The 52887-nt window shown below is 47.1% G+C and overlaps 1 protein-coding gene across 5 annotated transcripts; it reads right to left on the bottom strand.

Moving 5' to 3' along the window:
* Window positions 1-15537: 15537 nt before the first annotated feature.
* Window positions 15538-41082, bottom strand: TMEM260 (transmembrane protein 260). Of its 5 annotated transcripts, XR_013621653.1 has the most exons (18): window positions 40914-41031; window positions 40224-40398; window positions 37821-37852; window positions 34795-34946; window positions 34433-34610; window positions 32062-32175; window positions 31716-31895; window positions 31548-31588; window positions 30976-31065; window positions 28981-29098; window positions 27078-27250; window positions 23299-23470; window positions 21584-21732; window positions 19670-19849; window positions 19528-19581; window positions 19224-19314; window positions 16613-17228; window positions 16407-16549 (listed from the first exon to the last, which is right to left on the bottom strand). XR_013621653.1 is itself a non-coding variant. In XM_078769245.1 (17 exons), exons 2-17 carry the CDS (start codon window positions 40396-40398, stop codon window positions 16944-16946), a joined length of 2184 nt encoding a protein of 727 aa, XP_078625371.1. In that variant the 5' UTR covers window positions 40931-41082; the 3' UTR covers window positions 15538-16943. The 5 variants fall into 5 exon arrangements, 4 of the variants coding, with proteins under 4 accessions (XP_078625371.1, XP_078625368.1, XP_078625369.1 ...); XM_078769245.1 differs by having other exon boundaries at window positions 15538-17228; window positions 40931-41082; XM_078769242.1 differs by having other exon boundaries at window positions 15538-17228.
* Window positions 41083-52887: the final 11805 nt, after the last annotated feature.

The following is a 52887-nucleotide window of genomic DNA, read 5'->3' as shown; positions in this document are numbered from 1 at the left end:
CATATATATATATATATATATACATACATATATATATATATACATACATATTGTTACAGACACGGCTTAAGATGTTATGATGGGCCGAGCGGAATGGCCGCCGTGTTCGCACAGTTTACCCGATTCTTCCCCAACTCACCCGATTCCACCCGACGTTGACCAAGTCGCGCTATGCTAAATCAATGAAGGAAAGGACACAACGGCTGGGATAAATGAAACGACACAAGGGGTACAGTTCTCAAGACCTCCGGAGGAGGATATAATTGGTGGTGGAGAAAAGGGGTAGATTACAAGGTAAGAGGTAAAGCACAGAAGAGATAGGCACTTAGACACAATCTTATCTATCCCAGACAGACCACAGACAAACGGAACAAGACTGACTTACACAGGGATTGATGGCAGGGAAGGACAGGCAGTCGATAGCACAAGGTGCACCTTGGCTCAGGGGCAGAATCAAACACGGTCCGGTCCAGAGATGCGGGGAGGTATTGCAGCGCTCGGAGGTGGCGTCCTTCTCTCTCCCAGCTCAGGGCGCATCTCACGTCACCTCCCTCTTCCTGCGCATGCTCAGCGGGGAGTGACACGCCCTCGGCTCGTTGGCTCCGCCCCAGATGGGATCGGTCCGCCGCTTCTATTGGGTGCGGGGGGTTACCGGGCTCCACCCTTGACGAGGAGCTGACAGCGAGCCCCTACGTGGTAACCCCGTCGAGCACATGCTCGATGGCGGCTCGTTGGAAAGGCTTGGTGCCCTTTCAACACCCCCTACCAACCAAGCCGGAGTGAGGACGCACACTCCCCGCGCCGCCGCCGCTGTTGTTGTTGTTGTTGTTGTACCATGAGGAAGAGCTGCGGGGAGGTATTGGGAGGTCCTAAACTTCCTAACGGTGCCATACAATCACATTCTGGTGCAACGAAGAGTCAGAATTAATGGAAACGAGTCCTTAACTGACATAGACTAAGAATAACTAGCAAGATGTCCTATAGTTGTCTACGTGAGATGCGGTGGACCTGGATGCGACATTTAATGGGGGAAATAGGGGGAGGTCGGGTCTACAGAGTGTTGTTTACAGAAAATGGGACTAGGGAATGGGGGATTGGGGATAGTTGGGAAGTATGGAGGAAATAGGGGAATATTTACAAGCGGATATGGATGGAGGCCAATCTCATATCCGCAACATTGCACCCTTCTCTACCTCGGGGCGTCCCGACCCGATAAATTTTTACTTACCTTAGTGTGGCACTCAGATGTAGTTCCCTCTACTATTAACTCAACCCTGAGTGCGACAGTTTTACAGATGTTCACAAATGAGTAAATATGTCCCCCTGCGACGTTGCACCCTTCTCCTCACAGAAACACACCCACAGGATAACCGAATCGCGGAAAGAATCCTCAAACTAAACATACAGCCGGTAGGGAGCATCATTTATACAAGACTACACTGATATTTACACTACGATCCAGGACCTGTTCTTTGAGGAACACATGCAGATGTTATGCATAGAGAGAGCACGCATGCCAGCATAGATACACCAACCCACGAGTGCCCTGTGGCCTTACGGCCTTTAATAATGTGCAGAGCACCCCATCCAAGCACCAAAAGCACCACCCCATACACACAGTCAGCACCATCCGGTGCACCAATAAAGTGTTCATAGTCACCGGTGGTGTCGCAGCCGGCCGATGTTCTGCCGCTGGTCTTGCCTTCTCTTGGCCTTCTGGCTTCTTTAGTAATAAAGAAAGGCGCCAACCGCGTCCATTTCTAAATTGTGGCCATCAGGGGGGCCAACTATAAGTGGTTCACCTGTATGGCATAGGTGCCACGTTGACCCAGAGGTCCATCAACGGGTGGTGCTTGCCCGCAAAAGAACTGCGGTCCATTGTGGGCGGCCACAAAAATTGCGGTCCATATGGTGTATCGATCCAGGCAGCAAGCAGCGAAAGTACAGGCCCACAACTGCGGAGCCAGCACCTCTCTCTCCTCTCTCTCTGCCCCAAAGCCAGATCCTCGGAGGTGGGAGACAAAAGAAACAAGTGAGTAAGGTGGTAAGGGCGCAAAAGTGCACGCAATACAAGGTAATGCACACTGGGGGCACATGGGAACCAGGTGAGACAGGTACGTTCCTACTGTACGCCCCCCCCCCCCCCCACCAGGTAACCTACATTGCCCCTCCCTTACCCCTTACTGTATCCACACAACACAACACTACCCATAAACATCTACTTTACACATCAACAAACGTCCCTACTGTCTTCCCCGTTCCTCCCATAAACCAAATTCGTCTTCTCTCCCTCCTAACCAATCAAATTTGCCATTTCCAACTCAACATCAAAATTTGCCATCTCCAATTCAACATCAAAATTTCCCATCACCAATTCATCATCAGTCCCTCCTGAGGAGGGAGAGATGGAATCACCCCAATGTCTCATCCACGTCGTGATGCGTCTCACAAATCCACACAGCAATTCTCCTTTCCTGCAACACAAAACAAAGAAAACACAGGTGTGGAGTCATCATCATCACCTCAGGTAAGTGGCTGCGTATGGTGCGACAGGTTCATCAATCCTAACTATTTCCTAAATGACTTTAACAACTTTACATTACCCGGGGTCTTTCCCTGCCAATCCATTGGCCAACTTACACTATGGGTTCTAAAAACCAATTCCCATTGACCAAACTGTGGTGCTTCTCAATTTGGGGTCTCACTCCCCCGATTCATCTCCCGGTGCCCTCGCACAATTTCTGGGCTGCGACGTGTAGCTCTCCCAGCAGGTCTACCCACCTGCACACCTCCACCACTGTAGTTGCCACCCGAGCTTACCTAGCTCCTCACCCTAACCTAACTAACTGGGGAAGACCCCTCCTGGTTCTGTCACCCCTTGGTGCCCTCTGGCACTGGGCTACCCGGGTCCGTCCTCCGGATCCTCGGGCCCCATCCACAACAACTACCGGCTCGCAGAGCCCACCTGCGGCCTCACCTGGCCGACATCCTCACAGTGGTGGAGTGCCCAACCAACTACACACACTAACAGGCTACACGCCCAGCCATTTCCACAACACTAATGCACCCATCCACAATACCATTCTGCAACCGCACCACAAATGCCAATATCCAACCACAATTTACCTATACCCTCTACCTAACACTTACACTACCCGCCCCGGGTACTCGTGAAAGGGGTCCACTCTTCCCCCATCCACACCTTCGCACCATGCACACCACTCCGTACCACTTACTCCATGTATTCCACACACCTGTACTTGCACACCTGTGCTCTCATACTTGGTGCCGCCTGCACCCTTCTCTCCCCCAAGCGCATTCGCGCTGATCCACAACACTCACTACTCATACACTACTCATCCACCTGTCCAGTTGCACACCTGTGCAATCACACCTGTTCAATCCTCACACACACGGCATCATCTCAGCTAACTACTCCCCTCTGAAACTTGCGCTTCCCAGTCGCCCCTTTAAACTATTGCGCTCCCTCGTCATTATCATCCACTCTAATCTACCTGCGTCCCCTCTACAGGTATCCTTGTCACTAACTAACCTTAACGTTACCTAATGTCATCTTCGCTAGATCCCTACACACAATATCCTAACCCACCCGGGCTAGTTTTCACTGCCATCAACCCCATAAGCTATAGCGCATTTGCCCCACTCATGGGAAGGGTGGCAGGGATGCCACCCTTACCCACCGGGCCCATCGCTCATCAATCCCCCAGTCCTCTGACACTAATAAGCCCCCCTTATTCAGAGGTACTGGGTCGTGCCTCGGCATCTAAAGCCGAGGCAATCCACGGGGGCGCCTGCTCGCTGGTGTAAGGCCTTCTAGTTTCCCGGGGTCTGGCGGGGGGGTGTCTGGGGTCGGCTAACCCGCTCCCCCCTGGGCGGAGTTAAGGACCTTAACCGCCGGGGATCATCCCGGCGCGTGGCTCGACAGTGCCGCGCCAGGTGACCCAGACGGTTGCAGGTATAGCACCTCACCTGATAAGGTGCTTGTCTCCGGAATTCCAAATTTTCCCCCCTGAAGGTCCGAATTGGATTACCTGCTCGTGGTCCACCGCGGGCCACCTCCGGGGCCGCCTGCCATGGTCCAGGTCCCGCCAGGCACTGGTCCACCAGCCTCCGGACCATGCTCGCCAGGTCAGGACTCACGTCGGGGGCGGGCCCCCTAAGGGGTCCGCCCTCCATCGGGGGTCCCACCTGGCGGACCGCCATTGCGTGACGCTCACTCCCCCGGGCCAGGGGCCTCGCTGCTTCCCAACGGGCCGCAGCGTCAGCCGCCTGGCTCAGAGTCTGCGGGCGCCACATGGCGAGCTGTTGCCGGAGCTCAATATCCGGGAGGGCCTGGATAAAATGGTCCAGCGCCAGGCTTTCCCGGGAATCCACTGCCATGCTAGCATGTGCGATCCCCACTGCGCGGCGAATGTCGTGGGCAAGTTCCCCGATGGCTTCCTGGGGCTTGCGTTTTCGCAGCGCGAGCTGAGCTTTAACAAGCTCGCTCTGCTGTTCAATGCCGAATCGATTAATTAGGACGTCGCGGAGGGCTGGCAGGGTGAGAGCACCCGGTGGTAATGCCGTCAGCACCTCCGCCGCCGTGCCGCGCAATGCGGCCACCAGGTGTACTCCACCTTCGTCCTCACCCCAACCGTTGCCCTTACACACACAGTCAAACTGCGCCAGGTACGCGCGTAGATCACTCTTGCCGTCATACGGCGCGAGTGGGACCTTGTGGGACCACCTCGTATGCGAGTCGTTGCCCGCCTGCCGGACCCCTTGCGTCGCCCCTTGCGGGGTCAGCGCGGGGCCGAACCGGCCGGGCCCCCACAGTACATTACCCCCAAGGGGCTCCCGTGCCTCCACTGTCCCTCTAAAAACTACCACTGTTGGTGTCGATGCATGGGTCACACTTCCGCAACCCGCTACCCATTCCATACCACCACAACCTTGCTCACTCACACCTCGCACCTCTCCCATCACCGGACCCTCTCGCTCGCACCCTCGTTCCATACCCTCCGGATCAGCCATACACCTCACTCTTGGCCTCTCACAAACATCCGGGTCTATCTCGACCCCCAAGCTCAGTAAATCCCCTGGTGCATCATACGCACGACCATATTGGTCACCACTTACACCGGGTCCTCTTTCTCTTTGCTTCTCCTCCATCACCTGCGAATCCCTCATCCGGTTAATGAGCACATCATCACGATCCGAACACAGACTTTGGACCAATTCTTTTACTTCCTCCTTTATCTCTTTCTTATCCTCTCTCTGTCGCTTCTTAATTTCGCTCACCCCTTCTTCCACTTCTTCTAATTTCTGCTTCACCTCCTTCATCTCCTCGTGTGCCCCCTTAAGTTCTTCCTCTAACTCCACCTTATTTTTTTCTATGTGCTCCCGCACCTCCCGCTCTTTAACCTCCATCACCTCTACCACCTTGTTCATTTTCCTCGTCAGGTCCTCATGTACCATCTGACACTCTTTTTTAATTACCCCTACGTCCTTTTTCATCTCCTTCTGTGTCGATTTTAAACCCTCTATTACCGCTGTGTTCTTCTTTACCTGGTCCCCCAACTCCTTTTGTCCCACTGTCAGTTGTTCTACTCCCAGCGTCAACTCCTCTATACCCCCTTGCAATTTTACAGTCCCCTTTCTCACCTCCTTCTCCATGCGCTCCTTACAGTGCCTCACCTCCTCGCGCACTCCTCCGACCTCCTCACTCACACCTCTTCTGATCTCCTCTCCCATCACTTGCATCTCCTGCCCAGATGCCACCCTCATCTGCTCCATTTCCTCCCTGTGAGCATCCAATTTAGTTTCTACCCCCATTCTGACCCCCTCTATCTGCTGCCCCATTTTTTTAACTTCCCTTTCCGCTTGGTCCCTCATGTCCCTCAATTTGCCTTCCATACTGTTTTCTAACCCCTCTAACCCATTTTTCACTCCCTCTATCTGATTCTCCTGGGCAGCCATTCTATTTTCCACCCCCATTAACCCATGTTTCACCCCTTCTATCCCATTGTCTAACCCCTCTAATTTCTTGTCTAATCCCTCACCGGTACCCCTCGCTTCGTCCCTCATTACCCCCATTTGGCCCTCCAATCACTCACCCTGAGCATCCATCCGGTTCCCCATTACCCCCATTTGGCCCTCCAATCACTCACCCTGAGCATCCATCCGGTTCCCCATTACCCCCAATTGCTCACTCTGCAGTTTGAGGGACGCCTGCATTTGCACCATAAATTGCTCCATGAGGGCCTGCATTTGGGCCATCCCTCCCACTTGTGCAGCGGGTGCGGCCGCCGTAGCCATGTGCGAGGCGCCATTTTGCGAACCTGCCGCCCTCACTGCTTCGCTCTCCTCTTGTCCCTCAATTTGGTCCTGGATCGACCCTGCCTCACTCTCCTCTACCGGAACCCAGCCGTCTTGATCCGCCATAGCGCGACTTTCAAAATTCGGGTTTTTATTTTACAACAAAACAAATTTCGGTCACTTGTAATTTTGAGCGCGTTAAGCGCGCTTCGGGTCCGATCTCACTCCTCGACACCAATTGTTACCGACACGGCTTAAGATGTTATGATGGGCCGAGCGGAATGGCCGCCGTGTTCGCACAGTTTACCCGATTCTTCCCCAACTCACCCGATTCCACCCGACGTTGACCAAGTCGCGCTATGCTAAATCAATGAAGGAAAGGACACAACGGCTGGGATAAATGAAACGACACAAGGGGTACAGTTCTCAAGACCTCCGGAGGAGGATATAATTGGTGGTGGAGAAAAGGGGTAGATTACAAGGTAAGAGGTAAAGCACAGAAGAGATAGGCACTTAGACACAATCTTATCTATCCCAGACAGACCACAGACAAACGGAACAAGACTGACTTACACAGGGATTGATGGCAGGGAAGGACAGGCAGTCGATAGCACAAGGTGCACCTTGGCTCAGGGGCAGAATCAAACACGGTCCGGTCCAGAGATGCGGGGAGGTATTGCAGCGCTCAGAGGTGGCGTCCTTCTCTCTCCCAGCTCAGGGCGCATCTCACGTCACCTCCCTCTTCCTGCGCATGCTCAGCGGGGAGTGACACGCCCTCGGCTCTTTGGCTCCGCCCCAGATGGGATCGGTCCGCCGCTTCTATTGGGTGCGGGGGGTTACCGGGCTCCGCCCTTGACGAGGAGCTGACAGCGAGCCCCTACGTGGTAACCCCGTCGAGCACATGCTCAATGGCGGCTCGTTGGAAAGGCTTGGTGCCCTTTCAACACCCCCTACCAACCAAGCCGGAGTGAGGACGCACACTCCCCGTGCCGCCACCGCTGTTGTTGTTGTTGTTGTTGTTGTTGTTGTTGTTGTACCATGAGGAAGAGCTGCGGGGAGGTATTGGGAGGTCCTAAACTTCCTAACGGTGCCATACAATCACATTCTGGTGCAACGAAGAGTCAGAATTAATGGAAACGAGTCCTTAACTGACATAGACTAAGAATAACTAGCAAGCTGTCCTATAGTTGTCTACGTGAGATGCGGTGGACCTGGATGCGACATTTAATGGGGGAAATAGGGGGAGGTCGGGTCTACAGAGTGTTGTTTACAGAAAATGGGACTAGGGAATGGGGGATTGGGGATAGTTGGGAAGTATGGAGGAAATAGGGGAATATTTACAAGTGGATATGGATGGAGGCCAATCTCATATCCGCAACAATATATATATTTATATTGTTATGTATGCCCCCGCCATGAGGGTCAAAGGTCTTTCGAAGAAGAAGAACTCGGAGTTGGACTGGACACGAGGCGGAACGGACGCCATTTCGAAGAGCTGAGAGGACTCAGCGTGATAGAGTGAGCCTGAGTGAGTATATCAAGACAAGATCAAGATCTAGAAGGAGGTATGTACGGTGCGATTCATATAATATATTGTTTAGTTATCGTCGATGAGGAATTTGGGGTCGGAATGGGTGGTAGGCCTGGGTGACTTGGTCTCGACTAGATGCTAGGCCGCACCTCATTTTGTTAAATAAAGTGGTCACAAAATATTTTTTGATGGTTCTTATGCTCACCGTTAGATGCATAACATAAATAGCTATGGGGAACATGATGGATTGTCGAAGGATGTTAAGGGATGGAGATTTAAGAGCTCCGTACATTCTTGCAGAGGAAAAATAATCCTAGTTCTTTTTGAATCCTTCCAGGGCCAACGATAGGTCGGATTTTAATTCTGTTTCCAGATTTCGCAGTCGCTAGATTAGCTTAACACTCGATAGAACTGGCCCCGGAAAACACCGTGTTAAATTTCCGTTGCCGAAGGACTCTATTTCTTATTGCGAAATTCTCTAAGACTTCGCCTCTAGGAGTTATTGAAAATATTAACTTATATAAAAAATTAGTTTTCTAAGACTGAAGTGCAGTGACGTCATCACGCCCTTAGTTTTCTAAGACTGAAGCGCAGTGACGTCATCACGCCCCCGCCATGAGGGTCAAAGGTCTTTCGAAGAAGAAGAACTCGGAGTTGGACTGGACACGAGGCGGAACGGACGCCATTTGGAAGAGCTGAGAGGACTCAGTCGTGATAGAGTGAGCCTGAGTGAGTATATCAAGACAAGATCAAGATCTAGAAGGAGGTATGTACGGTGCGATTCATATAATATATTGTTTAGTTATCGTCGATGAGGAATTTGGGGTCGGAATGGGTGGTAGGCCTGGGTGACTTGGTCTCGACTAGATGCTAGGCCGCACCTCATTTTGTTAAATAAAGTGGTCACAAAATATTTTTTGATGGTTCTTATGCTCACCGTTAGATGCATAACATAAATAGCTATGGGGAACATGATGGATTGTCGAAGGATGTTAAGGGATGGAGATTTAAGAGCTCCGTACATTCTTGCAGAGGAAAAATAATCCTAGTTCTTTTTGAATCCTTCCAGGGCCAACGATAGGTCGGATTTTAATTCTGTTTCCAGATTTCGCAGTCGCTAGATTAGCTTAACACTCGATAGAACTGGCCCCGCAAAATGTCGATGATCTTTGGTAAAATTACTTCAGGGTAAATTTACATAGGAAAACCCCATGCTAAATTTTCGCTGCCGAAGGACTTTATTTTTTGCGAAATTCATCCTGACTTCGCCTCTAGGAGGATACAGGGGTATCTGTGGATAACGGGAACCTTTATTTGGCGAAATGCGGACTGATATTGACCGAGTTATTCAAAATATTAACTTATATCAAATAAATCTTTTGTGATTTTGTATTTTGCGCACCTGTATCGTTGGAGGTATTGACTTATATAGGGTTGGTTTTCTAAAGCTAATATCAGAATATTAACTTATATCAAATGGGTCTTTTGAGGGGAAAGTGTGATGACGTCACCACGTCACGCGGCACGAATGCGCGCCTGTGTCGTGGGAGATACTGACTTCTATAGGGAGGCCCCATCACCCTCCCCCATCACCCTGCCATCAACCTCCCCCATCACCCTGCCATCACCCTCCCATCACCCTCCCCCGTCACCCTCCCCCGTCACCCTCCGCCATCACCCTCTGCCATCACCCTCTGCCATCACCCTCCCATCACCCTGCCATCACCCTCCCATCACCCTGCCCCATCACCCTGCCCCATCACCCTCCCCCATCACCCTCCCCCATCTCCCTCCCATCACCCTGCCATCACCCTCCCATCACCCTCCCATCACCCTGCCATCACCCTCCCACCACCCTCTCGTTGGAGGTATTGACTGATATAGGATTAGTTTTCTAAGGCTGTAGGCCGCACCTCATTTTGTCGAATAAAGTGGTATGCGGGTGGTTCCGGTATTTGGGACCGTAGGGACGGAAAGTGCAGGTACGGGGTGCTTGGCACTCCCCAGCCAGCCCGCTCTGAAGGTTCGGATCGGGACACCGGGATTCATTCCGGTCGCCCGGAGGTGGGGGTGCGGGGCCTGTCGCGGAACGTCAAAACAAACGGCCTGCCGGGGCCACCCAAAAGTCGGGCGTGAGGGGCGCGTCCACTAATGGAACGCCTCTCGCTTCCCAGATCGAGGGCCACGTGGTCAGGAGAACCTCGTCCCTTCTGGTTGCCCTGCCGTCCCACCGGGAGCGCTGGCAGGGTGTACTTCAAACTAAGCTTAAGTGTCAAGTGTTAAGTTCCTCCTTGCCCTCGCAAGGGAAAGGCTAGGGTCAAGCTCTTCCAAATTTCCAAACACTAGAAATCGGACATCTCAAATTAATTAATTAATTTGTTAACACATCTCAGTCGCCCGCGACCTCTCTAGCGCGGGCGTCGAACCAGTTCATTCCCGGTGCGGCCGGGCCGAATATCGGCCCAGACGTGGCTGAAGCCATTGATTCCGCCGTAGCCCGCTAACGCGTAGGCTCGCGCGTCCCCGGTCCGCCTGGGCTCCGCGGGTGTCCTACCGTGCCCGGCACTGCTGATCTCTCTTGCTTCCGGGAGTAGGTGCCGGTGCCCGGGGACGGAGTTCGCTGTCTAAACATGGTAGCGCTAGGCCAGTGGGACCGCCGGGACCCACGTGCACTCACAAGTTGTTCTGCGCATGGGCGGCAGTATCAGACTGGGGCGCCCAAACGCTCCCCGGCTAAAGTTCATCCTGAAAGCGCCCACATTGTGCGGACAAACCAAGTCAAGGGCCACGTGGTCAGGAGAACCTCGTCCCTTCCGGTCACAACTGTGCCTATCGGCCGACCTCGAAGACCGAAATTGTGATGGTGTCACCCGAAAAATCATGCAGCGAAAATGAATGAACTCATTCATTTCGTCATCTAAACAGTGACGCGCATGAAGGGATGAACGAGATCCTCACTGTCCCTATCTACTATCCAGCGAAACCACAGCCAAGGGAACGGGCTTGGCGGAATCAGTGGGGAAAGAAAACCCTTTTGAGCTTGACGCGAGCCCGACTCTGTGAAGGGACTTGAGAGGCCGTAGGCACTCAATAGGGCTGGACCCGTGAAATTTCGGGGATTTTTGGTAAAATTACCTCAGGGTAAAGTTACATAGGGAAACACCGTGTTAAATTTCCGTCGCCGAAGGACTCTATTTCTTATTGCGAAATTCTCTAAGACTTCGCCTCTAGGAGTTAATGAAAATATTAACTTATATAAAAATTAGTTTTCTAAGACTGAAGCGGGGTGACGTCATCACGCCCTTAGTTTTCTAAGACTGAAACGCAGTGACGTCATCACGCCCCCACCATGAGTGTCAAAGGTCGTTTGAAGAAGAAGAGCTCGGAGTTGGACTGGACACGAGGCGCAGCGGACGCCATTTGGAAGAGCTGAGAGGACTCAGTCGTGATAGAGTGAGCCTGAGTGAGTATATCAAGACAAGAACAAGATCTAGAAGGAGGTATGTACGGTGCGATTCATATAATATATTGTTTAGTTATCGTCGATGAGGAATTTGGGGTCGGAATGGGTGATCGACCTGGGTGACTGGGTCTCGACTAGATGCTAGGCCGCACCTCATTTTGTCCAATAAAGTGGTTTTAAAATATTTTTTTGATGGTTCTTATGCTTATCATTAGATGCATAACGTTCGTAGGGAGGTATAGATATATGGATTGACATCGGATGGCATGGGATTTGGGATTTAGGAACTCCGGGGTCTTTTCATTGGGAATATATGCGATTTGTTTTGGGGGGCCCTTAGAGCTAACGGAGGCTCGGATTTTAATTCTGATTCCGGATTTCGCAGTCGCTAGTACGTCTTAACACTCGACAGAAACTGGCCCCGCGAAATCTCCAGGATTTTCGGTAAAATTACTTCAGGGTAAATTTACATAGGAAAACACCATGCTAAATTTTCGTTGCCGAAGGACTTTAATTTTTGCGAAATTCATCCTGACTTCGCCTCTAGGAGGATACAGGGGTATCTGTGGATAACGGGAACCTTTATTTGGCGAAATTCGGACTGATATTGACCGAGTTATTCAAAATATTAACTTATATCAAATAAATCTTTTGTGATTTTGTATTTTGCGCACCTGTATCGTTGGAGGTATTGACTTATATAGGGTTGGTTTTCTAAAGCTTATATCAGAATATTAACTTATATCAAATGGGTCTTTTGAGGGGAAAGTGTGATGACGTCACCACGTCACGCGGCACGAATGCGCGCCTGTGTCGTTGGAGATACTGACTCCTATAGGGAGGCCCCATCACCCTCCCCCATCACCCTCCCATCACCCTCCCCCATCACCCTCTGCCATCACCCTCCCATCACCCTGCCATCACCCTCCCATCACCCTGCCATCACCCTCCCATCACCCTCCCCCATCACCCTCTGCCATCACCCTCCCATCACCCTGCCATCACCCTCCCATCACCCTGCCATCACCCTGCCATCACCCTCCCATCACCCTTTATTGGACCATTTGACTTCTGTAGGGTTGGTTTTCTAAGGTTTATATCAAAATATCAAATAAATCTTTTAAGGTGAAAGCGCGATGACGTCACCACGTCACGCGGCACGAATGCGCACCTGTGTCGCTGGAGGTATTGACTTATTTAGGGTTGGTTTTCTAAGGCTGTAGGCCACACCTCATTTTGTCAAATAAAGTGGTATTCGGGTGGTTCCGGTATTTGGGACCGCAGGGACGGAAAGTGCAGGTACGGGGTGCTTGGCACTCCCCAGCCGGCCCGCTCTGAAGGTTCGGATCGGGACACCGGGATTCATTCCGGTCGCCCGGTCGGCCCTGAGGTGGGGGTGCGGGGCCTGTCACGGAACGTCAAAACAAACGGCCTGCCGGGGCCGCCCAAAAGTCGGGCGTGAGGGGCGCGTCCACTAATGGAACGCCTCTCGCTTCCCAGATCGAGGGCCACGTGGTCAGGAGAACCTCGTCCCTTCTGGTTGCCCTGCCGTCCCACCGGGAGCGCTGGCAGGGTGTACTTCAAACTAAGCTTAAGTGTCAAGTGTTAAGTTCCTCCTTGCCCTCGCAAGGGAAAGGCTAGGGTCAAGCTCTTCCAAATTTCCAAACACTAGAAATCGGACATCTCAAATTAATTAATTAATTTGTTAACACATCTCAGTCGCCCGCGACCTCTCTAGCGCGGGCGTCGAACCAGTTCATTCCCGGTGCGGCCGGGCCGAATATCGGCCCGGACGTGGCTGAAGCCATTGATTCCGCCGTAGCACGCTAACGCGTAGGCTCGCGCGTCCCCGGTCCGCCTGGGCTCCGCGGGTGCCCTACCGTGCCCGGCACTGCTGATCTCTCTTGCTTCCGGGAGTAGGTGCCGGTGCCCGGGGACGGAGTTCGCTGTCTAAACATGGTAGCGCTAGGCCAGTGGGACCGCCGGGACCCACGTGCACTCACAAGTTGTTCTGCGCGTGGGCGGCAGTATCAGACTGGGGCGCCCAAACGCTCCCCGGCTAAAGTTCATCCTGAAAGCGCCCACATTGTGCGGACAAACCAAGTCAAGGGCCACGTGGTCAGGAGAACCTCGTCCCTTCCGGTCACAACTGTGCCTATCGGCCGGCCTCGAAGACCGAAATTGTGACGGTGTCACCCGAAAAATCACACCCACCCAATCACACCCAATCACACCCACCCCCATATTGTTATGTTATGTATGTATACAATATATATATGCCCATTTTGCACTGGCCTTTTTAAAGCCAATATCAAGACATCACGTGCAGCTCAGTAAAATCATCCCGTACCCCTTGGCTAATCACTGACAGTCAAAACGGCTGTTCAACAGCTGTGCTATGAAGTGACCATTGAAGGTTCAAGTGACCATCCGTGACCATTTTGTCTGACAGTGAGGACACTATTGTCCGCAAATAAGTTCACACATTTACTACACGCAGTGTTATTGTTGATATTTAAAGGTTTCAAAGGTGGTAAGTTTCTTTTGCGTTTCAGTATATATATATATATATATATATATATATATATATATATATATATATATATATATATATATATATATATATATATATATATATATATATATATATATATATATGTGTATATATATATATATATATATATATATATATATATATATATATATATATATATATATATATATATATATATATATATATATATATATATATATACATCTGTGCAGCGTCTGTCTATCTGTGCAGCGTCTGTCTTGTCTTGTCTTGTGTCGTGTTGTCACTGAACTACTCCCTCAAACTTATGTGAAATCATACCAAACTTCTGGTATGCACATATCTCTCCCGTCGGTATGTCCTAAGGGTATTTTCATTGAAACATTTTACAATATATATATTTTTTGGGGGGAATTTTTTCGGGAATTTTTTTTGTGTTCAACTTAACTTTTCAACTTCAATGGTGTATAAAATGTGATATCACGTATATTACAAATACATTTGTGCAAAATAATTGTTTGAATTATGATTGGTTTAAACCATGACAAAATGTTGTGAGCTAGAAGCCAATAGCCGTCTAGGTCGGGCCTGAAGATTCATGAATTCACTTGACGTGCATGTGCCCATGGGGTGTGGCGCTTTCGGTATCGATGCAGGATGAAAGTCCGACTCCTTAAGTCCTTGGTACTTCCAGTCTTGCTCTATGGATGTGACACCTAGACTCTGACCAAGGATCTGAGATGAAGACTTAACTCATGCGGTACCAGGTCTCTTTGGAGAATCCTTGGCTATCGCTAGTCGGATTTTGTGTCTCACGAGCATATGCTGAAAGAGACTCAGGTGAGATTTGTTTCTTGCATAGTCCGTAATCGTCAGCTGCAGCTGTATGGACATGTGACTCCTTTTCCTGACACTGATCCTGCTCACCAGATTTCTCAGTGAGGGAGCCTCGTGTGTGGAGGCCTTCGAGGATGGCTAGACGGATGCCCCTGTGGAATGGCAGAAAATAGTAAACGCGGGGACGCGCTGCTTCTGCAGGACAACGGTGTTCCTCAACTCATGGTGGGGGTGCTGGTATATTCACCACATTCACTGGCGAGAGAGTTTGCACAATCATTTGTAATTTGTTCAGGGTGCCGTTGATCACTCACCTACTCTTCACAAAATAGACCATGGGATCTTTATCGCAAATGGTTCCTCCGGCTCAATGTCCATCCAATGGACAGTGCACACATCGATGTATATGATGCACCAAGATGACAGTTTATAGCAGGGTCAATATTTGAGCTCAGACTATACAGCTCAAAGATGAGTGTGCATACCTCTTGGCTATCCTGCCATCCCACTTCCATATACAGTACAGAACATACATAGATATACATATTGTTACAGTTGTGCGGTCTTTAAGACCGTCATGCTTACCCAGCAGGTACGGAATGAAGAGGTTCCCGTGTCCGCTGGGTAAATTTGGCGTGAATGGGCGTCTGCAAATGCAACGACCGTGGCAGAAAACTGACAAGATGGTCAAGCAAAGCCTGTCAGCGGATCCATGGTGGAGGTGATTAAGAGCGGACCCAATCTGCCCATCTACGGTCTAATAATCCAATTATAGAAGCCTCTGGTTCCGACCAGTTGTTGAAGAAAACAGGCAGTTCAAGCCAATACTAATAAAACAAGACTCGTGCCATAATGTGTGAGATAGAAAACAAACTCTTTATTTAGAATTTTCCCAACTTACTTTAACTCCATCCAAATCTCCTCTCACTCACTCACTTGTCTCCTCCTTCTCCCCCTCTTCCTTCTTCCCTCGCATTTATATTCCACGTTGCAGGCCTGCCTTTGTCTCTCATTAGCCAATCAATTGGCTGGTCATGGCCTCCAAAGTCCAATGTAGTCGGGGTACGCCTCAACAAGTCCGGGCATTTACATGCTTGGTCACCCGGCTGTACCATCGTACAATAAGGATGACTGCTCCTAACATCATGGCAAAAGTTATTAGTTATGTTACAGCATTATCTTATATTCGTTTGTGAGTAAACCTTTCAATACTGGTTAGTAATGTTGCAAATACCAAAGGATTATATGACAAAACAATAATTGTGCATGTTCTAAATTCTAAGTCCATAAGACCAATAATTACATGATCAACCATTCCAATCAAACAAAAAGGAACATCACAACAAAAATACAAAAATTCTCATTTGCATAATTTAAATATACCACTTCTTTAATTGCCCCAATTATTCCAACCTAGAGCTATAGGCGAGCAGCTCAGGCCGAAAAAGTGCTCTAAAAATAGTCGAAGGGGCAAGTGAGTACGACAAGCTAATTTTTTTTATTTTTTTTTTAAGTATTGGTCCTGACTACATTACCAACCAAAAATACCCATAATTCAATCTCTCAACCTCTCTCTTGCAATCTCTCAACCTCTCTCTTTCAATCTCTCAACCTCTCTCTTTCAATCTCTCAACCTCTCTCTTTCAATCTCTCTCTTTCAATCTCTCAACCTCTCTCTTTCAATCTCTCAACCTCTCTCTTTCAATCTCTCAACCTCTCTCTTTCAATTCCCTAACCTCTCTCTTTCAATCTCTCAACCTCTCTCTTGCATCTCTCAACCTCTCTCTTTCAATCTCTCAACCTCTCTCTTTCAATCTCTCAACCTCTCTCTTTCAATTCCTTAACCTCTCTCTTTCAATCTCTCAACCTCTCTCTTTCAATTCCTTAACCTCTCTTTCAATCTCTCAACCTCTCTCTTGCATCTCTCAACCTCTCTCTTTCAATCTCTCAACCTCTCTCTTTCAATTCCTTAACCTCTCTCTTTCAATCTCTCAACCTCTCTTTCAATTCCTTAACCTCTCTCTTTCAATCTCTCAACCTCTCTCTTGCATCTCTCAACCTCTCTCTTTCAATCTCTCAACCTCTCTCTTTCAATCTCTCAACCTCTCTCTTTCAATCTCTCAACCTCTCTCTTTCAATTCCTTAACTTCTCTCTTTCAATCTCTCAACTTCTCTCTTTCAATCCCGCAGTCTCTGTCTCTCACAGCCTCTCTTACCAAAAAATTTACATAACTTGAAAGTGGATATATTCCGAGTCAAAGTCAAACACGTGGCCCCAAACGTTCTGTATTCTGTGCCTGCACACTGTGGAGTTTGTGAAGTTCACGACGGAGGTGCTGTATGGTAAGTCGGATCATAGGCACGTCATGATCCATCGGTTCTTTCTCTGCATAGTGGGTGAAGTGTGCAATGGCATCGGTGAGGAGCAAGGCTGACTCGGACAGTGACAATCCAGGTTCCTGGAGCCTTTTATGGCACACCAGTGCGTAATTCTTGTGCCAGTTGGGTGGGTGTACCTCACCAGTAGAAAGGATACGCCAATAAAGCTGGTGAAAGAAGGAAACAAAGCAATTATATGCGTTGTTAATACTTATTATCCGACCTTATGTCACAGATTATTGCTTGCGTTTTGAGTTCACGACAAAGTAAAACTGCAAAAACACCCCAGAACTATCACAGCTTATCGTGACCTATCGATATTCCTTCCTGGAAGTCCTTGCAGTGTCCTTGTGTTTTATACTTCTCCCACCCCTCCCCCCCTTCCCACGCCTCCTCCCCCCAAGTCCTCCCACAGATCTCCCGATGTCCCTGCTCTCAAATGTCGTTTGTGTGCTTCCCCTCTCTCCCCATCCTGTTTACCGCTACCCTTATTATATGTTTTATGTGTCTGTTTGATTTGTTTGTGTGATAATTGTTAGCTCTTTCACGAGCCTCGATCCTGTATACAAAAAAGAAAAGAAAAAAAAAAGCCTGATGTACTTCAGTAACATCCAAAATAAGTCGCACTTGCCAGTTCGACAGACTCTCAGCTATAGCTGTCCTCAATGGTGTAGAGCCTTTATCTCCCAGAAGAAAACCGTGGAAAGGGCCTGCTGCCTCACAACGAAAGGCCATTGGTGACCTATCGATATCCTACAGCCTTTTCTCATGAAGTCTTATACCATGCTTTTCTGTTATTCATCCTCCTCCAGCTGCTCCAGGCAGAATATGTGCAACAGTGAAGCACTCTTCCCTCTGTTTCTCTCCATCCAGGTCTAGGTAACCTGCTGAATGCACTCCGTTCTCCACTTTCTTTCAACTTGTACATCCACTGGCATCTACTGTCAAACAACCACATCTCGAAATACCTGCCCTAGCCGGATGTGGGGCTTTTGCCGGTCGCTTTCCAACAAAGTCTTCCCGAGGCACTCTTTTTGCACCAAAGGAACAGCCATCCCTTGGGATACAACACAACATCGTATATGAAGGTTCCGCCGTCATCCTCCAAAGGACAAAACCAGGCTCAGAATGACACTGACACTGCCTGATCATGCTGATTTTTACTGTGTGACCCGTCTCATTATCCTTCCCAACCACAACCAAGTAACTCCTCTTTCTGTCATCTATGCAGCCCCTACAACCCCCCAATGTTCCAGCTTTTTCACGAGCATTGAAGAACTATGTTTTTAAAGTGAGGAAGTTTTGCCATTTTCCAGTGACTGATTTTTATTTGAGTACAAAATCGAACGATATTCAACATTCACAAAGACCGATTTCTTTGTTCTGTGTGCTCGAAATGTTTCTCTTTTATATTGTTCACTATAATCAGCTTACGTTGCTCTCGTGAGTGGTCTGAGTGGTAATATATACCTTTGATGTTTCTGGTTTCCATTTTTAAATGCAATCTGTTGTTTTTGTTTCGCTTAACGTGCAAGACAAACTTTTAAAGTGTAATGTTTAAGAGACCATCTACATATTACAAATGCAGAATTACGAACTTTTTGTAGATCTTTCCTTCATTTCCTACTTTGCTTTCCTACTTCCCTTCGCTCCCATAGAAACATATGCCTTCCCTTCCCTCCCACTGTACATAAATAGTCCCATCGTTTGAGCGTTTGTACAGGATAGAGATAGATATAGATACAGATACAGACACAGATACATCTTTCTCAATTTTCTCCCTATTCCTCCCACATTCTTCTACCCTGTTTTAAATTCTGTCCCTCCACCATTTATGAAAAAGAAATCAGATGGGGAAACTTGTAAATGTATCATATGCAGGACAAGGACATTAGTAGATACGAGTGCACGTCCACATGAATTACAAGGGCATTAGTAAACAATGGAGAAACACAAATGGTATCTGGGATTGGAATGTTTGCACCAACATCATCATCATCACATGTATCTTACATCATGAGTCAGCGGTTCCAAAGGCAACACAAGCAGCCAACCCTTAATCTTTTTTCTCAATTTACTATCCTCCTCCACCACCATCTGCCTTCAGATTTAACTTCTGAAATTGCATCCATAGGCTAAAACCCTGCAAAATTGATCTATACCTGGTAAGAAAGTTTGTACAGATGATGTCGTGTAACCACAGGTTGCCTCTGATCTTCAGCCAGTTCATAGAGGAAGAAAGCATTTTTCATCCTGTTGAGGGATGCGGATAAAAAGGAAAGAAAGTTTAGGTCATATAGAGTTATATTTGCCACAAATACTTTAAAGTCGGAAAATCGTTTTGAGAAATCTTGAGAGAAATGGCTCTAAACACGTGAATTTTGCACAAGCGTGAGACTTTGGACTCTGCCACACATTGGGCAATACTACGTAAAGCTAGAATCGACTGGCTTTGTTTGAACTCACCGTGCTTGCCACATTTCCTCGTTAGCCACAGCCTCCCACGAGGTTGGCTCAAACCTGCGCACAGACGTGCCAAGCGCTGGGGGTTTTGAACACGAAAACAATGCAATAAAAGTTAAGCTGTCAAGGCATATCTGTGGCGTACCCTTGATGAGGATAACTCCAGTTATAAAGTTCTTGTGAGACCTCAATCCAAGACTCTGGGTGAAAGGGGGTCCCCGCTGGGAATAACCTCTCACATACCCCCCAAGGCCTTCTCTCATAGACCCCACGCCAGGACATGTCTCCCTCATTGAGACCAATGCAAGCAAGAATGGGTCGGTGTCTGAAGCAATAATTTCAGAAGGGTGTGGGGCGAGGCGGGAGAGTAAGAATTAAAACATTTGACTTCACACTCCAGACAACTTCAATAACATCTTCACAAGGGGCATGCGTACTGTTCAGCACAAATAAAGATCATATATTTATTACAAACGTACAGGGAGCTTTGTTGTAGGCCTGCGTGTTCAGTATGTTGTTCACACAGGTAGGGGTCGGATTTGATGTAGAGTGCATGTAATATACCAAGTTGTTCGTCAATCGGAAAAAAAGTTTTCCAAGGTTTTAAAACTTTGTTTTAAAAGGAATTGATGGTTTTTGTAATTTGTGAACCCCAAAATCATCATGTTAAGCTAACCTCATCTTGGCTTAATGGTAAAGTTGGCTGGCTTTAGATCTTAAGGGTCCCGAGTTCAAGCCCCTGTCATGAGTCGTTCTCAGCCTGTCAACAGGTGGGTTGACTCAGCCTGTCATACTTCCGAGGTCAGCAAAAGTACCAGCCAGATGACTAGTAACGGGGAGGGGTGGGGGGGGGGGGGGGGATTGCATCAGCGACAAAGCCACGCCCCCAGAAAATGATGTAACCAAGCAGCCACAGGCTGAATATGAACCACCACATCATCGTAAGCTGCTCCCACAATAAAAGGTTACACAAATATGGAACGGGTGTGTTCAACAGATGAACGGATGTTGTGAGTCCGATAGGGTATTCGTCTTTAGAGGGTATTTTACCAGTATAGTTATAGCTCCCAGATTGGAATACTTTAATCATGAATAAAGCAATATTTTAAATAAATGATCATGTGCCTTGAAGTTTGCACTGTAGAAACATTTCGAGTTGGAGTGTTTGGGTTATTTTGGGGAGGAATGAGGGGTTGTATACATAGTCGAGGCTCATGGAAGAGTGAGAATACCGAACGATCAGGATGCAACAGGACAAAAGGACCAGTTGAGAGAGGGGGGGGGGGGGGGGGGGGACACTAACAGCAGAGTTGAAGGACAAGATAGACAGAGATGTGGACAAACAATGGGTGTGGGGAGGAATGGGGGGCAGGGGAGAATGCATGGGGTGGACAAGATTGATATCTCTCAGGAGGGAAAAACTGGAAATTTGGAAGGAGGGCTTCAGTGGAGGGAGGGGCTAAAGAAGGCAGAAAAGATCATGGTTATGGATGTGGGGGGTTTTTTTTGGTTTTTTTAAGAAAGAAAGAAAAGCAGAAGAGTTTGAAAGACTATATGGAGTTGGCGGTTTTTCCAAGTCACTTAACTTGAGGAACAAACCTCTTTGGAAGCAAAATTGCAACAGTGGCCAGGCTGCATTGAGCAACAACAACTTATTCAGATTTAATACGACATGTATGCAAGTTACATTTCTCTTCTACATTGCTATAAAACACTTGGTGGCATTGTGGTGAGAACATCCACTCTGAGTCTGGGAGGTCGACGGTTCAATTCCGACCTTGACCGAGTCATACCGAACACTTTAAGGATAGAGCATGGATAAACCCCATGGGTTGGCATCCCATGGAGGGAATGCAAGGGGGTGTATTTCTCCCTAAAATGCCCCGCTGACTGCAGAGATAAAAGCGCCGCCACCAAATGATGCTGCCGGCCCCCAGTTACTTCCCCCAAGGTCAATGGCCGTGTTTGGCTGATTTTAAGTACTATGTTGACTGCTGTCTGTGCATGTGTTTATATCTTAACAGAGCATTGGCAGGCGAACCATAAATGCAGGCCCCACCCCACGTTTTGGTCGAGGAACGTCCGTAGGCTGAACGTCACTGAACCATCACGTAGCCGACCCTCTGCAGGATGCCAGCGGCTGCCCGGGAAGTGAACCCCATGGAGATGGTGCTGGAGACTGGGCAAGTACCAACTGTAAGTCATCATCTGTAGGCATGGTACAAGGCTCAGCCAATTTTCTCACAAATGGGTTACATTCCATAACCATTTATTTTTACAATATGAAAGGCTTATAGTGGAGCTGACACTCACACACACGCGCGTACATGTACACATACACATACACACACACGCATGACTGATAGACGAGACAAACAGAGCCATAGAGCTTTCGGAAAGTTCCGTCACCTCCCAGGGCACTCTGGGTACCAGCAACGTCACAACAATGGCGCCACCTTTCTTACCACATTCAGCGAGGCATTTACAAAGAAGGAATTTTCTCATAGATGAAAAATTATGGGGATTGTCCATGCTCTTATCTTTTTAAATGCGGAACATCAAGCAAGGAAGCAGCATGCACAATTTTGAGACTATTTGGTATGACTAGGTGGTGATAAAGCATGTGGTGAGGTGGAAAGAACTCGGAAGTGGCCATGTGCTGTGTGCAGGAAGGGTGTCGGAGTGAACTCCATTCAATGTCCAATGTGCGCTGAGTGGGTTCATCAAAAATGTAGTGGTTTGAGAGGGTCATTAACCAGTGTGGCAGCTACATTCAAGTGTAAGGTGTGCACAGAGCGAGCTGCAGATGGAGGAAATGTTGAGTTGGATCTTGGAGACGGCATGAAGCTGGAAGGTGTGAAAACATTTTGTTACCTAGGAGACATGCTGAATGGAGAAGGTGGATCAGACTCGGCAACGGTTGCTCGAGTGAGATGTGCATGGAAGACGTTTCGGGAACTGAATGGCGTGGTGACGAGGAGGGGAGTGTCGTTGAAACTGAAGGGAAAGGTGTATGCTGCATGTGTGAGAAGTGTTATGATTTATGGGAGCGAGACATGGGTAATGAACGTAGAGCAGCAACGAAGGCTGGAAAGGGTGGAAATGTGAATGGTTCGTTGGATGTGTGGAGTATCGTTGAGAGAGAGGAAGACAAATGATGAATTGCAAAAGATGATGGGAATAGAGCCTGTGATTGATGCTGTGAAGAGGAACAGGTTGAGATGGTTTGGTCATGTGTTGAGGAAGGATGAAAGTGACTGGTTGAGAAGAGTGATGGAAATGAATGTAGAAGGAAGTAGAGGACGGTGAAGACCGAGAAAGACTTGGCTAAAGATGGTCGAAGAAGAAATGCGGGCAAGGGGGTTAACAAGGGGAGATGCAGAAAATAGGGCAAAATGGAGAACATTGTCATGGGGACCGCAAGGCTAACCCCCGCTCTTGCAGGGAAAATGGCCTTAAAATGCCTGTTGTGTTGTTGTTTGGTATGACTAGGCCAGGGTTTGAACAGCCAAACTCCCAGATGCTCAAACCATTACACCACCGAGTCTAGTTGCTTTTCGATTTGATCATTAATATTGCAGTCAGAACAGCTGGCCTTATGTCCCATCTCAATTCCATGGTGGAACTTCTGAAATTACACCAAATCAGTTTCATCATCAAATTCCATTCACTACAAGGAGGTTTGAACTAGGAACAGACAACAATACTGGTACATCTCGCGTGGATCCACTCATTCTTCCAGGGGAACAGTCCGTTTATATCAAATCAACTTACCTCCTGGTCTACCAGAGTCACATCAGGCCGTAGTCCACGGCAATAATGCAGGTAACGCAATGCGTTTCCTGGAAGGTCACCCCGTGTAAGCACCAGAGCAGCCTTGGGAAGCGAAAGAAGTATGTTTGTCCCAAACTCCTCAACCACAGTGTCCTGGCTCCTGTTGCATGACCTGCACGTCACCGAAATGGCGGGTTTAGCAAAGTTCCTTCACACCAAACAAGCAAAAATAAAACTCTATCTAAAAGTAGTCATGTCAATTTGTGGAAAAAGAATGGCTCAACCTAGAATGAAAGAAAACATGTCTCTCAGTTGTTTTACAGTATATCCAGAAATGTCCTGAACAACATACCAAAAGTCTTAAGGAATTAGGTCTGTGGAGCATGACCAGAAGACCATTGAAGTATGAATCAAACAAGGATGATGCACAGTGCTCTCTTATCAACAGCAATAAAAGCACGTTAGGATAGCCCACTGAAAGGACTTTTAAATCTTCATAACTCAGAAGCGGCAGGAAGCTTCACCCACTGTATCCATCAAAAGGAGTGCTGCCCCTACATCCACAGGCAGGCCCCAGAACAATATTTTGAGTTGTGCCCCACCCCCCATTCCCTGTCTCTCCCTCCACCTCCCCCCCCCCCCCCCCATTCCCTGTCTCTCCCTCCACCCCCCCCCCCCCACCTCCCAATTGCAGCAGTGTATCAGCATGCATGCCCCTCTGACATTCATTCATATGGTTTAAAAAAAACACTCAATTACCCACTGCCCTCTGGGGGTATGCAGAAAATAAAGAAAATAAGGGTTGGCTAAGAGCCAGAACCAAGGCCCAAAGGCAAACTTCAAAATATTTTTCAAGGATTTTCAAAGCTCAGTCTCCTTTTTGAAGTGAGCAGGAAAGAAAAACACACACGTAGTAACAGTGAACCAAAAATGTTAACAGAAGATGAACACCAGAAACCGTATGCATTTGCAGCTTTCAGGTGTTGGTCATCTCCAACAGCTTTTCATTTGATTGCTGCTCAACAAATGTGCACTGCTCAGTCATTATGATGGCATTTTATTCTCCTTCACTCATTTTTGGGGGAGGGGGGGATTTAACAGTGAAAAAAACGTTGTGCTAAAAGGATTAAAGGAGGTGGGTTTATGGGTAAAAAAAACACATTAAAACTAGAGAGTTCATAGAACACCTTAGCCCACACAGTATTAAGAAACAATGATATGGGCAGGTCTGCGAGCGGCAAATTTGATTGGTCATCATGAGGTAAAGTGCTATAATATTTTATCTAAGTAGTGTTAAACGGAAGGGTTTTGAAAGCGCCAAAAAGGCCATGGGACATTAAAATGAGCTCCATCCGACAAACCCATCATCCGTCCATGTACTTTTGTGTATGCGATATTTCAAAAACCGTTGAACATTTACCTTTCATATTGCAGATATCTATTCGTCATGACGTTATCTCAAACCGATTAGATCATGACTGTGATTGGCTGAATTATGTTGGCATGGCAATGATCTCAGTAACTTGGCCTGTGTATGAGACATTTCAAAAAAACTGTACAGGATGATGGAGTTACACCGTGTACCCCTTCCCTCCCCCTTTCCCAGCTCCTCTCTTCCACAGATCTCCCGATGTCCTTGTTCTCTATTGTTGTGTTTGTGTGCTTCCCTCTCCCTCCCCATCTTGTCTCCCCCTCCCTTTATTGTGTTATGTGTCCATTTGTTTTTTGTGTTTTATGTGCTAATGTGTGTTTAATGTGCTAGCTCTTACACGATCCTCGATGTTGTATACAACAAATAAAAATAAAAAAACGTTCAAGATTTAGCTTTCATATCACACAGATCTATTCCTCATACCACCCAAAAGGCAGGAGGCCTAGAGTGTCAGCTCCTTGTTGGTGTTCCTTTTGCTATTTATGTCCTGATCCAGTCTATGTTCAAGCTCCTCATCGACCCTCAACCTTGTAGACATATACAGGTAGTGGACAAAAAAAATGGAAACACCTGGGTAAATAAGGGACACCAAGCAAAGGCTTCCACACGGGTGTGGCTCATATGCTAATGAAGCAAATAATATCCCAGCATGCTTAGGATCACGTATAAATATGCAACACAGGTCTGGCTGCCTATAATTATGGCTAGCATAGCTGTAATAGGAGACCCCCTCCCTATGTCCCCATCCACAGAGCATGATGGCTTGATGAGAATGACACTGATGTTATCCATATGTCATGACCTTCTCAGTCACCAGATATGAATCCAATCGAGCATTTATGGGATATTCTGGAACGACACTTGAAACAGCGTTTTCTACCTCCATCAAACAGGTGTGAGTTGATTGAGTTTCTCGTGGAAGAATGGTGCCGCATCCCTCCTGAAAAATTCCAGATGCTGGTGGCCTCTATGCCATAGTGCATTCATTTTATGTTGAGGACTCCAGTCATGGACTATATCGTCCTTATCGAGGCCAGGCATTAAATACAAGAGCTATATTGATGGAAAAGTGAAGAAAGAATAGTCAAAGTTTTTGAGGAAGTAAAAAAATCTGCTTTTTGAAAAGGGGAACGTCGTAAGTGTTTGGAAATACATGAGAAGGTAAAGAGTTCCAGAATTTGGCAGTCGAGGGGAAGAAACAAACACCATAACGGCCCACCCTTGAGTTGCCAATGGCCACACAATAATTATGCGATGTAGTGGCTTATTGAGTATTCCATGGTCTAGCTAATGGTGGAGGTACACAAGCAGCAAGTTCTTGGTGCAGAAACCGAAGAAATCTGTACAAAAGAGAAAGAGAGCCAACATTGTGGCGTAATTGGAGCGGGTCGAGTTTTGAGGTCAGATTTGGAGAGTTGATAAGTCCATTACTTTGCATTCAATTCTTTGCAGTGAGGGAATATGGGGCAGATGGGAAAAACATGGAGGAATGCAATGTCGAGTCATCAGCATACCAGTGCATTTCGTTATTTGTAGAAGGTCATTGATAAAAAGTAGGAATAGTGTTGGAGACAGGACAGAACCCTGAGGGACACCGCTCTTAATAGGGAAGGAGGGAGATGTTGAACCATCAACAATTATGGAGATAGAGCAGTCAGAGAGAAAGCTCGATCTGAGAGAGCACAGTGAAGGAGGAAAGCCGAAAGAGGGAAGCTTGGATATTAGACCCAGATGCCAAACTCTTTCAAAGGCTTTTGAGATATCAAATTCTACAACAAAGGATTCCCCAAAGTCTCTCATGCCAACAGAAGAGGCCCAGACATCGTAATGTAAGAAATGATATCACCAGAAGATATTGCCTTGTGAAAGCCATATTGATGGTCAGATAGAAGACTGTGAGATTCAAGATGCTTGAGGGAATGGGAATTGAGAAGACATTCAAAGACTTTGGAAATAGAAGTCTGAGGAATAGGACAGTAGTTGGAAGGGTTTGAAGAATCACCCTTCTTTAAAATAGGCTGTACTAAGGCATGTTTCCAGGAAAGAGGAAGGCATACAGGCCATACTGGCCGCACGTGGTGAACCAATGACCTATATTAAGTGACTTTACATTGGTGTTTCCATTTTTGTCCACTACCTGTAGTCCTGTATGTACACATACTGTATATATGGGTCTTAACCATTGTGACAAAATTATTGAGGCAAGTAAATACAAATAGAAAATGGTAGTGTTAAAGTGAAAACTTACTGATGGATGAGAATTGTTAGGCAAGTTCTGCTCACATCAACCCTCTTTACCAGCCACCTCACCACCCCTTCTTTAAGCTTTCCACAATGGAGTACTTACTTGTAGTTATACTTCAGCTGCCACAAAATGCAAGTGGCAACCAGTAGCCACTTTACAGTTTTAAGCAGGCCAGGCCTGCCAAGCCAAGATGACAATTGGATATGTAAAGCAGACAGGCCTATTCCAGCCATGGCAGAGAGCAGCAGAAGAGGCTGTAGCCAGAAGCGTTCCACCTGAAACATATTTTAATACTGTCACAGGCCATCTGTCTTTCTTGTATTATCAGTTTATGATCGTCAATTTATGATCAAGCAAGAACTTATTGAAATCGAATGTTATATTTTGAACACGAATCAGAACATGAATCGGAAGATAAGTCTTTTGTTTTACCGTACCTTGGCTCAGAATTCGTCCCAATTTCACATGTGCAGAAAGGAGTGAGATAAAAACAATTTTACTCTCTGTCTGTCTGGCAGTCAAACAAAATTGAAAATCATTCCAAACAGGAAACTTACTGTTTTAATGAATGTCACAATGGACACAAAAAATGGGCACTAAGAACTAATGTAATGTGTTAGACAGTGTGATGTAATGGACACTGCAGGAAATGGCAGTAAAACCCAATTAATTTATTAATACCCCTTTAAACCTTCATTTAAATTGCATTATATATACTTAGTATACAATGTAGAACACAAATCGTCTATCATAAACCTCCAGTTTTGCAGTACTGTAGTCTGTATATACTGCACCTGAACACTGCGCTGGGTATATTGTTCTATGAACTCTCTACTTTACTTGTGTTATTCTAAATATCCAAATAAAGCCGTCATATATTGCTCATAAGTCAGAAATTGTGTTGTCTGGCCTGAATCTCCCTTGGGGCCATGTTGTAATTACCTTATTTAGCGCAGCTTTGATTAGCGCTCAGTTTTCAGAAACACATCCTGGGCGTCAATCAAGGTATGATGGTATTTTGATCGCCTTTAAATAAATCTAGTCCTTTTATCATAAAGTGACCCTCATTTTTGTGGTTGGTCATTAACTATTTGCCTTCCCACAAAATAATGTTTTGAATAGGGCAGAAATGATAATTATTCTCTCTCTGTCGGTTCGGAAAACTTAGCCATGCCAACAGAACACAAGTTCAACTGGAGCAAAGTTTATGGCCTGCCATCGCAAATCCCCACACTTCAAAAGCAAAGTTGAAAAATGACAAAAAATTCCACCAGGCATGGCCAAACATCAAATTCTGGAGTTATAAAAATCGTCTGTTTTGACTCCTGTGACTCCAATTCCCCACCCCCTGGGGCATGAACCGTAGGTAAAATCCAAAAAACCAGTACATATTTCATGTGTCCCCCCAATGTTGATAGAGAATAATTTTGCACATCAATTTCTGGCATGCAAATCAAATTAATAACGGAAACGCTGAGTTTGATTTAACACGCACGGGTCAGATGCGCCTTTACTCTTGGGTATCTTGCACAGCTTCGCTCCGGCGTGACTTGGTTCAAGTCCTTGGAGGGTCAAACCCTGGTACCGTTAGAAGGATAAACTATTTTATATACAAATACTGTACAGTAAATTTCAGTATTAAGAAGAAATACAATACAAGATCTAGAATAGACAAAAGTAAAATTAAAGGGATGGCATTAGGCCTTTTCAATGCCTTAATGAACATTCATTACATCTCATCAAAGGTTAAATGCATGTACATAAAGTAAGAGGGGGAAGTTTGAATGGCCTTTGCCATTTAAATAATCTTTTTTAAAAAAAAGGATTGTAATGCACTACTCACCACCCCATCCCACCCCTAGTGAATGTAATAAAGATATAGCCACCGACAGTAGCAAAATGCCCATCATGACCTCCGTCATGCCAAATAATGCACGAGAGGCTGAAATTTGGCACTGTGCAAAAATACAAATCGATTTCAACCAATCTATGATACAACACTCACCACACCAAGGAAGAGAGGATTGGATATATCCAGGTTTGCTCTCCAAGCAAAGAACAAGGAGTAAAGGAGAATCATGAGAAGTAGAAGAAGTGGCAATTCTGATGCATGCTGCCTAGACCTAGGAAAGCAAAGCAAAGGGTGGTAATTTCATCTTCAAAAGTGATCACATCTATACTATAAGAGACCCATTTGTCTGTGTGCGTCGTTGATTGTTATCTCCATATGTAGGTTTCAGAAGGTGGAACAGAGCCCTGCCAGGTCTCAAAGTATCCACCTTTGTGTGTGTGTGTGTGTACATATGTACGAGTGTGTGCAAAAGTGTGTGTGTGTGTGTGTGTGTGTGTGTGTGTGTGTGTGTGTGTGTGTGTGTGTGTGTGTGTGTGTAAGTTGTTAGCTGCTATCTCCACACGTGGGTGCGTTTTAGGAGATGGAGCGGAGACCTGCCAGGTCTGAAAGCATCCACCTCTGTGTGTGTCACAATTTTCCAAGAGATGGCTGAACGGATCTTCATCAAACTTTCAGAGGTTCATCACTGTGTGCCTTAAAATTGTGTGTATGTGCTAGTATGTCTATGAGGCAAAAAAAAAAAAAGAATTAGAATATTTTTGGAAATTTTTTGGAAAAAAAAAAGTTGGATTTTGGGAGATTTTTCCTTTTAATCGCTCTATTGTGGGTGTCGGGAAGTGTTTTGCCCCTCACAAAAGAAACAAGAAAGAGCAATCAGAGATTGCAAACCCTCACCAGGATGTATTTTCAGTGGTTTTTAAGGCTTTTGTGTTGAAACAAATATGGCGGCCGAACTACGTGACCGATGACGTCATCATTTTTTTTCTCCACTAATTTATTCCTAGATTATTCTCAAGAAATTTCATCTTGATCAGATGAAGTTTTGTACTCATCAAATTATGACATCATAATGGAGGCACCTATGACATCATCTTTAACAGATGTTATTACACATGGAGAGTTCTTTACAATGAGCCATGTCTCAATTTTTTTTCTATTCAGCACTTTCAGAGATATAGAGATGCAAATGTTTTTGGTTTTTCCAAGATGGCGGCCGAACCACGTGACCTATGACATCATAATTATCATTAAAAAATTCTGCAGTGGAGTTGCACCGATGGTGAAAATTTCCTGTCAATTGGACCAACGGTTGCAGAGAAAATCATATTTATTCTGTGCGGACAAACAAACAGACAGACAGACAGACAAACAAACTGACTCAAATGCAATACCCTCTCCTCAGGTGAGGGTAATAATAGACTGGGCAACACTGGGTGTTCCTGCTGGTATGTTGTAAAATATAAAATGGCCAAAGTACCTAAATATGTGGATTTGTGATGTCTAACACTGTCCAGGACTGCTGTTACTCCAAACTTGTGAAAATCCACATGACCATATCCTCCCCACTCCAAATAAAGGAAGCAACCACAAGCATCAATCACCTGGTAGGTAGGCAGGGAGCCTATGCTCTTGACAGATATTCAAGGAACTCAATACAAGCTGTGAACGTTTCTGTGGGAGTGAGTGAACCCCAGACAAGTTGCCGTTCTGTCACAGGATGTGAGGTTCAGGAAGATAATTCGAATTTGGGAGGACAAATAATGGTCTACTGTGGGATATTTTATGCCCACCACCAAGTGTTAGCATTCCGGCTTAACTGAGCCTTGGAAAACCAAGCTGAGCCTCCTTTGGAAAGACACCGAGTTGGAAAGACACTCTTGGAAAGACAACACACTGCCGCCTAAGCACAAAGGTGACTGGTTATAGTCGGTTCAGGAATCAAATCCAGACGAGCCACCTCAAAGGTGTACACACTATCACTGTGCTATTCTGTCAGCCCATAAATCAATGGAGGTCCATCTTGCTCCTAATCATAAATGATAACAATGGGATCACGGCAGTACACATGCCTCTAGGATTGAAACCCTCGTTATGAAAACAGTGTCTAAACTTAAATTCACCAAGAACAACCCACAAGACCTGGCTCACCTACGCTGCGGCAGCAAAGACAAGCAGAGGACGAGAGCCAGCATTAAACCGATGCCCTGAAGTTCCCCACAGGTGTGGAACAGCTGTGCACTGCATAACCACAGGGGTATGAAAAAAATGACGGTTTATAAATACAAATAGCAGGCCATGTGACAGAGAACATTCCGAGATCTTGAACTCTCAATACTGTTATCCCGTTAAGTGAAGTCAAATTTATAAACTTTTACAAACAAATTTATAAACGTTAAGTTTAGCTCCTACACGAGCCTCGATCTTGTATACAAAAACAAAATAAAAAAATAAAAATAACCGCATTCTTCAAAGGGGAAAGCATGGGCGCTGCACATTGAAGTATGCTGTCCAATTAGAGGGTGCATCGAGTTAGCTGTCCAATAAATAATCAAGAGCATACATGTATGCCGATACATGTCCCTATAGAACCTTGCGTGTACATTAAACAGGCTAAGGAAGGTAACTGATATATGCAATGTCGATGTGGAACAGTCGTGAAGAGCCATTTATAAAAGAAAAAGACTTCGTCATATGCATATTGCAACAAAGCCCCACCTCACCGTAATGAAGTTAGCATTCCGGAGCCTGATCCTCCTTTAGCCTGAAACGAACAAGGAAATGCAAGGAATATCAAGATGTGTCATGTTTATTAAACATGGAAAGTCGATTTGAGGAGAATGCAACATGAGAGGAGTATTCTCGCTCATTCTGCCCGTCGATCGTCCCACCAGGCTGAACGTGCCATACTCCTGGCGCAGCACGTGCATGAGCAGGCCTCGTACGCTGCCCGTGTCTCCCCAACTCCAGCGTGCCCGGCCCGACCACGAACTCAGGGGAAGGTACGTGTATGGTAACAGGCCTAAGGCTAGGCATGCACCCAGCTGGACCATGATGCGCCAGCTTAGCTCCTGCACATGGCAGAGGCACACAATTCCTTTTCTGCTACGACTTGTATCCTGCACCCATCACCTTCTCTATTTCTCCTCTTTACTCATCTGCCTCACCCCCTGAATATTCCTGAAGAAAACTCCTCGACCTTCCCATCAATCGTATATGAGGTGTATGAGAATTCACCTTTCTTCGATAAAGCTGGTAGAGGAGCCATGGGGCTTGGCAGGCCAATCCCAGGACCATCGTGTGTTGATTGCACAAACTCAGGCCCGAGCAGAAGGCCACCAAGCACGCCAACTGTGTGCACAAATGCAGACAATAGGAACAGGATAAACTTCCACCATGATGAAGAGGTTAACAATTTACCTTTTCGAATATAATGTTAAAGATGGTCGATACAAATAGTAAAATTGGACAATATTAATAAGCAAAACGATTCATTGGAAGGACGCTGTCGGAGGACCCATCTACTAGCACTGGTCGTGTGTGGTCATTGAAGATGCTATCCAGTGCAAAGGGTAGGCGAGTCATTACCCACACCCTGAACAAATTACAAATTCCTTCCCTGACTGACTCCTGGGAAGGCAATGGCAAACCACCCAGCATAACCCTTACCAAGACACGACTTAGGCAGCGCCGATGCTCTGTCAAGAGTAGAGTACTTCACATTGACGAATATGCGCAAACAATGCTGCGTTTACACTACAAGTATGTTTGACCCAGGTCAACTACAATCTGGGTTAAACAAACTGTTGGACTTCCTTTCACATTTATGTCACAGAACCATTAATCCACGTCAGTTGTCAACTCGTGGTCCAACCACTATTGGGTACATGTCTAAAGTGATTACCTCCGTCACCGAAGGTGGACGGAGGTTATGTTTTCACCCTGTCTGTTTGTATGCGAGTAGGATACCTCAAAAAGTTGTAGATGGATTTGGATGAAACATGATGGACAGGTTGGGTGTGTGACAAGGACTAACTGTTTCAACTTTGGTGAAGATCCGTATCTGGATCGGGATGGGAGAATTTTTTAAAGTTGATTCTTCACCATTGAGAAATAAAAATGAATGATCGTTTTAAGGCCATTTTCCCCGCTAAAGCGGGGGTTAGCCTTGCGGGCCCCATGACAATCATGGTTCCCTGTTTGAGGCAATGATTTTATGGCCGGATGCCCTTCCTGACACCAACCCTTGGTCACGCTCTTACGATGCGCAGGGATACGGTGTACCTATTCTAAACCGGGGTACACACCGTGATCATTCATCCCAGCAAGCTGGTACTCAATTTGCCGACCTCGGAAGGATGACAGGCTGAGTCAACCCCCCTGGTGTTAATTCAGCGATCGACCGGGATTCGAACCCAGGATCCTCGGATCCCAAGCCGGCACCCTAACCGCTAAGCCAACACCAGGCTTCTTCTTCACCATTCTTCACCATTGAGAGATGGGGCCAAAAACTATATATAGCACGATATCTAAAAACGTCTTGGGTGGATTATGCCAAAACTTGGCAGATGAGTTGGGGAATTGACAAAAACAAGCTGATTAGATTTTGGTTCAGGTCTGGATGCAGGTCCTGTCTGTCAGTGGATACAAAACATAAACTGTTCAGCCTGGCGGATGTATGCGTCTACCGAGCGCCGCTATAGTTTCTTCTGCACTTGCAATAAGCATTATTTCAGCTATCCGGCACATACCAGCACATGGGTAGCTTCCGTATGCAAATATGCCCAGCTGTAAAATGTTTATTGTTAAAAAGGACCACGTTGACTCGAATGCATTATCCCATATCAGAACAAGTCATTAAACAATGAAAAACAGGTCTGAATCAAAACCGATCAAGTCATACCAGTTTACAAATTTGTATTGATAGTAAATAAACCATCCGAAAGATTTGGTTACAACCTGGTATAGTTATGGTCGATGCTGAAGACATAAGCTGGGTCATGAACAGGGGGGTGCTGTGACATATTTGCAACATTCTGAAGAAGGCACAAGTCAGGCTTTGATCATCACAATTTGAAAAATTATCTTTCCCTCCCTTCCTCTCCACTCCCCCTTTGCTCTGCTCTTCACTTCCCGCTTCCCCTCCCCGACACCACCAACCTTGAGACCTTGGACGCTGAATTTTCAAATTGTGATGATAGCAAAGTACTTCTCGTAACAAACTCACAAAGCCACAGAATAAGCTTGTAATCTCTCAGGACAGACTATGCATTCAAACAGAACCAAACTAGCCTCAGTGACATAATGGTTAAAGCGTCCGCTGTGAGTGTAGGAGGTCGGTGGTTCAAACAACCCCAGCCGAGTCATACCAAAGACTTCAAAAATGGTATGTGCTACTTCCTTGCTTGAGGCTCGGTGTTCACAAGGATGGAGCATGGACAAACAATCATAGGTTGGCAATAATAACACAAGCTTTGATGGGCCTAAAGGCCTGCTCCTGTGTTGAAGTTACTTGCAAGGGAACTCGTATTCTAACATAACATACATTGCAAGGCTCTTCTGCATAACGTAAAAAATTTCTCACAATTTTTTTTTAAAGCCAACCTACTTTAACTCTGATCTGGATTTCTGCAGCTTGCTCAAAACAAACAGAAAGCAGCAGCAGTAGGCTGCCAAACAGGTTGTTGAGGCTGAAAACGTCCGTGCTGACAGCCCACTGCCAAGTCAAGCGTGAAAATGCAAAAACACCGGCCCCATAGATGGCCGCCGTCGGAGAGCCTGTTGCCCTGCTCACAAGATGCACACCAAAAAGCAGCACTCACTATTACAAGAAATAAAATAAATGTACGAATTGGGTACCCATGTATACTAGTCACAGTTAATTACAATCGAAATACAGGTCACGATTTTGCTTAAAATGTCCCCAGGTCTAGCACTCGGCACAAAACAACGGACGATTGGTACGGCCACCTGTGCACAGCTGCATACAAGGTTGCAGCAGCAGCTGCAGCCAGCGTGGCATTGAGCAGGTTAACACGGTAGGCAGGTGTTCCCCACGGGATGCAGTGAAGTACGGCTGAAGCTATCAAAGTGAACAAGGGGTAACCAGGAGGGTGTGCCACCTGAAAGGAAGAACAACATTTATCCCCTTTTACTCAATGCCAATTTATTAAAAACAGGGGAAAAAAATTGCCCAAGAACACCAATATGCAACTTTTTAGCCGCGTCGCAAGACGCTGGTCATAGAGTGCCCTCTGCTGTTGTTGTTGTTCTTCTTGTTCTTCTTCTTCTTGTTCTTGCAGAGAAGACAAAACCTCAAAGCTCCACCCATTCTGGGAACCATAGCTCCACCCATTGTGAGAGAGGCTTCATATAAACAAATATCCACCATTTTATTAACTCGCATAGCTTTGAGGCCTGTTTTGTAGGCCCGTGGTGTCTTCCTCTCTCACACAGTTTTATTTCAAATCAAATTCGATATATCATTTCATTTTTCACAGTCGCTAACATAGTTTTAGACTCGGTTGAAAAAAAAAGGGAAGAGAATCCGATGAAAGTTGCCCTTTATAGAACGAAATGAATTCTCAAAGGCCTGTAACTTCAAGTCCATTGAGATATTTTTTTTTTAAATTGCGGCATGGTCAGTCATACACCGCCCGAAATAAGAGACGGGAAAATGCCGAGATATATATATTTTGTTTAAATCGCGGCATGGTCAGTCATACACCGCCCGAAATAACAGACGGAAAAATGCCGAGATATATTAAAAATTCGTCCATTTGATGACAATCGTCACGATGAAATATTTAATTTATACGTCGTCACAATAATGTGGAGAGAGGAGCATAGCTTCGTTCACGTGTCGCCACATACGGGAAATTGCCGAGATATTTTTTTTTTAAATCGCGGCATGGTCAGTCATACACCGCCTGAAATAACAGACGGGAAAATGCCGAGATATATTAAAAATTCGTCGCCACACACGGGAAATTGCCGAGATATACACAAAGAATTAAGTTAAGCACCCCTACACAACGAATTAAGGTAAGCACCCCCTAATATATATTCTTTGTGTATATGCATACATTGGCATATATTCTAAGGTATGTGAGATCAAATAATGATTGGTATGACATTAGCAATTATCCATTGATGAAATTGAGTGATCAAAGCGAAAAAAAGTGATTGGTGGAGTCAGTGATCCGATCACGTGGGTCCTACACACGTTATTGACGCAAAGATCGCTAGAGGTCTTCTCAGAACAATGACTGTACGTTAGAAAACATAAACGTCATCCACACTGTCCGTGATGGACCTATAGCTCCATACTTAAATTGAGGTGAGAATATGCCTAAAATTCCCAAAAAATTGCACCTTAAATTATTCAGAATAAAATATTGAAAACGGCATGATTGTTATGTTTTTATGTGACCATAATATCACTTCTCCAGAAAATATAGCAATATCATGGGTATATTACACCGTTTTGACGACAACAAACTTGTAATGTGCGAGGTTGTAAAAAAACGGGGGGGGTGCTTAACTTAATTCTTTGTGTATATATTCACTTTGCACAAAAATAACATCAAGTAATCGAATCAATAGGAATGTCCTGTGCCTATAACATCGACGTTATAGGCACAGCTGCATCTAGGTATTGTGTAACATCGACGCGGCTTTTGTTTTAATTAAAACTTTTTGTACTTGTTAAATGACGTATTCCATCCTCGAATGCTCGGAAGGAAGGTAGAATGTAATGACATTTGGCTTTGCCAGTTATGTTTCTTTGAACACTCTTTAGGGAACGTCCATATATTACTTCATATACCTGGTTGTGGCAAATTATCACACTTGATGATTGGGGGGGAACTGAAATTACGACAACAGGGTGATGATATTTGACAGGGTGGAGGGGGTGGAGGGGAGTCCGTGCCCCCCAGATCATATATCATTAAAACTTTGATTAAGGGCTCTTCAAACATTGAAGCATTTCTCATGACCGCCTCTGGTGCTAAGCCTGGTGTTGGCTTAACGGTCAGGGTGGCGGGCTTGGGATCCTCGGGTCCTGAGTTTGAATCCCGGTCAGCTGTTGAATTAACAAGAGGTGGGGTTGACTCAGCCTGTCATCCTTCCGAGGTTGGAAAAATGAGTACCAACTCACTGGGTCCTCTCTCAAGGAGGTTGATGGCAGGATTTGCACTCCGGCCACCGTAAAACACCTCATTCCGTAACACACACAGTGGTGTGTGTCGGGATGGTGCTAAGGTCACTTTGATAGTGTTAACTAACTGACCAACATATAGAATAAACCATATGGCGTCTCAATGCAATCTCTTCACTCCCATGGTGACCGACAGCTTAGAGACTTACAGTACTTCAAGATAATTTAATACTTACATTATTTGCTAACTGGTATCTCAACCCAGGTCATACTATCCTCTTCAACTAAAGTATCAAACAAGCCTGGCTACGCTGCTGTGAGACTTTCGGTCTTGTTTTTCTATGATTTTCAGATGTACAAACATAATACTTACATACATACATACATACATACAATTGCCTCATTTAATATAATAGGATTTCCCAGACTCCAATTTTCATTTAAGAAACCAACAATTATGGTTAAACGTTTTGAAATTTCCACTCTTTTGTCTAAATGCTGAAAATTATGGTTAAAAGTATATTTGAATGACAGATTTCGCACCATCAACGGCAGGTTAAAAGTGCGCTGCAGGGAGAACCGAGTCAATGTAAACACACACAGCATACGTGCAAAAGGCCTTCATACGTCATTTCAAAATTTTGAAAGTCATGTATTACATACAATATGAAAAAATACATGAAGTAAAGTTGGAAAAATAAATAGTAAGAGTTGATTGCAAGCTTTCAGCCTGCACAGAAACAGCTTTTTCTTGGTCATTTACAAATTGCCGTATTTTGTTGAAAACAAAAATTCCCTTCCCAATCAAAATGAAAATTAGCGCCATCATACTCACTCCCAGCTCATACGCTGCAGTGATCAATTCTCCTACGAGAAGGAGGAAAGGGTGAAAAATAAAACAAATTGTATCAACTCAGAACTCAGTAACATAGTTTACATGGTATAATGAAGAACTATTCTTACTCATGAAGGTTATAGTGCAGACAGGTAGAGCAATGGATGGAACCAACAGGAGGTTGAGTGAGGTATGCCAACCGCCGTGGGAAGCAAGAACCTGACATTTCAAGAAACGTTAACCGTTTGTTGGAGCAAAAGTGTGATGAAGGGTTAATGCCCAAAACGTCAGCTCCTCCTTCCTTCTGATGGATAATTATCATTCCTCGATAAAATATTTGTTTATTGAATAAATGAAGTTTATTTAATGTTTATTTGTTTGATTTGTTTATTGTTTATTTGTTTATTTATTGTTTATTTATTTGTTTATTTGTTTATTGTTTTAATATGAATGTTTATTAAATAAAATAAAATATGAAGCTGGAAGGTGTGAAAACATTTTGCTACCTCGGAGACATGCTGAATGGAGAAGGTGGATCAGACTCGGCAACGGTTGCTCGAGTGAGATGTGCATGGAAGAAGTTTCGGGAACTGAGTGGCGTGCTGACGAGGAGGGGAGTGTCGTTGAAGCTGAAGGGAAAGGTGTATGCTGCATGTGTGAGAAGTGTTATGATTTATGGGAGCGAGACATGGGTCATGAATGTAGAGCAGCAACGAAGGTTGGAAAGGGTGGAAATGCGAATGGTTCGGTGGATGTGTGGAGTGTCGCTGAGAGAGAGGAAGACAAATGATGAATTGCGAAAGATGATGGGAATAGAGCCTGTGATTGATGCTGTGAAGAGGAACAGGTTGAGATGGTTTGGTCATGTGTTGAGGAAGGATGAAAGTGACTGGTTGAGAAGAGTGATGGAAATTAATGTAGAAGGAAATAGAGGACGGGGAAGACCGAGAAAGACTTGGCTAAAGATGGTGGAAGAAGAAATGCGGGCAAGGGGGTTAACAAGGGGAGATGCAGAAAATAGGGCAGAATGGAGAAGATTGTCATGGGGACCGCAAGGCTAACCCCCGCTCTAGCAGGGAAAATGGCTTTTAAAATGCATGTTGTTGTTGTTGTTGATAAAATATTTGTTTACTAGTGATGCTGTAAGAGCAATGGCAAAACTCTACCTGCTTGGATTAGCAAGAAAATATCTAATGTTGCATAGGCATTTGTCTTTTTGGAATTGTGCTTTGCTGTATTTAAATTTTAGTCCCCTACCGGTTTCATCAGCGGGGACTGTAGGTTTGCACAGCGCCTGTCTGTCCATCCATCCGTCCGTCCGTCCCACCTGTGGTTTTCCAGAATTCCCGCCCTTACCCTTTAACCGATTCAATTGAAACTTGTTCAAAATATAAAGCTCTTTCTAACACTGACATAAATGTTTAGTACCTTCTCGGTGGGGTGAAAAGCTGACATTTCACATATTGATGCACATCAAAGCCAATATCCCAGATAAAAAAAATAATCACAAAACATTCGGAAAATGTCTGTAAGCAAAAATATCCGTGAACAAAAGTCGACTTGTGCAGCCTCGTTTGCGCACTGTGTGTCACGTGACCCATAAAATAGAGCTTACACTTGAACTGGTTGTTACCCAAGTATAACGCTTCATCCTATCACTAACTGATACTGGGCTCCGTCAGACCTATGTACAGAAGATTAAATTCATTTAAAAATAACCCGGGCAACGCCGGGTGCATTCAGCTAGTAGCTTATATTTATTATATTATGTGTGATGAATTTGCACATAGGATGCACCCAAGTATTTCCTTGCAGTGTGAAAGCATGCCCCATTAGTTATCGTAGGTATAGAGATCACATGGTTTGCACAGCAGCATCTATACAGCATCTATACAGCACAGCAGCATCTATACTGTGTGTATGTGTGTGTGTGTGTGTGTGTGTGTGTGTGTGTGTGTGTCACCATTTTTCTCAGAGATGGCCAAACGGATCTTCAACAAACTTTCAGTGGTGATTAAATGGGTTTTAGGCAAAATAAAAATTGAAGAAAAGTTTGATGTTTTTGGATTTATTTGTTATTTTATTGTTCTATAGTGCCTAAGCCTTTGTAGCTATGTGAAAGGTGATGTTAAATCAATCCCAATCCCATTCCTTAGTGGGTGTAGGGAAGTGTTTTCAGCTCCCACAAAAATAGAAAAATAACAAAATTTGATTTTTTTTCAAAATGCCAACAGAATTGGAACATCATCGGGCACCGCGGGGTACCCCTGAAAGCATCAATTTAAACTGAAAAATAATCTAACACAATGTGATTTCGTGCGACATGTTGGGTTGTAATCAGGGGGTAACGTCACACAACCGTTGACCAGTCTTAAATGTAGATTTATCCGTATCGCCACACACCGGCATCTCCGCCCGATAAAGTGCACTGTAGTGTGCTGATGTACACAGCCAGCACAGCAGCAAGCACAGTCAGGGATGACCCAAGGATTCCAGAAACATCCACAGCAGACACATCGGTTTGGTCAAGACTGGCTTCGACCTCTGGTTGCTGTCTTCGATCTTTCCCCATTGTCATCTTGAGGACATAAAATATTCATAACAAATGATGAATACACAACTTCTCCCTTTCAATAATCATATATTGTACTACAAATGTCGTTTCTGTAAAGGGAAATTTGAACGTAATGTACGGATTTTATGGGGTAGAGGATAGGTCGTGGTAAAATTTGTGTACGTAATAAATAGATGGCCAATGAGGAAAGGTTCACAGTACATGCTACAAAAAAACCATGAGTATGACACTTATTGCATTTAGAAGAGGTAATAATCAGTCAGTCTTCATAAAAAGGGGAACATTGGTTATAAAGCCAAGTGGTTACATTTCTACTGTACAGAAACGGTACTGTCCACGCATATGATATACTGTCCTTCCGTGCACTGTACGGTGCACATTATGATTACAGTGTTCATCGGGACTGGGTAAATGTACACTGCAGATCGTCTTAACAACCAAACCGCCAAACGTTACACTGCGTATCATTTACGCTGCATACAAATACCGTGAATGACTACAACGTACATACTACGTACGAATGTCCAGAACATACTGGAATTCTTGAGCGAAAACTTCTTTCATTTCTTAGTCATAATCATCTTTCTAGACCCCAAGCGCCAGAGTACAGCGCACGCATGACGTCAAGCAGTAAGCGAACAAACAAGGCTCAAACATACGCAGTACGCTTGAACTCAATCACGAACTACTCTACCATGGCACGCATTCCGTGTGCAAATTTAAACCAATATTAAAGTCGTCTTAAAAAGATCCACACTTTATCTGTGAGTCTGTCACTTAATATCTAATAATTTCCATTTTATATACGGTAAAGTTGCGTTGTATGAAGACATATATATATATTTTTTTCTTTTTTTTTTTGTATACAAGATCGAGGCTCGTGAAAGAGCGAACATTAATCACACAGAAAGACAAACCGACACATAAAACATATAACATCGGGAGCGGTAGACAAGATGGGGAGAGAGGGGGAAGGACACAAACACAACATTTGAGAGCAGGGACCGAGAGACATGGAGACATCGAGAGATCTGAGAGAGGGCGAGGGCTTTGGGGGGGGGGGGGGGGCATGGGAAGGGGGCGGTGGGAGAGGTATAAAACATATGGACACTGCCAGGACTTCCAGGAAAGAAGTTGGAATTTCAAACAAGGTGGATCTGGGGTGAATTAGCGGGGGTAGAAAAGATCAAGGTTTTGGATGGGGGAAGATAAGAGATGGTGGTGAACAGCTGTTTAAAAGACCTGGAGGGAGGAGTGGGATTGAAGAGAGTGAGGGAGTTTGTTCCAGAGGCGGGAGAAAAGAGGAATGAAAGAGTGAAGGTGAGCAGAGAGCCGAGATTTCGGCAGTTTAACCATCAGAGGGTTGCTGGCAGATCTTGTGCGACCTGTAGGAATATTTGGGGGACAGAGCACAGAGAGAGCTGGGGGTGCAAGGCCGGAGAGGAGTCGGTAGAAGACAGAAAGACCACCTACCTGCCTGCGGTGAGTGAGTGAAAGGCCCTCAGAGATAGCTTCATCGCGGGAGATTCCAATAATTCTGAAAGCTTTGGTTTCAACAGCGTGAAGCCGAGCTAGGTGTGAGGCAGGAGCACCGGCCCATAGGGGAGAACAGTATTCCATTGAGCTGCGGATGAAAGCCTTGTATGTGGTGAGGAGCTCAGGTGTGCCGAGGAAGGACTTCGCACGACGGAGGACGCCCAGTCGGCGACTGGCTTTGGAGGCCAGCTTGGAAATGTGGTTTTCCCAAGAAAGATCATGGCAGATAGTGAGACCCAAAATCTTGAGCGACAGAACTTCTTGGAGAGGATTGTTGAGAAAGTAGATGGGAGGGTTGTCCAGTCGATCTGGTATAACGTAATAATCAGCCATAAAGGCTACGGTACCGCACCAATAATAAGGTACTGAAGGAGCTGGGGCTCCCACGTCGATCGGAAGAATGGACGCGACAAAAAGCTGGAATTCATCCGAGTTGCTTTAATCAAGCCAAACACTCAGGCACTCTGAAAAGCCCGTTTATCGGGCAGCAATATATATACATATTATCCCGGAGCGTTTGCCCAGGAAAGGCGAGAGGGGGCGTGGCCCAGCGTCCTGGCAAGTTGAGGGCGAGCCTGCCCGGGCATGCCCGGGCGTCCCGACCGAGGCCTGGCAAGTTGAGCGCGGGCCTGCCCGGGCGTCCTGGACGAGCCCGGCATGGTGATCGCTCCGCGTCCTTGATAGGTGCAAGGCGATTGTGAAAACCCAGCGGTAGCCGCTACACACGTCCCCCCAGAATTGACTTGCACCGGCAGGGTCAATTTGAGGGGGGTCCTGATGACCCGGCCGAAGCGACCCCTGGCGGGTCGTGGGAGGGGGTCCGGTGTGGTGGTGGGCGGTCGAGTGGGGGGCACCATGGACGGGGGGCGGCCTCGCCACGGCGGAAGGGCCACCCGTGGTGGGTGGTCGACGTCCACGTGCGCCAGCTTGAGGCGGTCCACCGCAATCCGGTCCGACCTGCCGCCGATGTCGATGACGAACGACTTGTCGTCCCGTCGCAGCACCCGGAAGGGCCCGTCGTACGGCGGCCGGAGTGGCCCCCGATGTGCGTCGTGACGCACAAAAACATACTCCGCTGTGCGAAGTGCTGGGGGGACGTAGGACTGGGGGTCACCGTGGTGGGATGTTGGCACGGGGGCAAACCGTCGGGCGGCCTCCTGGAGGTCCGAGCGCTGGTGAGCTGCGGACCAGGGACTGGTAGCGTCGGGCACGAATTCGCCCGGGACGCGTAGCGCCTGGCCATAGACCAGCTCGGCGGTGGATGCCTGGAGGTCCTCCTTGGGGGCCGTGTGGAGGCCCAAAAGGACCCACGGCAGCCGGTCGGCCCAACCGCCGTCTTGAAGGCCGGCCATGAGCGCGGCCTTCATGGAGTGGTGGAATCGCTCGCACAACCCGTTTGCTTGGGGGTGGTAGGCCGTAGTACGGTGGAGCTTGACCCCCAGGTTGCGGGCGACCGCGCCCTACAGCTCGGAGGTGAACTGTGGTCCGCGGTCTGACGAGATGTCCGCCGGTGCGCCGAAGCGGGCGACCCAGGTGGCGATGAAAGCCTGCGCCACGTCGGCGGTGGTGGTGGAGACGAGGGGAACGGCCTCCGGCCACCTGGTGGTCCTGTCCACCATGGTGAGCAGGTGTGTGAACCCCCGTGACGGGGGGAGGGGGCCCACCAGATCCACGTCGACGTGGTCGAAACGTCGTTCGGGCACGGTGAAAGGTGCCAGCGGGGCCTGGGTGTGTCGGTGGACCTTGGCCCGTTGGCAGGCCGTGCAGGTGCCGGTCCAATCGCGGACGTCCCGACGAAGGCCGTGCCAGATGAATCGCGCCGACACCAGCTTCTGGGAAGTTTCCGGCCCGGGTGGGAAAGGCCGTGGAGGGAGGCGAAGATGCGGCGTTGCCAGGTGACGGGCACGATGGGGCGAGGCTGGCCTTGGGAGACGTCGCAGAGCAGGACAGTGTCCGCGTAGGGGATGTCGGCCAGGCGGAGGCCCGTGTCCGCCGCCCGGAGGGCTTGCACCGTGGTGTCGGTGGTTTGGTCCGCCGCCATAAGCGCAAAGTCCACGCCCAGGTGGACCGCGTTCGCGCTGGCCCGGGAAAGACAGTCGGCCACGGCGTTGTTTTTGCCGGCGACGTGCCGGATGTCCGTGGTAAACTCCGACACGGCGGAGAGGTGGCGCTGTTGGCGGGCCGACCACGGCTCCGTGACCTTGGCCATGGCGTAAACCAACGGCTTGTGGTCGACGAACGCCGTGAAAGGTCGGCCCTCCAGGAGGTGGCGGAAATGGCGGACGGCCAGGTGTAGACCGAGGAGCTCCCGGTCAAACGTGCTGTATTTGAGCTCGTTCGGCCGGAGCTGCCGGCTGAAAAAAGCGAGTGGCTGCCAAACCCCGTTCACCCATTGCTCATGTACCGCGCCCACCGCGTAGTCGGAGGCATCCGTGGTGAGGGCGATGGGAGCGTTGAGCACCGGGTGAGCGAGCAGTGTTGCGTCGGCGAGGGCCCGCTTTGAGCTTTGGAAGGCCGCATCCATTGCTGCGGACCAGGCGATGTCGTGCTTGGCCGGCTTGCCCCAGAGGGCTTCGTAGAGGGGCCGCATGAGTTGAGCAGCGCGGGGCACGAAGCGGTGATAAAAATTCACCATTCCCAGGAATTCCTGCAGGGCCTTTATGGTGCGGGGACACAGGAACGTGGTGATGGCCTCGACCTTGGTTGGCAGCGGCACGGCCCCGTTCTTGGTGATGTGGTGGCCCAAAAAATCAACAGCCGTCGTGCCGAAGTGGCATTTGGCCGGATTGACGATGAGGCCGTGCTCGCTGAGGCGCCCGAACAGTGTTCGGAGGTGGAGGAGGTGCTCGGCCCGGGACGTGCTGGCGACGAGGATGTCGTCCAGGTAAACGAAAAGGAACAGCAGGTCACGCAGCATGCCGTCCATCAAGCGCTGGAACGCCTGAGCCGCGTTCGTGAGACCAAACGCATCCGCAAGAATTCGAATAAGCCGAACGGCGTGATGACTGCCGTTTTAGGGACGTCGGCCGCCCTGACAGGTACCTGGTGATATCCCCGTATGAGATCAATTTTCGAAAAAATGACCCGTCCCGCCAGACGGGCGGAGAAGTCTTGGATATGCGGGATCGGGTACCTGTCGGGGGTGGTAGCGTCATTGAGACGGCGGTAGTCGCCACACGGGCGCCATCCACCCCCCGGCTTTGGCATGATGTGCAGTGGCGAGGCCCACCCGCTATCGGAGCGCCGCACGATGCCGAGGTGCTCCAACGCGTCGAATTCGGCCTTCGCCACGGCGAGCTTGGCTGGGTCGAGGCGGCGGGCCCTGGCGTAGACCGGCGGGCCCGTGGTTGGTATGTGGTGCTCGATCCCATGCCGTACTGCGACGGCCGAAAACGTCGGCCGCGTGAGGGCCGGGAACTCCGTGAGCAGGCGAGCAAACTCGTTCGCCGCCGGGGCGGCGCATGCCAGCTCGGTCGGCGCGGAGCTGCTCAATGTGCATACCAGGGAGCTGAAGGTTTCGGCGTTGATTAAACGATGCCGTTGGACGTCCACCAGCAGTCCGTGTGCGCAGAGGAAGTCAGCGCCTAGCAGAGCCATGGGCACGTTTGCGGTTACAAACATCCAAGCAAAGCGTTGGCCGCCGAAGCAGAGGGTGACGTTGCGCGGGCCGAAGGTGCGGATGGTCGATCCGTTGGCCGCAACCAAGGAGGGGCCGCAAACCGCGGACTGCCTGTCCTGGTCAGAGGCGGGTATGACGCTCAGTTGGGCGCCGGTGTCGCACAGGAAGCGCCGTCCGGACGCTTTATCCGTGATGAACAGTAAGTTGCCCGTGTGGCCGGCGCTCATGGCTGGTAATGAACGCCGGCCCGGCCGTTTCCCGGCCTACCGAAGGTGCACGGGGGTCGGCATGTCCGGGCCTTCTGTCCGAACCTGGCATGATAGTAACACCACGCTTGGTCAGGTGGAGGCCCCGGTCGTCGTGCTGGAGGTGGTCGGCTCGGTGTAGCGGCCGCCAATTGCGTCGGCAGTTCGGTCGTCGACCGTGCCGGGTGCTCGGGCGCCGTGGGTGTTGCGTCGGACGGCGGTGGGTCCCATGTCGCCGCTGCGATGCGCTGACCTGCGGCGGAGATCTTGTCGGCTTCTCTGGCAAGGGCCCGGGGATCTGTGATCGTCGTGCTTGCCAGGGCGAGGCGTACCGGGTTAGGCAGCTGACGGAGGAACAGCTCCCGGAACAGGAATGCCGGAGAGTGCTTGCCGAGCAGTGAAAGCATGTAGTCCATTCGCTCGGAAGGGCGCGTGTCGCCGAGCTCGGGCAGGTCGAGCAGGCGACGTGCGCGTTCCGCCGATGGGAGGGCGAAAGCGTCGAGGAGAAGCTTCTTAATCGCGCCGTATTTGTCAGCGGCTGGCGGGCTCTCGAGGAGGCTCAGGGCGCGGGCCGCGGTGGCCGAACCGAGCGCTGCTACCATATGGTGGAAGCGGGTGTCGTCGGCCGTGATGCCTCGCAGGGCGAACAGGGAATCCGCCTGTGCGAACCAAACCGCCGCGTGAGCCTCCCAGAAGGTAGGCAGTTTAAGGGCGACTGCCGTGTCCATGTCGGTAGGTCACCAATGAAGGAGCTGGGGCTCCCACGTCGATCGGAAGAATGGACGCGACAAAAAGCTGGAATTCATCCGAGTTGCTTTAATCAAACCAAACACTCAGGCACTCTGAAAAGCCCGTTTATCGGGCAGCAATATATATACATATTATCCCGGAGCGTTTGCCCAGGAAAGGCGAGAGGGGGCGTGGCCCAGCGTCCCGACCGAGGCCTGGCAAGTTGAGCGCGGGCCTGCCCGGGCGTCCTGGACGAGCCCGGCATGGTGATCGCTCCGCGTCCTTGATAGGTGCAAGGCGATTGTGAAAACCCAGCGGTAGCCGCTACAGTACAATGTTTGCGTGCCAGTGGTAAGGATAGCAGAAGGTAAGAGAACTCATTGAGTCTGAAATTGTTAGACCAGTGTAAGTGCCACTCAGTCTACCATAAGCAACATGAACTCAGCCCCACTCGCCCTTGAACTATCTGAATTTATTAGTTTCTGTTCAACTCTTTAAAGAAATGCTCATTCTCAGAGCCATTTATTTTTATTGCATATTGAAATCCCATTTAGAAATGATGAGTGCATGCATAGGAATTAATGTGTTTGGCAGGAAATTATTCTGGTCGACAGGATAGGTACACGACTACATTGGCTCCACTTTGAATGTTTTGTGTATTCAAATTGTACAGAATTGATGTTAAATAATTATCATTGATGTTGGCAGTTACAAAAATGACAAAAAAGTTAATCATTCAACAATTATATCCTAATGGGTATCAGCATAAGTGTTTGTAAACCTCAATTAGCACTGACCAGAATCGTATGTATGATTGCATTCTCTGTCACCCTTTACTCACGTGTCTGTGTGTCTTCTCCCGAACATCCATCCATGTTTAATCTTCAAATCACCCTCGTTGTACTTTTATACATAAATCACACTCCACAATGGCTGCTCCATGAGTGTTATTACCAGGTAGTCTCAAACGAGAGGTTTTCCAACCATAACTGTGCCACGTGTGCTACCTTGAATGGCCTGGACATCGAGAGAACATGCGCAAGACCCACACAGGAAGGGGAGAGATGGCTACCGATATAAGGCAGGACAATAGTGCCTCACAGTGGGACGAAATCGCCCCTCTTTTCTACCTCTTCTCTCTGAGACATAACTGGGATCATTATATCTCTCTCTTTTGCTTGGTCCATCGAGGCTCTCCTCTTTTCTCAGATTCACAGCCCGTGACTCGCATGGCCCGGAGCGCCCAGCCATTGGTCAGACCTCTCAAAGAATGAGCACCCAGCCATTGGTCAGACCTCTCATAGAATGAGCACCCAGCCATTGGTCAGACCTCTCATAGAATGAGTGCCCAGCCATTGGTCAGACCTCTCATAGAATGAGCACCCAGCCATTGGTCAGACCTCTCATAGAATGAGTGCCCAGCCATTGGTCAGACCTCTCATAGAATGAGCACCCAGCCATTGGTCAGACCTCTCATAGAATGAGCACCCAGCCATTGGTCAGACCTCTCATAGAATGAGCACCCAGCCATTGGTCAGACCTCTCATAGAATGAGTGCCCAGCCATTGATCAGACCTCTCATAGAATGAGCACCCAGCCATTGGTCAGACCTCTCATAGAATGAGTGCCCAGCCATTGGTCAGACCTCTCATAGAATGAGCACCCAGCCATTGGTCAGACCTCTCATAGAATGAGCACCCAGCCATTTGTCAGACCTCTCATAGAATGAGTGCCCAGCCATTGGTCAGACCTCTCATATAATGAGCACCCAGCCATTGGTCAGACCTCTCATAGAATGAGTGCCCAGCCATTGGTCAGACCTCTCATAGAATGAGTGCCCAGCCATTGGTCAGACCTCTCATATAATGAGCACCCAGCCATTGGTCACACCTCTCATAGAATGAGCACCCAGCCATTGGTCAGACCTCTCATAGAATGAGCACCCAGCCATTGGTCAGACCTCTCATAGAATGAGCACCCAGCCATTGGTCAGACCTCTCATAGAATGAGCGCCCAGCCATTGGTCAGACCTCTCATAGAATGAGTGCCCAGCCATTGGCAGAGAGCTAAGAGCAACATCAAACCAGGAGAGGTGTCCAAGAGCATGCCTGCATCGCACCACTCGGTGCTCCAAGAAAAAGCCGCATGCACCACGCTTACCAAACACTGTTATTCTTCTTTCCATCTTGTGTTTTCCAACTGAGTTTCGCATGGGTTAGGTTGGTGTCAAAATAACTGAAGATAGTTACCGTCCATGTAAGCAAGCCATCTGGTTATCTCTGTGTTGTGTTCTCACATTTTCACTTCTCGTGTCCCCTCCCAGTATTTGTTTATTTAACCTGTTTGCTGTTAAATTATTGATGTGTATTTCATTCGAAATTGCATCCACCTGCATAACTAAATCCCCCTGTTAAACCAACAACACACACAAAAAATGAAAAATTGGTAAAACAACTGCATCATGGTAGATTGCACAGATACTACTTGTCTCCGCTCTCCGATGGTCTCACGTTACCCGTTAGGAGACCGAATCCATTACAATATGTTTGTGGAAATTGTGAAGGTTCCATCGGTGTCTATAGTATAGCAAAGCATGGGTTATCACTTTCAGTGACCTTTAAGAAGTCCCACGTAAAAATACCAGTTCATCTGTGGGTTCAGGAATGGCACCCTCTTGTCCAGATTGTTTTGCTCAAAATCCTTGCTTATTTACTCCTCCCCTCCTCATGGCATGTTCGAAGGTTCTCTTGTGCAAAACCTTGCCTGTGTTGATGATGCCACACTCCTTGCAGTGGAGGAATTGGGTTCGACAAAAGTAGAGGGGATATGGCCAAACGACTGTGGAATAATGTACTGTGGAGAAGGATTGAATGGTCACCATTTTGGGATGCTTGCATCAGTGCAGGCGAGTCCCCAGAGAAGAAAGCTGCATTAAATTAGGTACCACATCCTTCAAAGCTGCATGATCCTTCGGAGGTAAGGGGCGGGAGAAAATAAGAGCAAGAAGCGCTCCGGCCACTGCATTGAACCACTTGATTGGGAGATATTTGGCGTCAGGACGATTCTGGCCCATCCATTCCTGCAATCGGCCTTCCTGTAGCTGAGATGAAGCCACCAGGTTTTCCCATCAAACAGGCCTGAATTATTTTTCTAACAGGCTATGGTCGCTGGTCCGAACTTTGTCCACTTTTCTGAAAACTCCACTTTACCTATCTTGTCTACACCCTTCATTATTTTAAACATCTCTATCAGATCCCTTGCAATTGCCTCCTTTCCAATGTGTAAACTCCTGTCTCATTCAACCGTTCCTCATCGCTTAGTCTACCTAACCATGGAATCAATTGAGTTTCTCAACGCTGTACCCACTCTATGGCAGCAGTTATATCCTTCCTCAGACGTGGTGACCAAAACTGCACACAATATTCTGGATGAGGTCTCACAAAGTTCCTGTACAGTGTTAAAACTACCACCTGATTTATAACTTATCTCCCTAGAAATATAACCTAAAACCCTGTTTGCTTTACCTACAGCTACCTGGCACTGTGTTGTGTGCTTACCCCCTGTATCTGTATTACCATCCCCAGGTCCTTCTCCTGTGCGACACACTCCAAAATTTCCCCTCGCATCATGCAATCTCTATTTTCATTCTTCTTACCTATCCCCTGCAACTTACATTTGTTTAGGTTAAACTGTATCTGCCAATCTTTTACCCAATCTGTTAAAGTATCTAGACTTTCCTCAATCCGATCGCCACCCTCTCGGCTATCCACCTTACCTCCAGTGGTGTCATCTGCAAATTTAGAAAGCAGACTCTTGAACCCACAATCCAAATCATTGATGTAACTTATGAATAATAATGGTCCCAGTGCTGATCCTGAGGTACCCCACTACTTGCATCCTCCCACTCAGAGCCACTATTTTATGGGAATGGATCAAACCCGCAAGAAATTCCAGTCGCTGAGGGTCTTCAGTCCTGAAAGTTGAAATCTGAGCTTCTCCAACATTCACAAGATTGGAATATGGAATGTAAGGTCATGCAAAGTTAGATGTTATAAAGAGAGAGGAGAGGGAGAGGGAGAGGGAGAGGGAGAGGGAAAGAGAAAGAGAAAGAGAAAGAGAAAGAGAAAGAGAAAGAGAAAGAGAAAGAGAAAGAGAAAGAGAAAGAAAGAAAGAGAGAGAGAGAGAGAGAGAGAGAGAGAGAGAGAGAGAGAGAGAGAGAGAGAGAGAGGACAGGAACTGTCATTTTGGAGATAATTGAACTTAGATGGACTGGTTTGAGGTGGTTTCAATCTGATAATTACAAAGTGTTCTTTTATCGTCATAAAACCTGTCAAATAAATGGAGTGGCAGTGATATGTAATAAGAAGATGACGGGGTCAGCACTGGGATACAACACAGATAATGACAGGTTAATATCGGTGAGATAGAAATGAGACCACCATGTACAGAGTGGCCACAAAGTCCCTAAGCACATAATAACAGTAATAAGTAACAGAGGACACACTATTATGCATAGGGTCTTTGTGGCCACACTGTACATTAGAAGCGCTGATGCTAAAACAGAAATTGTCGTACTTTGGATGCATTATGGGTGCAGAAAACGAAAGTCTCGATAAATCAACCATGCTGGGTATGGTCGAGGGAAGAGGAGTAATAGACAGACCTTGTGTGCCTGATGGATGGAGTGAATTAAGGCTGAAACGAAGCCGTCTCGGCTAGAGCTTTGGGAAACAGTGTAGGATAGAGATGTTTGGAGAAATCTGATGACGAATGTCACCAAAAGTCAAACATGACTTGATGGAACTAGAATCACGAGATGATACCCGAGCAGCTGCGTGACGAGTCATTAATCCCATGCATGTCTAAACACACGTGGTTAAGTAAACAAGGCGGTTAACAATTTAATCCCTCCAAGGATTTATCAATCAAATATCCCAAAAATGGCAGGTATCACAAACAATGCACACCACGTCTCTCTAGGAAATAAATAATTTAATTGCGCATGAGACAGATGGCACGAAACCCCATACACAAGACATATAAAAGATAATTATGCAAAATCCTTCAACAAACTAATTATCCCCTGGTTAGAAATCCATGCATACCGAACTAGGCAAGCAAGAGGGATATGGTAGGCAGTGAAAGCCAAAGGTGGTTGTATACAGAGCTGGCTTCATTCAAAACTACAGCAGAGCATGTAACATGGAGAGAGCAGACCCACAGGCCCACGAGGGCAGGTTATCGCAACAGCAAGTGAGCAGAAGAGCAAGCAAAGAGCCAACAGAGCAAGTCCCAGCATGCAATGTGAAGCAAGAGAGACAGCAAAGGGCAGAAACAACTTTTTTGCAAACATTGCCCCTCAGCCCCTTGCTGATTGATTGCACTTCACCTGCAAGAGCCAGAGGTGTCTCAACTTTTCCTCCCCTCATCCTCCCCTCACCCCGAGGCTAACCATTCACAGTCTGGGGATGGTCAAAACCAGCCTTCCTGTCATTGATGGATAACTGGGGGGGGGGGGGGGGGGGAGGGGGGAGGAGGGCGGGAAGAGGGAGTTGGGGTTGTGGGAGGGGAACCTACAGACTTAGATGGTGGCAGGTAAGAACGCCGTATCGCACCTCTCCCCCCAACACTCGCCCAGTTCGACAAGAGAGAACAAGTAACAGGATGTCCCTATACATCTATACACAAAGAATTAAGTTAAGCACCCCCCCCGTTTTTTTACAACCTCGCACATTACAAGTTTGTTGTCGTCAAAACAGTGTAATATACCCATGATATTGCTATATTTTCTGGAGAAGTGATATTATGGTCACATAAAAACATAACAATCATGCCGTTTTCAATATTTTATTCTGAATAATTTAAGGTGAAATTTTTTGGGAATTTTAGGCATATTTTCACCTCAATTTAAGTATGGAGCTATAGGTCCAGTGTGGATGACGTTTATGTTTTCTAACGTACAGTCATTGTTCTGAGAAGACCTCTAGCGATCTTTGCGTCAATAACGTGTGTAGGACCCACGTGATCGGATCACTGACTCAACCAATCACTTTTTTTCACTTTGATCACTCAATTTCATCAATGGATAATTGCTAATGTCATACCAATCATTATTTGATCTCACATACCTTAGAATATATGCCAATGTATACATATACACAAAGAATATATATTAGGGGGTGCTTACCTTAATTCGTTGTGTAGGGGTGCTTAACTTAATTCTTTGTGTATATATAGACCAGACCAGTCTCGCTCAGGTCATATACAGACTTGCATTTAATATGGAATTTTTTTTTTCTTGACTTGGGTTTACTTTCTGAACTCAGTATATCAATCTGGTGAGTTTCTTTTACCCTTCGGTGA

The sequence above is a fragment of the Myxine glutinosa genome, unplaced genomic scaffold (genome assembly GCF_964187855.1).
Source record: "Myxine glutinosa unplaced genomic scaffold, kmMyxGlut1.1 SCAFFOLD_1769, whole genome shotgun sequence".
Classification (NCBI taxonomy): Eukaryota; Metazoa; Chordata; class Myxini; order Myxiniformes; family Myxinidae; genus Myxine; species Myxine glutinosa.
The sequence above is the reverse complement of the archived record's forward strand: the minus strand, read 5'-3'. Positions and strand labels throughout refer to the sequence as shown.

Bases quoted from the DNA above. Each gene is read 5' to 3' on its own strand.
- TMEM260 (XM_078769242.1), bottom strand. The intron at 32,176-34,432 runs GTAGGTTGGCTT...TTGTGCACACAG, and splicing joins AAATCCAGATCAGAGTTAAA to TTGGCGTGCTTGGTGGCCTT. The intron at 19,582-19,669 runs GTACGCCACAGA...GTCTGTGCGCAG, and splicing joins TGGAGTTATCCTCATCAAGG to GTTTGAGCCAACCTCGTGGG.